This window comes from Phaseolus vulgaris, chromosome 1, assembly GCF_051622355.1.
Source record: "Phaseolus vulgaris cultivar YP4 chromosome 1, ASM5162235v1, whole genome shotgun sequence".
Classification (NCBI taxonomy): domain Eukaryota; kingdom Viridiplantae; phylum Streptophyta; class Magnoliopsida; order Fabales; family Fabaceae; genus Phaseolus; species Phaseolus vulgaris.
The window spans coordinates 1,762,567-1,823,514 of record NC_143498.1 but is presented as its reverse complement, the minus strand read 5'-3'; the positions used below and the strand labels follow the sequence as shown (position 1 = coordinate 1,823,514).

Here is a 60,948-nt window from a genome sequence, read left to right as displayed (position 1 = left end):
AAATAATTTTTTAAGGATTAAATGTATATTTTTTTTATATATTATAACATAAAATTGATTTTTTTTCTAAATTTAATTATGTATTTATAATAAAAATTTCAGAAGGTCAGTAAGTCAATAAGAAGTATTTCAACATTATAATCCACTGAAAATTCGTTTGTCAAAAAAAATATAAAAACCTATCCTTACAAGAAAATCATGAAATAGAAATCAATTTTTAAAAACCAAAATAATGAGTTGCAATAGTAACTAAATTAGAGACATTTTAGAAACTAAAAAACAAATTAATTTCTAAATTAGTTTATATTATTGTTAAATAATTTTTAAATTGATATCTAATTAACAATCAGGTTTTAACAGTTTCTAAATTTAATAGCAAAAATATTAGTTGATAATTAGATACCAATTTAAAAACTATTTAACAATAATAGAAACTAATTTAAAAACTAAAATATTTTTTAATTTTTAAAATGGTCTCTAATTTAATTATTATTTAAACTAATTATTTTAATATATAAAAATTAATATTTATTTTATAATTTTTATTCTAATATATTTTTTTTATAAATATTCAATGTTTAAAGTTTAAATTATGGATAAAAATCAATTTTATGTAAAATAATAAAAAAATATTCTAGTTCACTAAAAATTCATTCATGACGAAAATTAATTTGAATAATTTTTTTATTATAAATATCCACAAAATCTAAAGCTTATATTAGAAAAAAAACATTAATTTCGAAAAAGAAAACAGTGAGACGAATGATATAATATTTTTTTTAATTGGTATGAAATACTAAAGAAGAGTATATATGAATGATATTTGTGAAAAAATAATAATAAAAAAAGAAGGTGTTACGTTGGTGGAATTTTCTAACTCCACGTTGTTGTCATGTCAAGAAGTGGCGACACTAACGCATTTAGAAAGCAGCCAACTCATACGTCTTCGCTGCGTACCAAACGCGTGAGCTGTACAAACTAAAATGCCAGTCAGTGACTCACTGACGGTGGTCCAAACAAACACTCCCTAAACCCATTCTCACCCTTTTTCTCTCTCACCATAATCAATAATCCCACTATTAATTATTAATTAATTAACCAAATAACTCATAATAGTAATAATAACACTCCCATTATCGGATACAGCTCACCTCACCACACTCCTTCTTTTTTCTCACCATACTCCTTCTTTTTCCGCAAGCTCAAGAATAATCTATGAAATTCGGACACGTCTCTTAAATGGTGTACGATGTGTTAGAAATACACATCAAACACGATTACTAAATAATGTGTCTGTATCGTATCAGTATCCGTATAATTATTTATACTTATCTCATAATACCACTTCCATTATCGGATACAGCTCACCCCACCTACGTCTACTTCTGCCGCAAGCTTTCTATTGTCGCTATTTTCACGCTCTCTCGAGGTCAATTTCGTCATTTCACACCAAAAACAACCTTGGAGTTATTTATTAATTTCTTATTATTGTTTAAATAAAAGAGGAGTATATTAATTAATATTTATTATTATTTATTGAATTCGAAGAGAACATAAACGCAAACAGAGAGAAAGAGAGAGAAAGAGGTGTGAAAAGGTGATGGTTTTTGGAGCTTCTGCAACGTCTTGCTTTTTAAGAGCCACCTAATTCCGAATATCTCAGCCCAACCCGCCACCGCCATTGCCTCCGCCACCTCCATCTCCGCCGTCACTCCTTCTCGCATAAAGTCCCAATCCCTATACCTCACCATTCGCTCATTGCAGCAGCATCAGCTACTCGCATTTTCCCGTTTTTTTTCGGTAAGTCGATTTTGCCCTCGCCGGTGCTTCTTCTCCCACTGAATCATCCAATGCTGTTGCTTACTTCCTACTTTTTTTTTTCTTCGTTGTTTTTTTCTTTCTTTATTTTGTGTGCTCTGATAATTTCTACCGAAGTAAACCTCTATTGCTTCATTTCTCCTCGAGTGCGTTTTCTTTTTGTTTTGATTACTCGCCATTGCGGGCGATTTTTCTCGACTTTTCAATTTTTGTCGGTGGCTCGAGTTTGTGCTTGGAGGGCTTCTTTGCTCGGTGTTACATCTTCCTTGTTTCTAAATTTGGAAGAACGAAGTTGCAGAGTGTCGAATTCAGCCATTCATTTCCGAAAATTTTATTCAATTTTTTCCTCAGATGAATTATTTTCATTTTCAGAAAATCTTGACTAATTTGGATCTAATTTCAAGTTTGTAATTTGGATTTGAATTAATTGGTATTAAATTGTTCCAGTTTAATCTGAAATTTGAATTTGAGTTGCCTTAAATATTCCAAAGAATAGTTTTATAGTGTTGTGGGTTGTAGTTGTGTTGGTTTTCGATGAGGATGCTTTTGTTTAACAAAGAAGTAAGGTTCATTTTTTTTTTAAAAAGAAATTCTGAAGAGGAAATGCATATTTGGTTTGAGTGTTCTGTTCTGTGATATCATGGAACGAGAATATGTGAAGTGCTATGGTTAGATCTTGGAGATCGCGGTTAGCATCATTGGCTTATGTTTGCTACTGTGTGAATGAATGCATCAACATCACGAATATAGTAACATGAGTCAATCGGGGACCCAAATGGGTGCCAAATTATGTGCAATCTACAATTTGGCCTTGCCCTGTTGCACTGTTTGCTTTTGGTGTTGTGTCCTGTGTGCTTTCTATGGCCACCGACACTACCGACGAGTGCCATGTAGCCATATATACTTTATGTAGCGTTGAAAAGGGAAGCCACTTGGGTGATGGTATCGTGGTGGCGTTTTCTGAAACGATGAGATGTTTGAGTATTCGGTTTGAGTTACTAGTTGGTGTGTAATAATATAGTGTGTGTGGTAATTTAGCAGTGCCCGCTGGTTAAAAAAAGGAAAAGAAAAGAAAATAAAACTTGCTTTTGATCTTAATTTCAACTGTTTTGGATTATAAGGTGTGCGTGCTTTTCAATGGACCGACGCTGGCCATGGAAGAAAAAATCGTCGGACAAGGCTGTGATAGATAAAGCAGCTGCAGAATTGGACTCTGCTGCGGTTGCGGCCACTCAGGTATGTATTTATTATTTATTGTCGGTTCACTAGAGCAAAGAACTAGTAGTTTCTAATATTTCTTATCGAGGAAATTATCTTGTATGTTTTTTTCTCACCTTCTTGACTCACACGTGATGATTTTGAGTTTTAACGAGTGGAAAATGTCCAAATTGGTCCCCCACCCCAAAATAGGGGACAGTTTGAGCCCTGTAAAAAATAAAATTCCATTCAGTCCTTCAAGATTTCAAACATGGGATGCTTTAGTCCTTTTGCCCATTTGAGTTAACTTTTAGAAGGACAATTTGAGTCATTGATTATTTTGTCAAGGACTAAGTTAGTACAGGATTAACTTCTTTAAAGACTAACCCCATATGCTAACAAGGGAGAGAAAATGACCGAAGAACTAATGTGCCCCACGTTTGTTATCATTCTTGAAGGACTAAATCATTATTTTTTTAAAGGGGCTACATTTCCTTCTGTAATTTTCTTGCAAAGGCTTAATTTGGATATTACTCATTTAGCCATTACATTTGTCTTTAATTTTTTTTGCAAACTTACATAAGATCTTTGTTTTTGGGTAAACAAGAAGCCGAGCCACGTCCAAATCTCAGTAGAGTCATATTCTCATCTGACTGGTTTGGAGGATCAAGTGAAGGCATATGAAGAAAACGTTCAGACGCTGGAGGATGATATCAAGGACTTAAATGAAAAACTGTCTGCGGCTAATTCGGAGATAAATACAAAGGAAAGTCTGGTAAAACAGCATGCTAAAGTAGCAGAAGAGGCTGTCTCAGGTATACTGCTTTAATGGTTCCTATTTAAAAATATTCAAACGCCTTAATATGTAGTGCGTCTTATTGTTTCTTGGAATTAATATCATCGAAACCCTTCAGGCTGGGAAAAGGCTGAAGCAGAAGCTTTAGCTTTGAAGAACCATCTGGAGTCTGTCACTCTTGCAAAACTCACTGCTGAGGATCAGGCGTCACAGTTAGATGGTGCTCTTAAAGAGTGTATGCGACAGATAAGAAACCTAAAGGAAGAACATGAACAGAAATTACAAGAAGTTGCTCTCACTAAAACCAAGCAATTGGACAAGATTAAGGGTGAGCTTGAGGCTAGGATAGCAAGCTTTGAACAAGAACTCCTCAGGTCTGCTTCCGACAATGCGGCTCTGTCAAGGTCCTTGCAAGAGCGCTCTAACATGATAATCAATTTAAGGGAAGAAAAAGCACACGCTGAGGCTGAAATTGAGCTTCTTAAGGGCAACATTGAATCATGTGAAAGAGAAATCAATTCACTCAAATATGAGGTTCATGTTATTGCCAAAGAGCTTGAGATTCGCAATGAAGAAAAGAACATGAGTATGAGGTCTGCAGAAGCTGCTAACAAGCAGCACATGGAGGGTGTTAAAAAAATTGCTAAATTAGAGGCAGAGTGCCAAAGATTACGTGGTCTTGTGCGGAAAAAGTTACCCGGTCCAGCTGCACTTGCGCAAATGAAGCTAGAAGTTGAAAGTCTTGGTCGAGAATATGGAGAAACTCGACTAAGGAAGTCTCCTGTCAAACCCCCTAATTCTCACATGTCTCCAATGCCTGGGTTCTCCCTGGATAATGCTCAGAAATTCCACAAAGATAATGAATTTCTTACCGAGCGATTGCTGGCAATGGAAGAAGAAACAAAGATGCTGAAAGAAGCTTTGGCAAAACGTAATAGTGAACTGCAGGCTTCAAGGAGTATGTTTGCGAAAACTTTGAGTAGACTTCAAATTTTGGAAGCACAAGTTCAGACAAGTAATCAGCAGAAGGGATCTCCTAAATCCATCATAAATGAAAGCATTTTCAGTCAAAATGCCAGCAATGCACCAAGCTTGATCTCCATGTCCGAAGATGGCAATGATGATGTGGGAAGTTGTGCTGAGTCTTGGTCTACAGCAATTCTCTCTGATCTATCCCAATTCCCTAAAGGAAAGAATACCGAGGAATTGAGCATATCTGATACCACTAAGAAGTTGGAACTAATGGATGACTTTCTGGAGGTGGAGAAATTGGCTCGATTATCAAATGACTGCGGTGAAGTTTCAGGTACTTCAAAAAATATAGCAAATGAAACTGTGACCGATGATGTATCAGAAGTCAGCACTGGGAAATATGTTCCCTCTAACTCCCAAGAGAATAGTGATCCAAATCCATTGCCAAGTGATGTGTCTTCTGCTGAGGAGTTATCAGCACCTGATCCCCAATCTGATGTTCCTAGCTCGTCACTAGCAGAGCTTCGATCAAGAATATTATCAGTTTTTGAGTCAATGGCTAAAGATGCTGATATGGAGAAGATATTGAAGGATATTAAACACGTTCTTGAAGATGCATGTGACGTTTCAATCCAGGGCTCTGTATCTGCCGTTCCTCATTATGTCATGCCTTCTGATGTTACGTGTGATAAGCAGGGTAACACTGAAGATGTTGCCTTAAATGCAGAAAAAGAAACTATTTCATCGCAGCAACCTCCAGAGTATGGGCAAATAACTACGGATCTAGAAGCCGCAATGTCTCAAATTCATGACTTTGTAGTGCTCCTAGCCAAAGAAGCAATGGCAGCGCATGATATATCTTCTGATGCAGATGGAATAAGCCAAAAAATGAAGGAGTTCTCTGACACTTTTAATAAAGTTACCTCCAATGAAGAAAATTTGCCACAGTTTGTTCTGGACTTGTCTAGTGTTCTAGCCAAAGCAAGTGAATTCAGATTTAATATTCTTGGTTACAAGGGTACGGAAGCTGAAACTAATAGTCCTGATTGCATAGATAAGATTGCTCTGCCTGAAAATAAGTTAGTTCAAGACAATTCTTCAGGAGAGAGATATCAAAATGGCCATTCCCATATTCTTAATCCCTGTTCTGATCCTGAGATTCCCGATGATGGAAATTTGGCCTCAGGCTATGAATCAAATGCCACGACGAAGAAGTTCTCAATGGAGGAGTTCGAAGAGCTGAAGTTAGAGAAAGAGAAGGCAATTGTGGATCTATCAAAATGTGCTGAAAATCTTGAAATGACGAAGTCTCGGTTACTAGAGACAGAGCAACATCTAGCTGAAGTTAAATCACAGATGGCTTCTGCTCAAAGATCGAATAGCCTGGCTGAGACACAGCTAAAATGTATGACAGAATCGTACAGATCAATTGAAACACGTGCAAAGGAGTTTGAGACTGAGCTTAATCATCTGCGAATGAAGACAGAAACTTTAGAGAATGAACTGGAAGATGAAAAGAGGGCTCATGAAGCAGCTTTGGCCAAATACAAGGAGCTAGAAGAACAACTACAAAGGTTAGATACACATTCAGTATCATACTGTCTATAAGTACTGAAGTTACAAATTGACATGTTTTCAAATATTTTATGCAAATATCTCGTGCTGGTTCTATTTCTAATTGCTAATTTTCCATGTTACTCTCTGTCAGGAGTGAGAGCTCAGCTGCTGATAATGACATTAAGGCTAAGCAGGTAAAGCTGTAATCCCATGCAAATAGACAGCCTTATGCTCGATTTAATTTTGCATTTTCAAATACTTGAAAATACTATTAAGTTGGAAAACCTTTAGATCTAAATCTTACTCTCATAATTTTTTCTACAAGTACTTCTAGAAGAAAAAAAATTAAAATGAATTAATTGGCTTTAGCTTACAAGAGAAACTCAATTTATTTTCTTCTTTCATAAGGGTAAGTTTATTAAAACTCAACCCTACTCATAATAATAACATCATAATAGGCATCTCAATCTAGGATTCTTTGTGATGAGTAGGCAATCTAAGATTGAATTTTTTCCTTTATCATAGGAGAGAGACTTGACAGCTGCTGCTGAAAAGCTAGCTGAGTGTCAGGAAACCATATTTCTTCTTGGCAAGCAGTTTAAAGCTCTGCATCCTCAAACAGAGCCAATGGGATCTCCTTGTTCAAAGGCTGAAGGCTTCACAATGGGATCTCCTTATTCAAAGGCTGAAGGCTTCACAGAGCGTGAACCTAATAGCCCAAGTTTGCAAGATCAAGCAGAAATAGACAGTGCTAATTCTGCATTTGTGCAACGATTGGGTGGAGATTCCCCTTTACATTTTACCAACAGTTTATATAGTCCATCAGATAACGAGTCAATCTTTCCAGCCATATCTTCTGTACAGAATCCAAACCACAGGCCTACTAAGTCATCCTCATCCTCAGCTTCTTCCACTCCAACTCCAGACAAACACAGAGGTTTTAGTAGGTTCTTTTCTTCAAAAGGGAAACACGGTCATTGAGCTTGAAGCATGCATGACCGATGGGAATTCATGATTTAGGGAGCCACGCAGCAACAATGGCATTTGGAAAGCATCAAGGTTCAATCCCCCTTCATGATTTAACAGAATTGAGTTTTTGGGAGGTTTATCTAGTTAAAACAGAATGCCATGGATATTGGGTGGTTCTTGTATTTAATGGTTGTACATGGTAAACATATGTTTTTCTTCTTTTCCTTTCCATTGTTTTATTCCCTCCGTTCTGTAATTTAATTAGCAAATATTGACATAGCCTCTGAACTATTACAGGATATGTTGAATATTGTTGTATTTCAGAAATTTATGCAGCATACCTTGATTCTTTATCAACTACACTAGATTGAGATTCTTATAGAAAAAAGGTTAAAGATAAAATAAAGTTATTATCTATTTTTTTAAAACATATAAAATTTAATCTATATGGAAGTATTTATTTGATTTGGCTTTCACATAAAAAAAGAATCTCAGTTTTTAATTATAAGATTTGATATCTCTTGTATAAATTATTTTTTAAGTAAAATATATCTAATCAGTAAAACTATAATTGTCAAATATTTGTAAGACAATAAATTTTATTTTATTTTTTAAATTAATATGTTTTCGTATTTAAATAAATTAAGTAAAATAAATTATTTCATTAAATATTTATGAATACAAATTTTTAAGATAATATATTTAAAGACATTGACTATATTTTAATTGAAAAATAATATAAAATAATATTTATAATATATAATACGCGCATGTGTATAATTTTTTTACAAGAAATAAATAACTATTTTTATAAAAAACATCATGAAAATTATAAAAAATATGTTTATCAAATAAATAAATATTTTTATTATAGATAGTTAATTGATTTAAAAAATTATAAAATTTGAAAAACAAAATAAAATCAACAATAAATTATTTACACTAAAACAATCATTATAAAATGGGGAGAATCTCTTTATTAATAAAATATAGGTATAATATATATAATATTTAATTTAAATTTACTATAAAAGTAATTTAGATGCTACTAGTACACTGAATGAGTATCCAAACCTAAATGATATATGCATTTCGTAAAAGACGAAAAAACCAGAAATAAATATCACAAAACTATCGCCCTTACACAATTTTGTGAAGGGCATTATCGTCCTTAGGTTCCGTTCTGTACCTCTCCATATTCCAATTCGCGGGAGAGAGGTGAAGAGGAATCAGTGTTTACTTGTTTCGCATATTCGTCTTCCTCTCCGTTTAAGATTTGAGAGAAAGAGAATTGTAAAAGAGTTTTTTCCGTTTCGGCGAATTGAATCTGAGTTCGCGGCGGAGAGATGGGAGTTCCAGCTTTCTACCGGTGGCTGGCGGAGAAGTATCCGATGGTGATTGTGGATGCGATTGAAGAGGAAGCTGTCGTCATCGATGGGATTCAAATCCCCGTCGATACGAGCAAAGAGAACCCTAACAACATCGAATACGATAACCTCTACCTCGACATGAATGGCATCATTCATCCCTGCTTCCACCCCGAGGATAGGGTAATGTTTCTCCTCCTTCTCCAATTTCACCACAAATTCCTCTTCGTAGCTTAATTGTATCTGATGTTTTACTGAATTTCAAGAATGTGAGTTTGACTATGATTACGCTTTGTGTGTTTGGATGCAGCCTTCTCCGACCTCGTTCGATGAGGTGTTTGAGTGCATGTTCGACTACATTGACAGGCTGTTTGTTATGGTGCGGCCGCGGAAGCTGCTCTACATGGCTATTGGTGCGTGCTTATTTTTTCGTTTTTGATTGTTTGTAATTTGTAATTGTGTTGTTTGTTGCTGGTCAGGCTTATTTGTGTTGTTTGCTGCTGGTCAGACTTATTTGTGTTGTTTGGTTTACTTGTAGATGGTGTTGCGCCGAGGGCGAAAATGAACCAGCAACGGTCTAGGCGGTTTAGGGCTGCGAAAGATGCAGCTGACGCGGTATGTGTTGGTCATTTTTAAATCTTTTACCATTAGTAAGGTTTTGTGTGGTTCTGGATCCTTTGAGTTTCATTATAGACTTCATTTTTTTGGGTTTCTTAGAATGTAGCAAGGAAATGTTATTTAACAGATTTTATAACTAATAGGGAGAAAGAAATAATAACATATCTCTAGCTAGCAATTGTTGGACTGTGGATGAACTTACACTCTTGGATGTTATCAACAATTAGGTTGAATCAATGTCATGTCATAGTGGTCGGTAATTGAAAGCTTGAACTTGGCGTTTGTCTGGTAACTCGTGTATATGCAGTTTATACTCTGGTATTCGACTAAGTATTCAACCAGTAATCAGCACACTCTTTTTTATCTCAATTTGGTGGCTTACTACACCTTCTGGTAAAATATTTCTTGAATTGGGAGGTAGGGTTATTATGATAAAATGTGCCGATTTGCTTTCCTGCGCTGACTCAATTTTGCATCTAAACATGTAAAATGCATGCCATAAGATTCAAGTAACTTCTCTAATGCTGATATTCTGAAATTTTAAATTGGTAAGAGTTATCTTGCAAAAAAAAATTAATGTTATATAAATTGTCTAATTCAAGTATAATAACTGTTAATTTTGACACTTATGAACAATATAACATAAACAACAATGCAAAAAATTATCATTCAATAACCTTGTGAGTTTGACATTTTATGTCGCTTAACTTGCATAATTATTGAGAAAGGTATACACACACACACACACACATGATTTTGATACAGTATAATAATACTGCCAACAAAAATGATTATTTATGTTTACTTAGAAAAGATGGCATGTTAACCCTAAAATGCTTTTTGAATGGCCTGAGGTTTGATAACCAAATAGACTTTTATAAAAACCTAGGCCTGACCTACTTTTTAGAAAAGCCTGGTCCAGGCCTGATGTAAGCCAATCCTAGACTCTTGTGGGATAGCCTTACCTATTTTCACCCCTAGTCTTATGATACTGATGTATATATGAGTGACTTTAATCTGTCAAGAAAATGGTGAAATATCTGAGAAGATGTGTAGATATGATTTCTATTTTGTGATAGGCTGCTGAAGAAGCAAGGTTAAGGGAGGAATTTGAGAAGGAGGGCAGAAAGCTTCCTCCTAAAGGAGAGTCTCAGACTTTTGATTCAAATGTCATTACACCTGGAACTGAATTTATGGCTGTTTTGTCAATTGCACTTCAGTACTATGCTCATCTTAGGTTGAACAATGACCCTGGTTGGCAAAATATTAAGGTAGAGAGTTCATTTTATATAAACTGTGTGGCTGTGGCAAGTGCCTCTCATGATGGGAGGATCTTCACTAATGTCATGGTTTATGTTTGTGTCTGAAGGTTATTCTTTCTGATGCAAATGTTCCTGGTGAAGGGGAGCATAAGATTATGTCCTATATCCGCTTGCAGAGAAATCTTAAAGGTTTTGATCCAAATACACGACATTGCCTATATGGTTTGGTATGCATCTTACTTCCAACATCTTCTTACTCTTCAAAATTGAACTTTGATTTTGTTTATCAAGAAAATAATATCTAATTTCTTGTCTACTTTCACTATATCTTCTTTGCTTTATTTAGCATGATTGTAATTAACATATTCATATGATTCCTGTTCTGATGACAGGATGCCGATTTGATTATGTTGGCATTGGCTACCCATGAAGTTCATTTTTCAATTCTTAGAGAGGTTTGTGTCTAATGAGTTGTTCTTTGTATCTGAATTGGAGCTTATTAGAGTAGTAAAATAAAGTATATGGTGCTGACAGAGAAGAGATCTAAATTGTATGCAATGTTTTTGGCTTCTTTCCATTAGTTGTTGTGAGTGAATGAGTCATTGGCAAATCATGTGTTATTGCAGGTTGTATTTACTCCTGGACAAGACAAATGCTTCCTCTGTGGTCAGATGGGCCATATGGCAGCAAACTGTGAAGGAAAGGCAAAAAGGAAGGAAGGAGAGTTTGATGAAAAAGGAGAGGCTATCGTGAAAAAACCATACCAGGTCAAGATTTGTGATATGCAATTCATGCTATATTGAATATGACAACACTTTTGGTATTTAGTCCTTAATTTTCATTTCCTTATTTTCTCTTGTAGTTCCTGAATATTTGGACTCTCAGAGAATATCTAGAGTATGAGATGAGAATACCTAATCCCCCTTTCGAGTTTGATTTTGAATGCATTGTGGATGATTTTATCTTCATATGCTTTTTCGTCGGCAATGATTTTCTTCCACATATGCCTACCCTAGAGATCCGTGAGGTCTGGTATTCTATCTCTTGTTCTTTCTCTACTTCTTTCTTTATACTTGCTATGAATCAAATTTCAGGTCTGCTCTTCTCTTTTGTAAGCATTAATTGTGGATTTTTTCCTTGAATCCTAATTGGCATTGTACGTGGTTTTTCTACCCTGGTTTGGATTTTGGTATCTAATTTAAATAATTTGGGTCAATTTTGAGAATGATTGGTTTCTTCTTTCTAAATAATGAGGAGCTAACTATCTAGAAAGATTAAATTGTTGGGTTGAATGAGTCTTAAGTGCTTTGAGCTGAAACACGGATAAAGTATCCAAATGATTTTACCTGCTCTGAAATTTAATTTAATTTAAAGCATGTGAGTGTTTTGCTGGATTTTGTAGTTTACCATTAGGAACACTATCGCAAAAGCAATAGCTTTTGCATGGAGGCAAACAAATGCTGTATATTTTGGAAAAAAAAAACTTTAGAAGTGAAATGAACTTTTTGACTAGCATACATTTCTGTATGTCACCGAATGAAAACACTTTTAAAATATATGGTATGGATGGGTCAGTCTTCACGGTTTTAAAAAGTAGTGATGGCTTTTAGATAACATATCTGTTTGCCTTTTCTTATGTCTTTTTTGGAAATGTTTGGGAGTTTTTCGTTTAATTTACAGTGACCTAAAAATTTCATGAGGTATGCTGGGTATTTAGTTTTGGTCAAGTTTGGAATTCGGATTTTAGGTTTAATTTTGTTAGTAGAAATAAGTCAGTTAGTCAAGCTGTCCGTTTGTACAACTGTAATTCTGTTGAAGCTGTTAGCTATGCTAACAGCTAACAATAGCTTAATGGTGCTTAGTAATTACATTAGTGTAACGGGCCAAGCAGTAAATAGTCTATAAATACTATTCATCTGTTCAGTTTCTCTAAGAATTTTTTACATGTATTAATGAGACAAGTCGCAAGGTGTTATCACATCACATCAATATGACCTTTCCAATGGGTTTTGTGGTAAAATCGTAGAGAACATAATCTGTTATTCAAACCTCAATTCTGTTTGATTTAATTGATTAAAACAACAAATGATTGTGAATTTTTAATTTATTTTTTTTGCATAGCATAATCCATTTGCATAATTTTTAAGTGCAGATAAATGGATATGAATTTTCTTGCTGTCTATGCTTCAAGAATGGTCTCGATGTTGAGCCATAAAGAAGTCCTAATCTTTAGCATCCTTTTAAATTTTATAATTTTTTATGTATCCAAGTAATTATGGTGTTATTATATTTGCCATGTATTGATTGGCCTGAAGTGGAACGTTTTATATGCCTGCTTTTGATTATGTAACTGATCTATTTCTTGGGAATTTCATTTGTTTCATATAGGGTGCAATCAACTTGCTGATAGCAGTATACAAGAAGGAATTTAGGGAATTGGGTGGTTATTTAACCAATGGTAGCACGGTATGTGGTAGTAACAGTGGGAATCTGTGTGAAATGCAGTGCCACTTTTCATTGCATAATCATTGACATTGTCTTTTCTTTCCTGCCTCTTTTTAGATAAATTTGAGCAGAGTGGAGCACTTCATTCAGGCTGTTGGATCTTATGAAGATAAAATATTCCAGAAAAGAGCTCGATTGCATCAGGTCTGTTCAGTTGCATTGCATCTACTCACTCTTTAAGTTTTACATAGCGAGAGTTCATCTTTTTGTGCCTATTGGCAGAATGTCTATGTCACACAATTGAGGAAGTGACTGTTCAAATTTTGTCATAATTTAGGGCCATGTAGTACTAGAAAGGCAACATTTGTTAAAGAATGAGAGATAATAAAAATTTATATGTTATGTAGTTTTTCTTCTTAAATATTGATGTTTGGAGTGCATGTTTCCTTTGCATTTATTTGTCTGCTTTCAGCGACAAACGGAAAGAATAAAGCGTGAAAAGGCACAGGCAAGAAGGGGAGATGATACTGAGCCTCAGTTTCAACCAGAGTCTTTAGTTGCAGTTTCACGATTCCATGGTTCTCGTCTTGCTTCAGCTCCAACACCATCGCCATTTCAGCAATCTGGGCATTATAATTCTCAAGTGTCCTCATCAGTTACAAAATACGATAAAGAAACCTCTCAGAGGCCTCAGAAAGTTGCTAGGTTGTCTTCAGGAGCAACTCTTGCTGCTGCTATTGTTGAAGCCGAGAGTAGTGTTGAAATAGAAGTATGTTTTCCTGCTTCAGGAGAGGCATTCTTTAGAACTAATATATGGGCTAATCTATTACTGGGTATGAGCCTGGCGAGGAGTTAGATGCACTGTTATCTTGTGAAACGATTGTTATTCTAAGGTTTTACAATGATCTGGTTATGTCCTCTGTGTCTTGTCTGAGTTTGGTATTCTTTTACTTTTCAGGCTCAAGATAATAAAGATGAATTGAAAACAAAATTGAAGGAGATACTTCGTGAGAAATCTGATGTATTCAACTCAAAAAATGCTGAAGAGGACAAGGTAAAAATGTAGAGTTCTTATAGTCTTTTTGTTTAGTATTTTAGTTTTCCTATCCATTTATGTTTATGTTTGTTGTATTTAATGAGTAACAAATATGTGTAAGTTGTCCTCCCTGTGGATATTAGATTAAATACTTTTGTTTGTTAAAATATTTGTTATGGCATTTTTAATTATTTGTCATGAATCTTTTGATTCACTATATGGTTCGATGCATGATTTGAAATATAAATCTTTTGATCCAATGCGGGGAAAATTTCTTTTGTTGGTAATTTTTAGTTTTACCATTCTAAAGACTGTAATTTATGTTGAGGGAGTTAGTTAGGATCTCATAATGTTAATTAGGTTGATGTTGATTAGTTAAATTTCATAACAAAGGAAACAGATTTGAAAGAGTTTCTTTAATAATTAAAATTGAAATGGATTAATTTTTTCTCCATTATTATATAATCTACTTGACCCTGTATTCACATTTTCCCCACTTTTAAGATTTTTCCAATCAAGTCCCGGACGAAACTTCTCAAAACATGAAATAGAACTGAAGAAAATTAACGGAGCCTTTTAACCTTATAATTTGTCAATTCTGGATCTAACCTTGGTATGAGCCTGGCGATGAATAATGCACTTTGTTATCTTGTCAAATAATTGTTATACTAAGGTTTTTACAATGTTCTGGTTGTGTCCTCTGTGTCTTGTCTGAGTTTGGTATTCTTTTACCTTTTAGGCTCAAGATAATAAAGATGAATTGAAAACAAAATTGAAGTGCATGCCTCTGAAAGATTATCCATTTGTAGTTATTTGTCTGATAGTGCTGCTTCATTTAAAAATGATCTTTGCTAGTGTCTGTGGAGGAAATTGTAGTTCTTGCCATGTGGCCTATATAACAAGTTCAAATGGTGACATAGTTGCACTATCCTTCCCTTAAGCCTGTGTTAAACAGGTGCTAGGGGGATTGATTGGATGATAATGCCACATGGAATGAGTTATGTGCAGAACCTTCTAAATTCTGTTTGAATCTAAGTTATAGCTTGCTATTTTGAGAAGTATGACATGCATATATGTGTAAAGCTTGCAAGTTATTTGTAGAAAGTTAGTTAGACATATATTTAGTCCCTTTACATGTACTAAATTCTCAATTTGGACCATGCCACAACTGCCCTTTACACATTATTAATTTTGTCCTTGTTTGTATCTGCAACACATTTTCATATTTTACCCTATACGTATAACTCATTCTTAATCTGGTGCTTCTTCTTGTATCACATTCTTAATTTGGTCCCTATATGTAAGAGACCAAACTAAGAACGTGCTACACGTATATGGACCAAATCAAGTATGTGTAAGAAGGGAGCTGTGGTGACAGGGATCAAATTGGCAATGTTTTCCATGTGTATGTACTTATTTACGTATATGGACTAAATTGAGAATTTGTTACATATGTAGGGACTAAATCATATGTTTAACCTTAAGTTGTTTCACTTCATTTAGCTAATATTTCTGGTTTCAACAGATTAAGTTGGGAGAACCGGGCTGGAAAGAGAGGTATTATGAGGAAAAATTTTCTGCTAAAACTCCTGAGGAACTTGAAGCGATAAGGAAAGATGTTGTAAGTTAATTGAAATTTTATTGATTTTGATTTTGTTAGGAATCATTAATTGAAATGAGAAAAAGAAAAAAGTAAGATTGTTACTTAATACATGAAAAGAACAATAAGAGAGAAAACTCTCCTCCCAGGGTTTCCCCTTCACAAGTCTTAATCTCTTATTTATAATTTACTATTTTTTACTATTTATATCATACTAAGCCAACTTACCAACTAACTCATTAGTATTCTAACTATCTCAATTAATTTCCCCTTCTTAAATCCTAACAATACACCCCTCCTTAATTTCCTCAAGGTTGGAATTTGAAAACTGGAATTCCACTCTTAAATGATGCAATCCCGCAAGTTTTCCCTGATAGCAGGAAGACAACTACAGCCATTTTATCTATAGCAGGGAGCTACCCACTGCCCTGCATGCAAGATTGAGTTCGGTGGCTCTGGTGGATTCCAGGGTGAAAGCAAATTTTGAATAATTTGGACCTATGTGGGTGATGCTTAATTTCTCTTCACCTCTGTACTTAACATGTCATCAGATACACAAGCATCCAAGTTTAGTAGTGTAAATCCAATTAAGCTATTCAATAGAAGAATTGATTGAAAGAGTTTCAAACTAACACGAGAAAGTTTCTCTCAAATCGAGGAAACTCAAATTTCTATTCATTCAAAAGAGATTTAGTGTGATGATGCTTTTATAGCCTATCCTAGAGAGGAAGGGAGGAGACTCTTTTATGTGTAGGAATAATACTAAGCAAAAAAATGCATGGACTTTGGGGTGAAGCTTACTTGGATGCAAATTTCAAAAGGAAGTCGCACCTATAGCATGTATATTGGTGTGCCTTTTTGGCCAAGAGTAGAAGGAACATGTTTTAAGCATGTGTGTGGCACACCTAAGGTAAAAGTGGAGGGCCTTGCTTGTCTACAACCTAACCTAGGCATGGAAAAATACTCCTTAGTGATGCTGGACTCTAATATGGGCTTATGTCCATGTATTAAAACTTACATTTCTTGGGGATATTTCTAAGCTTAGATTAATTTGCATCTCCCTTGACTTAGGTTACAGACAAAATTATAGTTGCTAGTGGAAACAAGTTCTTCCTTCCTATGAAGCTCCAAGCATTCCCTAATATCTCCTTCAACCTATTTAGTTCTTGATCTTGGCCATCTTCCTTTTGTAGCTTCTTTCAGTTGCTCAATCCTACCTTCCTTCTCCATTGACATGGCCTTGGCTCTTGTGATTGTTCATGGGTTGTTGGTTGCCCCTCTTGGGTCTTCATCGTAGTCTATCTTTCAAAGATGTGGCTACCATAATTATTTTTTTATCAAAGCTGTTGCAGCCCAATGTTTTCTTGTATATAACACTTTCTTGGCCCTTGAAGATCTGGCAGGTCAGAACTATTATTATGATCCAATATTTGAAGTGAGAAAGATAAGAAAGACTTTTATTGAATAAGATGAAAATAGCAAAAACTCCAAGGGTTTCCCTTGCTCAAAGAGCCAATGCCCAATTTATAATGATAACAAATCTAAATCTCTCCTGTCCTTCTTCCCTATTTGTATCTAGCTAAGCCCTCTATCATTCTAACTATCTTAACTACCCCCCCCCCCCCTATTGTTCAGGTCTTGAAGTACACTGAAGGCTTATGTTGGGTGATGCGCTATTATTACGAAGGTGTTTGTTCTTGGAATTGGTAAGTTCCTTCTCTTGTTTCTTGTGATTAACTGTACGATCCTGAAATTATGTTGCTTTTCCTTATCCTTTAATATGTCATCATGGTATTTTTCTCTTCCTCACCTATCAAATCTGTGATGACCTAATTTACGTTGAATGCTGTATTTTAACACTTGTTTGGTTGAACTTGAAATTGTGTAATGTGTGATCCTTGCTTATAGTTCCTGGCCTGTTCTGGTGCAGTTTCTTGATGAAACCCCTTCAATATTTTTGTTGAATTTGTGTATTAGTGATTGAGGTCCTTCAGGCTGATTCTTGATATTATGTTAGCAACTGGTTAATATTGATTACAAAAAATAATCTTCATTGGAAATTCTACTGCTCTGACACAGTACCAGTGTGGTGGCAGAGTAGAGGAAAATAGAAAAAAAGTACAGTCTTACTCATTCTAGAGACCAGTGTGCTTCCTAAGGATGCCCTCCTTCTGACAGCTCCCCTCCTTCCCTTTTCAGGCTATTTATATTCTTTTTTACCCTAGTTAACTGTTTTGAGTCTGATACATGGTTATGATCCCTACCAAGGGAATAATCCCTTGTTTCTTCTCTATTTCTTGTCACGGAAACCTTTTTAATAGGGGGTTTGTATTCTATTTGATTAACTTTCGTGGTTTTACCAGAAAAGAAGATGCTAAAATTTTATGGTAATCTAAATATGTATTTACTTTGAAGTGTATGTTTTTGGGATTAATGTTCGGGTAAGTAGCTCTTTGTTTATTTAATAATTGTTATCTACCTGGTTCTAGGGAACATAGTGGGATAAGATTTTGTTGTTTTTATCTACTTGGTTCTCAGTATGGCTTCTAATGATTTGTTGTAATGTTCAGATCCATAAGGTATTGCTTGGTTTACTAAAATGTCAAGCACATACCTCTTTTCTTTCTCAGACAAAGTCCTTCGTTTGAAAATGTAACAAAGGCTGTTTCTTAATACTTTATTTCGCCACCTGTGTTGACAATATTAACCACAACACAACCTAAATTAATTATTCAGAATATCAATGTTTGCTGTGTGACACTGGTAAGGCCACATACATCTATCCTTTGTAGACCCCACTAGGTAGGGAACCTTGTGCTGTGTTAGATATACGAGTAGGGAAACACAGCTAGGGCATGAATAAGAATATTTATTTACTTTTCTTGACTGTGAATTTCAAGTTGTTTAATTCAGATTGCATCTAAAAGAATTCCGTCTTATTTTATCAATTTTATTGTGTTATAAAAATAGGTTTTATCCATATCACTATGCCCCTTTTGCGTCTGATCTCAAGGACCTTGGTGAACTTGATATTAGCTTTAATCTGGGTACGCCATTCAAACCATTTGACCAGCTTCTAGGGGTCTTTCCTGCTGCAAGGTTTGCTTGCTACCCAACTTATTATTGTTGTTAGCATTCTAAATTATGTTGGTGTAATAACGTTGGTACGATGATATATCTGCAGCTCTCATGCTCTTCCTGAGCCGTATAGGAGACTTATGTCAGAACCAAACTCACCTATCATTGATTTTTATCCTGTTGGTATGTCTTTAACAAAGTTTATTAATGTAAGTTGTAGAAGTTCTACTGTGTTATCGGTATTAATCCCTACTTAATATTAATGTTGTCTCAGACTTCGAAGTTGACATGAATGGAAAACGCTTTGCTTGGCAGGTTCAATCCAAATTTACCTTTGCTTTTTTTTTTTCTTTATTATTTTCTAGACATGGCTTCATTGCAGCTGATGATATCATCCTTCTTCTTGACAGGGTATTGCTAAGTTACCTTTTATTGATGAAAAGCGTCTTCTTGCAGAAGTTGAGAAGATTGAAATTTTTTTAACAGTATGTCTTGGTCCTCCTTTGAGTTTAAATGCACATTTGGTTCAATTTGCTGTTCTCAATTCACCCTGCTGCCCAAATGTTTTCTAATTTATAGCTTATGTTTTATCCATATCCTATTTATATTAAAAAAATCAAAGCCAGAGGAGAAGAGACGGAATGCTATAATGTTCGATTTGCTCTTTGTGAATTCTTGTCACCCTCTCTCTGCATGCATAAGTACACTGGACAATAAGTGTAAAAACATGTCAAACAGTGAACGGGCTGTGGTGAAGGAAAAAATCAATCCCAAAGAAAGGTTGGTGCATAATGCTTTGCCATTTTCTAAGCAAATTTGGTTCTGTTATAGTAGTGGATTTGTTGCATCTGATGGAACATTATTTATGGTCACGTGTGACAATTAGGACTATGATGTGGCAATAATATGATCTTTGAAGTTGTCTATGGAGTATACATATTTGATTTGAAATTTCCTTTTAAGAAAAAAGTTGAGGCCTTTGTTTTTCATCTTTTCATCGATAATGTAACATCACAGAATTTATTTTGACAAACGAGTCAATTAATACAGAATTGCTTCTTATTAAATTTTAATTTAAAATCAAGCTTGGACATAATATATGCAAAACTTGTCCCTTTAAAAGACATAGTACAATAAAAGAACATGCAACATAGCTGATTGAAATGTGGGTTTGGGTAGTGGAGCATTTATCACCAATAAGCTAATTGCTGCTGAAAATCCAATTGATTTCGTAGATAATTTTTAATTTCACGTATTGGTTTAGCCACTTGGTGGTTAATTTTGAAGTTGCCACGTTTTACCCAATAGTTGACATTTTAAACAAAACGTGTCATTTGTGTCTGGAAGTAGTACTATCCCTGTTTAGGCAATTAAATGTTAAGATATGAAAGAATACTAATATATTGTGATAAAGTGAGTGGGCCTTGTTGTGAGTTTTTATAGAGGATAATGCTTTTAGGGTAACATAGAAGCACCTCTTTGAAAATATGATTTTTTTTCTGCATGGACAAGCACAATAGCTGCTGCCATAGAACTTCACAACAGTTTTCAATTGTATGAAATGGTCAAGTTTGTTTACTTCATATAAATATAACTTTTAAAAGTCATTTTTAGTATCCTAGTGGACTATTTTCTGATGTTATTTAGGGATACGTGCAGTGGTGGAATGAATGGTTACATATCTTTATGTGGTGGAGAACCTTGCCCTCCTATCTTTAGGTCTCCTGTTGCAAGCATGGAAGATATCATGGACAATCAAGTTATGTAAGTGTGTCGATGCTGGGTATTATTTAACAAGAACATCAGTTATCGTCTTGGAAAGTCGCTGTGATTTATCTATTTGCATTTTCGTGATTTGTTAATCAGATGCGCAATATATAGACTCCCAGATGCTCATGAACATATTACCCGACCACCACAGGGAGTTAAATTTCCTATTAAGGTATTAAATTTAGTAGCTGGTCCTTGTTTGTACCCTCCTATTTCCCTTTCCCAATTTAGTGTTCAATTTCAAACGTTGCCACATTAAGACTCTGTCTGGTCTGTTTCAAGTAGCATATTTATTTGTGTTTTGTCTACTTATACTGTAAGGTTGTTGGAAAAATAAAATTATGTGCTTTATGTACAGACTGTGACCATTGGGGATCTAAAACCTGAACCAGTTTTATGGCATGAAGATTCAGGTAGGAGACACCATGCTGAAAATGGGAGGTAAGGCTTTATTGAGTTAAATTTATGATTTGCTGTTGTATTGCATGCAACATCTAGTCATCTAGTTGGCTAAAACTGAGTGGAGATCTGGTTTTTTATATCAGGAGAAACCCTCCAGGTTCTTCTGGTCGTGAGCTTGGAGATGCTGCACACAGATTCATTGTCAATTCCTTACAGGCGAAGGTTGACTCCAATGGCTACCGTCACCCACATAATGGACCTCCTATATCTTATCCTGCACCAATGGGTCATCGACCACCGGTGTCTTCCTATGGTTATGAATCACACCCAGGATACGTTGCAATGCCACCTGCTTCTTCTCCCTCACTCCAAGGCAGACCCCAGTTTGCACCTTACAATGCTGTCCCTCCTGCTCAGCAGTATGGCTATAATCAACGATACCTGCCATCCCCAGTACCCTACAATCCTCATCAGCCATCAAATGACTATCAACACCCTACATCTCATCATTATGAAAGAAATCACTATCAAGGTAGTGGGGGTAGTTTAAGGCATGGCCATCAATCGTCAGGATATAATCAGAATGCCAGGTTTATGAATAATAATACCCAAGGTGCATATGGTAGTCACCAACATGATGTTATTCACCACAACCCAAACTTTCAACCATCTAGAACTCATCAGAATTGGACTCCACGAAACAACCAGAGTGGAAACAGGGAATATGGTCATCATTCCTCCAATCAATTTGCTTTACTAGATAGAAGAGGAAACAGGAATCCAATGCCACCACCTGGTTACGATCACAACTAAATTCATTTCCTCCTGGGCTGGTAATCTTCTTCCCCACCAATTAAGTAAGTTGTTGTACCATATTTATTTTTTCTCAATTAGTTGAGGTTTCAGAGTTTTACCTGCATTTTCTCCTATTAACCATGTTTTCCGTTATATAACCCCTTCATCACAGATGTAACATTTTCTTACTTCATAGTTATTATTTCTTTAAAATAGCACATTCTTCATTGTTTGAAAAGGTTATTAATCTTAATTTTGTAGTCTTACAACACATACTTTTTATAAGTCCTGGATATTATTACTTGAAATATCTCTTAGTCAGTTTTTCTCTTTTGAATCATATTTGTTTTGAATAGCGTCATTTTTGTGTAACAATGAATCTTCATACAAGTAATATCTCATAATTTAGTTGAATGCTCTAGCATTACTTATATATGTAATTGTTGTGTAGTTATATTAAAAATGGTTAATGATTTAAGTACGAGTTGAAAATAAAAGTTGGATGAGATTTTAAAAAATGTTACAAATATATAATCTTAAGGTTATAGATTAGAAGTGATGTGATATTTTTAATATGGTTTAATCATAGTTCACTGATAATGAATTTCTCTATAGTATTTTTCATAGAAAAATCTTAAAAATAATATTCTAAAATAAATATAAATTGTCAAAAAGATCAAACTTAATTAGTTTGACGAGAATACTATTTTTAAGGTTAATATATAAAATGAAACTCGTAAGTTAGTATTAAAAGCTTGAAAAACGATAAGTCTAAATATTTTATTGTTGTAATTGTTTTAAAAAAATCATTTAATTAAGGTTAATATACAAAATGAAACTCGTAAGTTAGTATTAAAAACTTGAAAAACGATAAGTCTAAATATTTTATTGTTGTAATTGTTTTAAAAAAATCATTTAATTAAAATATGTTTGTGAATTTCCCTTTATCATATCACTATTGATTATTTTAGTTACAAAAAATAGACTCAGGTGTTCAAACAACTATAATTAAAATTTTGGAGAAATTTAAAAGCCGTATTTGGTCGAGAATGAAAGATAAAGTATAATTAATGTAATCATTTATAAGACAACGCTTATAATTACACGTGCAATGCGCAGATTCCATCAAATTCCCAAGCAAACCGAATGACTAATGAACATTTTCTTAATATTTAATATAGCTTTTAAATGCATTTGCTTGCTTGCTCGGAAAAGAAAGAAAAAAAAAAGGTAGTGTGTGTTAAAATGTTTGTGGAATTTTATTGCCTAATAAAACATAGAGTAAACATTTCTTTATCTGGTCATCTAACTATAAATTGTCATGTTTTCATAAGAATTATTTTAAAAAGTTAGTTTAAAAATTATTTCAAATTTTAGAAATGAATATTATAACTCTAATTAAAAAAGAGTAATATACTAGTAGCAAATCATTGAATAAATAAATATTAATTATTATATGACTGTAAGGATTGTAGAGAATCTTTGTAGCTTGTTTACCTCTACACCTATCCCCCCCAATTTTAGTTATAGAGAAATTAGTTTTTCAGGTCAGAGGAGAGTTCAAAGCACCTAATAATATTCTTGATAACCAACATATTTTGGATACTATCTTCACACATAAACATTTGTTTATCATTAGCAGATTGAAACATATTTGTCACAAAACCTTTATATCCTACTTTTACCCCTTGTAGCATTTTTTTCTGTACTCAATGTCTAACCCAATTGTTATACTTTCAACCACTATCAGAAACAAAACAAAAAAGGGGCAATAATATTTATCTGCCTTAGAACTTTAGAGGGTTTTAACTCTCTAGTTGGGCTTTCATTGATTAGCATACATAGTAGTTGGACTTCCACACAACTTCCTCACCTCCTTTGAAAATGGTTATATTAGCTTATCATTTTCTTGTGTTCTAGGATTGGCTTGAATTGCACGTTTCCTAATGTAATATCAAACTATTCTTTTGGAGTGAATCTCTCCTCAAAATACACTCTAACCTCACATCCTCACACCCATCATCTTTAACTCTCACCCACTTAAAGCATTTTTTTCCCTAATTAAATTAAAAAACCTAGTGTTTATGTGTCCTAAAACTAGCCACTTAATCTTAAACTTTTGTTTAGTAGTGATTCATTTTTTTTATATCTATCTTTTTAAATTGAGTCAATAGTTGTGCCATCTCCTCCTTTGTACTTCTACCAATTACTCTACCTCATCAATCTTATCTATCAGATTTATCTTTGATATCAGATCCCAAAGGACTCTATATTCTACTTCTTCAAACCAAATTTCATTCTCTTTAATTTCTGCTTTAACACAACTAGTCATGTCCCTGTAACCTGAAACTTCACCACCTCTTCTTTTACAAAATCTCCAAATTCTCTATAGGATTACCAAATATCTAAGGTCCTAAAAGATTTTAGAACTAACCCACAATCCACAATGCTCATATATAACTCTATTTATCTCATACTACTTATTTATTGAACAAATACTCAACCATTCTCTTAATATCACTACAGGAAATAATATGGGTCTTTGAGAAACACCAAAAAAAAAAAAATTAATGTAAAATCACGTAACTTCAGCTTCAAACATAAAATAGAAGTCAATGTCTTTATATCTTTGATGCTAACACTATAATATGAGATTGATGCTAACTTATTATTCACTGAAAATTTTGGAAAATTTTGGCCTCTGTCATATATACTTTCTCTCTATCATTACATATTTATTTTATAAAAACATTAAATTCGTCAATTTTCCTACTACTACCATGGTAGTAGTTTTCATCATTTCCCTCTACTTTAAGTTTGCTTACGGCTTCAAACTCACCCACAAAAATATGATGTAATGGTATCCTCCGTGTACGAAAAAGCATCAAGATATATTTTATATGTTTCCCAAAAGATGCATATCCCATCATGGATTCCAAATATCTAGATCCAAGATCAAAGTGCTGCTTTATTATTTTCAATCATCAACTCTTCTTTTATTTATTATTTTTAAAGGATCACTATCGGATCACTTCAACCCTAGCTAATTCAACACCATCAAATTTGTGGTTCATAAATTTATATATTTAACCAATGATTTTCTTTAATAAATATTTTCATAAAAGTATGACAGATAGTTTTTTTTTAATCAGCAATAAAAAATCAATGGGAACACTTTCAGGGTGGTTCAACCCTTATACATAATTAACATTACCATTCTTCTAGCTAGAGCCGCTTACTAGAATGCAAAAAAACATTAACGGATCATCCTCATATAGTCCAAAGGATTCAGAACCCAATTTGAGCAAGGAAAGGGATCACAACTAAACTTTGCGTAAATTCAAGATCAAACATTTACTTGCGCCAAAGCAAACACTTCTACCGCATTTGTCACTCCTCTATTAAAGATGACAGAGTTCCTATGTTTCCAAATTGATAGTATCGTTAGGTCAATCATTGCATTCGATATATTATTTGTTTTGAATGTCAGTGTTCCGTAATGATTTTGTTCTTAAAAGATGTCTCGATGAATTGAAAGATATTGAAATATTTAAACTGTCATTAACCTCAATTCATAATTGATATAAGACGACTATATTAACCATACCAAAACGATGTGAAAGAGAAAGAATCCCTAATAATAATACCATTTGTCACATTCAAAATATATTACAAAAATATTTTGTAAATATATATTTATTGATTGAGAATATCGTGCATGTTTTCACTTTATTTAAAAGATGGGATATCAATGTTTTCAAATTTTATCAATCACATAAAAATTAAGGGATTTTTTTTTTTACAGAAACTTTATGTTGATTTTTTATTGTTTGAGTGTTCCAACTGATGATGTCTCAAATACCTTGAATTAATATGTTTCTCTTACCATCATGACATGAAGTTATAAACTAGTGATTTCTTATTGCCTACTCAAATCATTCACTAATCAACACATATATTAAAATGACTATTAATAATGAATAGTTTCGTGAAATTGATTTTTTGCAACATGATTCTTGGCTCTTCCAAAACATGTCCCCATGATTCATAGGGTATTCTCTATTTTATGTATATATTTATTTTCCTACTTACCAATTAAAAGAATGGTGTATTAGTAATATGCCAAGTGGCTCTTTCTTCACCCACAACCGTTGGAGTAGATATATAGTTGATAGCACGTACCCAACTCAAGAAAAGCCATGCTAGAGGATAATTAATTATCAAATTCAAGATTAATTGTATCCCTTAATTATCATCACATATTTTATTTTCTGAATATTTCATCAAATTGTTAAATAGTTAATCACCTATTCACATAAGAAATTGAAAAAATGTCATTTTGATCATATTTTATTTATTTTTGGGTTAAATATATTTTTGGTTTCTTATTGTACATAAAATTGATTTTCATTTCTGATTCAAACTTCAAACCATCCAGATACATGCAGTATGAAAATTATTGAAATAGTTTTTTTTTTATGTGAAATGATTGTTAGTTTTTTTTTTCAAAATTCATTATTGTTTTGATTGCAGAGTGATGTTCAGTATAACTACTTCCAATAAGTTCATGAGGTAAAATCTTAAATTAGATAGTTTCACATATAGAAAAATCTATTCCAATCATTTTTATACTATATATAAGCCCCTGGATGGTCAAAAGTTTAAACCAAGAATAAAAATCAATTCTATATTATAGTACAGAATATCACGAAAAACATATTTAACCTTTTATTTATTTATTTCAATATTAATAATATATTAAAATTAAAATACATTATCACAATTTACACAAATAACTTAAGGTAATAAAAATCTCAAAAAATGATAATAGTTATTGTGATAAAATGTATGGTTAGACTTAAATACAAATGTATAAAACCTATAATATATATATATATATATATATATATAAAATGAGAAAGACTTGATTAACTTTGTTTCTTCTCCTACCTTCTAAAGTATATATAAAATTAAACATGAAAACTTCAACCCTAATTATCTAATTTGTTATGTGAAACCACGTTATCAACCCTAATTTAAATAAACCTTAAACCTTGCTCAGTCAAACACACCTAATCGAAGTACTCTTTGATGGTGAAAAACCTTATTAATTAAAAACTACAAGTTTACTGTTCAAACCGACCCTATTGTACAGTCAATAGTCTTCAATGAATTAAATATATGTAATAAAATAATGAAGGATTATGAAGGAAACATCACCTTTTATGCCCAATTTTCCCTGGTTTTCTATTTTATAATATGTCCTTAATTGCCTTTTGGAAACACCACCCTCACTAATTATGATTAAGAAACAAAACTTTATATAGTTTCTATAAAATTGCGAATGTCAAAAATGCATTTTTTGTTTAATATTATGAGCCTGTTATTTCATATATTATCAGTTATTCTTGAAGACTTTTTCAAATTTTACGTCAAATTTCAAACAGTTTAACATAAAAAAAAAATTAACTTAATTACAGAAATGTCTATCACATTACATATTTTCATAGCTTTTCTCTAAATCCGACATAAAACCTAAGACTAATTTTACACTAGTGTACACTAACATTAAACTCTAAAAGAAGATCATAAGCTTATTTACAAGAAGTAGTTTACTAAGTATATGATTTTGTTATATTGAAGACATTAAAAAACATGAATTCAGGGGTGGGTTGGTAATTTTGAAATCATAGAAATATAGAAAAGAAAAAGAAAAGAGAAGCAGCACCTACCAGAATTAGATAAGATTGTGGGGAAAGCTCTGAATTGGATAAGTCTGAATTAAAGTGTGGAATATCCATTCATTCATCATATTGCCATAATTAGGTAGAGTACTCACAAAGTTCAATATATGTTACTATATTTTACTATATTATTTCTTTCAATTTAGAATACTAAAAAGTGGCAATATATTTCTCTAATATATGTTAGCTAAATTCATTAGGTTGATATAACGAATAATCATGAATATGCATATAAACACAGAAACTATATGTATATAAACACAGAAATATGTATAATATCTAAAATATAAAATACAGAAATATAAATTTATATATTATATAATTAATTCAAAATTTATATGTGTATAAATATGTTTTAAATTATTTTTTAGTATAAAGATGTTGATTTAAAATAATTTATTTTTTATTTTTATAATTATATTAAAAATTTATACAATAATTTGAGTTTTAAAAGAATAATGCATTTTTTCTTTTTAAAATTATCAAAAATTTAATAAATAATTTTTAAATTAAACATCTCACTTCGATACATATCATAGTGTCAATGTTCGATACTTGTGTCCAATATTTAAGAAGTGTATCCAAATAGATTTTTATCATATTTTAAGTCTACATGAAAGTTTGTGTTTTTTTGAGTAAATATTTAATAAAAGAAAACAAATACATTTTTACATGAAAAACAATCCAAGCAACATTAAAGAATTGAGAAGCTGAATATCCACCTTTGTGTGTTTGTTGTGTGTGGGACAGGGATTCCATGATTGTTTTGGTTCCACCCATTATTTCTCACGTGGCATTATGAATTTGGAAAGTGGAATTTATCATGAGTGCATTTTATTAACATATGCTTTCTTCGAAATAATTATGAGATTTCTTCGAAATAATTATGAGATTCATCTTTAAATTAAAGTTGATAGTCAAAGAAAATCTTTTCAAAATTGGTGATGAGTATCATATAGTTAATAAAATAGGTTCATTATAATCATAACAAATTATTGACTCCACTTTATGCATCACATCATATATCATTAGGTATATATCAAAGTATTATAGCTTCGAATTTGAAACTTATCATCATAGAGTCTCTCTCTTGCTTTCTTTATAGTCAAATAAAATTCTTTATAAATGATGAGTATTTTTAAATTAATAAAAACTCTTTATATCACTTTATTATTTTCATCTTGTTGTTAGAAAGTCTTAATTTTTATTAAAAAATATTGTTTTTTAAATAGGGTCATTTCTAAACAAATAGTTGGAAATTGATTGCTTAATTTGATGGTTCAATCTTGTTGATAGCCAGTGCCCTAGAGGAAACTATTCAAGTATAATTTGTGAGAATACCAAACATCTTCATCATGAAATTGCTTCATTATAAGATTTGTGATTGTTTTATGTATTTGATGAAATTTTTTCTTTTCTTTTAAAGTTGGTACAATTATATATATACTTGTTGATAATAATGTGGAATGTTTAGTTTTTTTTTCTGGATTTTTTTATATTTTTTTTTGGATAGTAAAAAATAGAATAAATAGGACCAACCCATTACAAAAAAAAGTCTTAAAACACATAAAAAAAAGAATTTGATTTCCTAATCCTCTTTTAAGTCTTCAACCCACTTTGTACCTTTCCGTGTAGATCTTAAATCACTCCCATCACATTCAAAAGTAAAAACTCAAAATAAAATAAAATTTTAGTATATATATCCGTCTTGAAACATTAATTTAAATTATTTTATATATAAATTGAAACATCCTTAAATATTTAATTTAATTTAATTTATTCATTGTCAATAAAAAAAAATAGTGATAAAAACTACTCCAACCATGAGATCGAGATAAAGTGATATAATTTTGTTGAGAAAAAAAAGTTATATATATAATTTCATATATTTAAGTAATTTTTACTTAGATAATATAAAAAGTTACATTAGTTGCACATAAAACAATGAAGTCTTGAAGAGAAGACAAATGAAATGTTTTACACTTTTTAAAAATAAATTATGGGAATTTGAAATGAAGAATAAAAGAGATGATAAAAGTGAGATAATGATGTAAGATATGATGCATTAGAGACATTGATATGTGATATTATGGTGTGGGAGTGAAGGGGGCATTGAAGAAGATGCATCTCATTCTCTCACATTATTTAAGACAACAACTCACACACCACCAATTCTCAATTCTCACCACTTTTCTATATTATTAGATTGCTTTCTTCTTCACTTCTCCTCTCTTACACAACAAAAAACAAACACGTTTGCATATATATATTCATTAATCACATCGATCATTGAAGGCAAAATCAAATTGTTGAGTTTCCCTGTTATTCATGGAAACTGAAGAACAAGGCAGAACAAAGATGAAGTCAAGGTTCAGACGTATCTGTGTCTTCTGTGGCACCAGCCCTGGCAAGAACCCTAGCTACCAACTTGCTGCTGTCCAACTAGGCAAACAACTTGTAAGTCATATAATGTTCCAACACAAAACTTCTCTTTCTCTTCAAACTCAATTCTTAACTTCTTCAAACAAACCATGTTTTTCTTTCAAACCATAGTATATAAGTTGGTATGTTTTTCTTTCAAATCATATATAAGTTGGTGTAAACCTTATCTTATAAGTCAGAATTAAGCTTAAAATCCATTTCTTAATACAACTAAAGTTTAGTAAGAGAAAAACTTTGTTTTCACTTTTAAATTCTTTAAGGTATATTATTATGAAGTGGACTTTAAGTCTAATTCAACCTCATAAAATCGGCTCATGAAGTTGAGGTTTGCACCTACTTATATATAATAAAAGACTATAATCTCTAATCGATGTTGAATCTCCAAGATATATGTACATAAAATCAAAGTAACCCTTCAAATATATTTGAATTAGGGTTAGTGGGTTAAGAAATGAGATTGAATGCATGCAGGTGGAGAAGAACATCGACTTGGTTTATGGAGGAGGAAGCATTGGGTTGATGGGGCTAATCTCACAAGTGGTCTTTGATGGTGGACGCCACGTGTTAGGGTATTTTTTCTTATTTTTATTATTATTGTTTTTTTTTTATAGATCCGTACTTAGAAGGTATTAAGAAGATTGGTATGTGATTTTTCTATATAAACATTTGAATATTACTTAATTATCTTATTTTATTTGATATTTTTTTAATGATTTTACCATTTTCAACAAGTGCAGGGTGATTCCCACCACTCTTATGCCAAGAGAGGTATTTTATTTTGAATTAAGAATCAATCATTAATTTAATTAGTGAATGAATTAAATAGAAAATGTGAATGAATTGAAATGGGTGAGACATATTTCTGTTTATATTTTATAAAAAATTAAATAATTTTTTAAAATGGTTCTTATTTATTTATTTATTTTTTTAATAAAAAATATGAATAATTTGAATATAGATAACTGGAGAGACAGTAGGAGAAGTTAGAGCAGTGTCAGGAATGCACCAACGCAAAGCAGAAATGGCTCGACAAGCTGATGCATTCATTGCTCTCCCAGGTTTTTTTTCTTCTTCTCAACCTCTAATAATTAATACAATTTTTTACACATAAATTCTTTTTATTATATAATTTTCAAAAAATATTACTTTAAAAACTATATAATTTTTAATTTTTAATCATTTCAATGACCAATGTAGAAAGTTGCTGTTGATGCATATGACAGAGAACTCTCCCCTCAAGTTATGAAAAAGACTTTTGTTATAATAATTGTTATTATTATTAAAGTTGTGATTTGTGAAGTCTATAATTCTAAAAACATTTTAATTTTGAAAAGGGACCAAATATATATTTTGTTGTCCGTGTTGTGCGCAGAGAAAATAATTTGTGAAGATATCTTTATCAGTAACTGATGATAACTGTCAACTGTATATGCTGCAATTAATAAGATTCCTGCACCTGTTATTATGAAGGATCTATTCATCATGCATTATTGCTTCTGCATATTACAGTGTAATAGCAACACTGTTTAATGTTAGAAAAATAAAGATTTTATTATTATTATTTTAGGTGGATATGGCACTCTGGAAGAACTACTTGAAGTTATCACTTGGGCTCAACTAGGAATCCATGATAAACCAGTAAGACATCCAAAACCTAATCACTTCTGCGTTTTCTTTTCAATTAATTATTAGTGTTTAAGGAAGTGCTGGAAATTGCTTAGTGGAATTTTTTATTATGGCGAGAATAAATAAATAAATATAAGTGATCCAATATTTATATAGAACAAAAATAAGTTGTATTTTTTTTTAGATAAAAATAAGAATAAAATTACCATCAACTACCTCACCAGCTAAAATAACAAAAATACCAAAAATTAGTTTGATTGTCTTATAAGTAACTTTTAATCGACAGTATATAGATCAAGGGTTTTAGGCACCAATCAGATAGTGAGAAACCCACTGATGATACCTTTAAAGAAATTCAATACCAAACCTTTAACCGTGTCATGTGTCAGGTTGAAAATTTCAGAATGATCAACCATTTTACCATTAAAAATGCATTTATTCCTATGGAGTGTACTTTTTTTAATCAACAAACAATAAATAAATACATAAGGATTACAAAGAGGTGTTACAACCCTTATATATAAAATATACCGAACAATTTTTCTAAATATTCTACGGTAAAAACAAACTCAAACAGCCATTACTCTCACATGGAAAACAATAAACATTAAACGACTGCACGTTAAAAAAGAATTGTGTCTCTCAAACAAAAATCAAAACATAAACAAAACAACAAACATAATGCACATCAGAGCAAAATACGTAACAAAACACCTCTCAACCCACACAAAGATATGTGAAGTGTAGCTAAAGTGATTGTATGGTAAAAACTTAAATTAGTGTACATGGAAAAGACTCAAAGCCATTACAAATGTGACATTAACGGGAAAATATGAATGAATTAATGAAGAAATAAACCCTTTTTTCATATTTTGATTTTATATGACATTGATGATGATGATGATAAAGAAAATGAATGAAAAATTAAGGGAAAAAATGGTGGCAGGTGGGGTTGTTGAACGTGGATGGCTACTACAACTCGTTGCTGTCATTCATGGACAATGCTGTGGACGAAGGTTTCATCACACCACCTGCCCGTCACATTATTGTCTCTGCCCAAACTGCCCAAGACCTCATCTCCAACCTTGAGGTACATACACATACATACATCAATTACAACATTTTTACTTTTTTTAAGCAAAAAATACTCTTCTTTATTATTTAATTATTTAATCAATTTCAACCTCCAATCTTATTATTCACACTAAATGATAAAAATGTTATTTTTAAATTTTAAATAGATATTAGAATGTATTTTCGATTTGGTATTTTGAATACAATTTTATATTTAAGTTTTCGAGAAAAGATTTAGTACAACTTTCTGATTAGTTTTTTGAAATATGTTTTCGGATTTTTGTTTTTTTAGATTTTTTTTTAAATATATTTTTGAATTTTGTTTTCTTCAATTCTTTTTTATATTGTATTATTATATTTTGAATTTGTCTTCCAAAAATAAGATTTTGGTTTTATTTTTTAGAATGTATTTTTTAATTCAATTTTTAATTTTGAAATGAAAGACAATTTTAGAATTTTAAAAATTCACAAAGTGCAAGTTAGAATTGATTGGGTGCATGAGACAAATTCCAAATTATAACCACACAAAAATTATTACTAGATTCTCCTTCCCTCCATTTTTTTTTTACATTGTTTTAAAAAACATGAAAAACTATGTCAAAATTTAGTTAGTTTTCCATTGCAAGGTGGAGTTTGGAAATTAAAATAGAAATAAGTTTATTTCAGTAAAAAAAATCGTAATTATGTATCCTCAAAATTCTCATTTTTTCCATTTTTCTCAGTAATATTCTTTCCTTTTTTATCAATAATTTTTTTTCATTATTTTCCTTTTATTATGTGAATTGTTGATTTGATATCTGCTTGGTAATTTTACCAGGAATATGTTCCGAAGCACAGTGGTGTGGCACCAAAGCAGAGTTGGGAGATGGAACAACAGTTATAAACAAATAACATTGCAAAATCATACACTTCCCTTAACCAAGATCAATCAATCTATATATTTTCTCTTTAGAAAATAGTTTTCTCAATACAAATCAAGTTATTTCACTCACATCTTGTATTTTCTTAATTACCAGTTAATTATGATCAAAGTTGTAACACGACAAAAATTCCATCATTATTATCACTGTTTATAGATTTTACCAAAAAAAAAAATGCTTATAGATTTTGTGACCTAATAAAATTAGTTTAAGTGGTATAATCTACTAGGTTCGCACACGTTTTTTAAATGGTATGTTCATGTTGAATCGTACAACACTCGTAAGACATATATCAGTAAAGTGTTAAAACACAAGAAATATTTATTGGATTTCTGGTAATTTTAACACAATTTTAAAATTAAAAAATACATTAATTTTCTAAATTTAAATTTATTATATAAATTTTTATTATAATTATAAAAATAAAAAACAAATATTTTTTAACTAATAATAAAACATATTTCTATGTACTTAAAAACAGTTTAATATGATTGAATATATTATAACATGCCATGCCATGACGAGATTGGTTAAAATCACATAAATAAAAAACCATATCATTTAGACTAATTTCTTTTATTAATAATAAATAAAATAAATAAATAAAAGTATCTAAGGAATATCTTATTTTTCATAAAAAAAAATCAACGTCTTTTAAATAAGGTATCAAAGGATAATCTAACTCATAAGTTTATACTAAAATTAAACCAGATCACAAAACATACACAAAAGTTACTAAACATATTTTTATACACAAAAGTTCCTAAATATATTTTCAATCCATTGACTATAGCAAGTACAAATTGAAGGACCAAACATTCAATTTTTGAAAATGCCAATAGTTGTAAGAATTATGAAGAGTCCACATTTGATTTCTTTAAATTAAGGTTTTTTTATGTAAGAGATGTTAATTAAAACATAATGGAAATTAAAGTGAAAAGCACAATTTCTTTCATTTTCCCTTTTAATTTGACAAAGTCCAACAGCATGATTAATAAGTTGGATCAGCATTAATTATTTAATTTGTAATTTGCAACAATTAGCAATGGGTTGTTGTTAGTGCTTTCAATTAAAAGATTGGTATGGAAAAGGCAACGATGGTGACTCATTGAAATGAAAGAAAAAATTTATTTGCAATGCTTACATGATGAACTTCCATATTCGAAACTCTAGATAAAATTAGTAGGAATTATCTTATAATTATTTTTTCATTAAGACGTGTATTTATATATATATATATATATATATATATATATATATATATTATTAAATGTTATAATTTTTAATCGATGTGAAATCTGTAACATAATTCCTCTTTTTATCGAGATTGTTAACTCATGTATAAAACTATACATTTATGGATGGTTTGATAGTTGAGTGATTGGATAAATCTAACAAAATTCATTATGATAAACTCTAAAAAAATCTGATACCATATTAAATAGTGATCTTTAAATTTAACTAAACCTTATAATAAAATTTACATTTATTTTTATATTATGATATTATGAGCTGTTGTTATCTCTAGTTTCGAAATTAAGTCACTTTCACCATCACATTTTTATTTCTTTTTCGTCTTTAATTTAAATTATTCAAATATAAAGTAACATATAGCCACCTTTTTTATATCATTCCAATAAACTCATTTTGGTTTATTGAACCCATTTGATTGATCATATGAACTCAGTTAACAAGAAAAAAAAAGAGAAAGATACTAGAATATACATTGTGGAAGAATTTACTAGAGTATGCTACGAATACTGATTAGGAGTTGTTGAGATTGTGACTGAAAATATAGTATTAATTAGCAAAGTAACTTATTTAGATGCAACAAAGTCAATGAATAAATGGTTATGGTTGGTATTTTATTTTGTTTGAAAATTAATCTTAAGGAGAGTAATAATTGAAGAAAACATGTGATGGTGACTTTATTGAATGAAGAAATGAAGAAGATGGCAAGTGTGAAAAACAAAAAGGAAAAAGGACAAAGTGAGTGACAATTGACAGGTTCTTCTGATTCTGATCTTACTCATACAATACATTTTTCTTAATTACTTTCACAAAACTTTCTAATTTATTTATCATTAGCTATAATAGGGACAATTACATTTCTATGTACCATGTTTTTCAAAGTCGCAGCCATTCATTTGGTGTATTCGATTTTGACATGGCAATTTAATTTAGACGAATAAACAAACTTAACTAATGACATAAACACTCTCTTTTTTTCAAATATTATTTAATAACTATTTGAAGGTTGAGTTGGGATAAACGGTTGTTCATATATATTTATTTTAAAACACTGATATTTGTAGTTAGAGATATCAATGTCGTATCAATGTAAATAAAGAGATTCTTAATAATTAGAGATAATGTTTATTATGAACATACACTAATAAAAAGTTAAGTAAAAGAAATTAGTGTGAGGATTTTTAAGTATACATAAGAAAGTATCGAACGACAAATCACACAATAAAGTAATCTCAAAGCTTGTTTTCAAATTCGTAATTAACTTTCAGATTACATAATTCAAAAGCTTTTTTTTAGATGCGTGATTAGTTTTCGGATTATGTAATTTAGAAGTATTTTTTAGCTTCCAGATTACATAATCCTGAAGCTTTTTTCAAATGTGTGTCTAGATTACATAATCTGAAAGCTACTCTATGGGGTGACACAAGAAGGTTAAAAAAGTATTTTCACATTGTGTATGGGGTGACAGAAGAACCTATGGAGGTGCAAGAAGAAACAGTCCACACACAGCCACCTCATAATGCCACACCTAATTATTTGAGTATCTAAATCTATGGGGTGCAGAATGCAATTGCCCAAAACTTCATTTCCAAACCCAAACCCATGCCACATATTCTAAGTAAACTTAGTAAAACTTAGGTGAGAATAGCAAAGCCCATTGAATGGGTAGTAACACAGTTTGATGATGGCCCATATCCAGATTGCAAATTGGGGTAGGGTTTTAGTTTGAAGCAAATAGAAAGTGACACACTCACAATCTCTGTCTCTGCTTTCTGCTGCCTTCCTTTGCCTTTCTCGCACTGGTAAGAAACCTCTTCTCTTTCGATACATGATTTCTTCCTCTGCAATTTCTGTTCCCAAAACCTATGCTAATTTCACCACTTTCCCTCTTAATTCCCAAATTCTCTTCGTACAATTACAATTCTGGGGGTTTAATCCCTTTTTAGTTCACTTCGCAGTTCAAACATTCTATTAATGGATTTCAATCCAACATCTCATTTTTCTTGCCCTTTTTTTGACATTCGTATTGCTGCTGTTGCAATTCATGTTATGCAAATTTTCCAGAAGAATTATCATACATAGCAAACATGGCAGTCACATTCTACGACCTTAGCTCTGCCTCTGGGTTGAAGAAGCTTGACGAGTACCTTCTCCCACGCAGTTACATCACCGGGTATGGCTTTTATCCATCTTCATTTGTATTTTTGTTATTATCTTTGTTTTTTATGTATTGTCCCATTTTGCGTGCTCTTTAGGTACCAAGCTTCAAAGGATGATCTCACTGTCTATGCAGCTTTGCCAACTGCTCCATCAGCTGAGTATGTGAATGTGTCCAGGTGGTACAAGCACATTGATGCTTTGTTGAGAATCTCGTAAGTTCGCTGAATTACACTCCAATTATATGTATAATACTTTATATGGATCTGATTATATTTGACCTATTTGAACACGGAGATACGTACTCTAAAATATGTATAATACTGAATTACACTCTAATTATATGTATAATACTGGACATGGATATGATTATATTTGAGTGACCTGATTATATTTTTATGCCAATTTTGTGTCCACAGTGGTGTTTCTGGTGAGGGTTCCGGTGTCACTGTTGAGGGATCTCTTGTTGCTGAGCCTGTTGCTACTCCCCCAGCTGCTGATACTAAGGCAAGTGTCTTTCCAGTGATAGATATTTCGACTGTGGTTTTGGTTTCATGTAATTTTTGCATTGTGTGGCTTAACAGGAATGGGTTATTGACCTTTGAGTGTAAATTGTTTTTTCAGGCTGCTGCTGCTGTGGATGACGACGACGATGATGATGTGGATTTGTTTGGTGAAGAGACAGAGGAAGAGAAGAAGGCAGCTGAGGAAAGGGCAGCTGCAGTGAAGGCATCTGGAAAAAAGAAAGAGTGTAAGTTTCACATTTGTCATTTACCTGTTATCTTTGAACTTTATTCTGCTCTCTCCCCTGATTATAGCACTTGGTTTGGTGTTGATTTTTTGCTGATTCCATTTTTCAGCTGGGAAATCATCTGTTCTGTTGGATGTGAAACCATGGGACGATGAAACCGACATGAAGAAGCTCGAGGAAGCAGTGAGATCTGTTACCATGGAAGGGTTGCTTTGGGGTGCATGTATGTCATTTTTTATTTATATATATTTTGGGTTTGGTTATTGATATTCGTACCTGTTTTGAACTTTTTTAATTTTGATCCACTTCCCAAATTAGTTGAATGATAAGATTCACTTTTCTGCATTTGTTAGTGTTATATATGCTGTTCTCTAGTCTTTGATTTAGAGAAAAGTGGTACTTTCTGCCCCTCTTTTGTGGTTCTGATATCAATTTTTTTCGTGTCTTAGCCAAACTTGTTCCCGTTGGGTACGGCATCAAGAAACTGCAAATTATGCTTACTATCGTGGATGACCTAGTTTCTGTCGACGATCTTATTGAGGAACGTCTCACAGTTGAGCCCGTCAATGAATATGTCCAGAGTTGTGACATTGCAGCCTTCAATAAAATTTGTAAGTATTTTTTAGATGAGTTTTTTATCCCTATTCCCAAGTGGTTTTGTATTTCGTGATAAGATGCATATTGTATATGGTTTCACTGCTTGTTCTAATGCTATTTCACAACCTTTGTTACAGAATCTACAATCGTGGGACTTGGAGATCATGGCAACCAGAGGAATTGTGATATTTAGAAACTATGTTCTAGGGCTCATGTTTGTTTCCAGAAGCCTGTTTGTTACTCTGTTTTTGTTATACATTGGTCTATTTGTGTGATGCCATCGGATTATTTGGAGAGTAATCATTTTAGGCTTTTAAGCCTTTGATTTATGTTGTGTTCTTTAAAAGCCTTTGATTCATGTTGTGTTCTTTAAAAAGCCTTTGATTCAATGGTGATCCTGAGCAGCTTCCTTTTAAGTTAAACCCTGTAAAGTATGAACAAACAACAAATGAAGATTCAATATCAGTGATACAGGAAAAATAATCTTCAATGGCACATTAATGAAAAAGGTGTTCATGGTTTAATCCAAATATCAGATAAATTAGAAACTTTATCTCAAAGTGTTTTGCAAGTGCATTAGCCAACATCTCCTGATATATTTCTGACCCTGCAAAAAATGGCAATTGAGAGAAACAGTGAGTTGAAAAGAAAGGAAATCAGATCCTAATTTTTTCATTATGTTTTTGACACAATATTCAAAGTAAATGTTAATCATTATAACTAAGTTATGAGTTTTGCTCTTAGTTTGAAATAACTTTTAATCATTAACAAAATTGTTTTGTTAAAAAAAGAAGAAGACATAAACACACATATATATCATTATATAAAATTACAAAGTAATCTATAAATTTAATTGTGTATAATAATGGTTTTTTAAAAAAAAATTAATGTACGTTTATTAAAACATGTAAGATATTCTCATTAAATAATATACTTTTTTTAAATTTATACTTTATATGTGTATATATATATCATTACTTAAATTCAGTTTAAATTTAAATTGATTAATATCAAATTAAAATAATCTTATTTTAGATAAACTAAAATTTTAGACTGTTAAATTTTAACCAATATTAATTTATCTTTGATTTTAAAAATTTGAGTTTCAACACAAATATATCACCCAAAAAATGTGTTTTGATTCGAATAATTATTATTAAGTTTTCTTCATTTTATTAATATTGTCATATATATTATCAATAATTATTTATCATTAATATTTTCATAATTTAGAAATTAAATAATGAAAATATTGAAAATTTAACATTAGATTGTTGAAACAGAACACACAAAAATTCAACCATAACATTAAACATAATATGAAAAAATGCAAGTTTAAATTATTTAAATATAAAGTATTAGCTTTAGTGTCGTTTTCGTCGATTTGAAATTAAAAAGACTACATTACTCTGTTTCTAAAAATAAGTCAAACTTAATTGAAAACGTTAAAATATAATTAAACTGATATTGAAATAATACGATTTAGATTATTAATAACACATCGAGCAGAAAATCATTCAAAAAAACGCTCATTCTCTTCTAAATCTCAAATTAATTCTCTTTCTGTCTTTTTTTTTCTTTTTCCTTTTTTCTCTTAGCACTGTTTCCTTTTACCGACACCTCTCGCCGACAACGTAACGGTTCGCGGTGGCCGTTCCCGGCGGCGCCGCCGATCTCTTCCATCCTCTGCCGTCAGATTCATATCTACTCCTCTCCTTTCGTATTCACACTATCCTTTCCTTTTTCTCTTTCCCTTTCGCTTTCTCCACCGCAACACACTCAACTCTAGGTATTTCTTTTTCATTTTCATTTCCATTTCAAATGTTAGTTTTGTTTTTTATTTGCGAGGTGTGAAACGAATCTGATCAAATCAGAGGCTTTTAGTGCATTAGACGGTTCTGTTACCTCTGCTGGTGTTGTGGAGTTTGATCTTCGACGCTGATCTTTAATTTACTTCGCATTGCTTCGACCTAGTTCTTTGATTCAGCGGTTTTTGCCTCTACATTTTATGTGTTGTGTATTGAGATGATAATGAACACTATCTACGTACAGCAACTCTAGATTATTGTTGTTGTAAGAACACTGCGCTTGCTATTGTTTAAGTTTGGAAAGAAAACCAAAATCGTTGTTATTATGAGTGTGTTAATGGAAGATTTTCGGCTTTGAATTGTACAATGTTTTGAAATACAGGAATTGTTATGGCAATGCAATCGTTGTTATTCAGTTTCATTTGCTTTAATGTTGTTATGTGATGCTGTTTGGAGTGACCTTTTTTCTTCAATGCCTCTTTTGTCATGATGGATAATGTGGTAGTCTTGTAAAATTGAAATTGTTGATATGTGACTTTGGTTTGAGTGATAAGTTTAAGCTTCAAAGTCAAGAGGCTCTTTTACTTTTTCTTAAATTTTAGTGGGATCAGTGCAGGAGGGGCTTTAATGAGGATGTTATTGAATTATAATCATTTGTGCAGGCGTGGATGGAACTTGAAGCCAGCAATCATCCCAAGCAAGAACGATCAAGGACAAGATGGACAGCATCCCTTGACAAGATATTTGCAGACTTGGTTGTCAAGCAGATTCAACTGGGAAATAGACCAAACAATGTTTTTGACAAGAAAACATGGAATCACATTCGTGATGAGTTTAATACGCAAACAGATCTTAATTTCAATAACAATCAACTGAGGAAGCATCTAGATGTTCTTCGGACCCGCTTCTACAATTTGAAATCCGCTTATGATCAGAATAATGATTTTGTAATGGATGATTCCTGTTGCATTGGCTTTGAGCAGTGGGATGATATAGGGGTAAGTTCCTTTCATTATAGCCATCTTTTCCTTTGTTTATTCTTAACCTGAATAGTGCTATTTTTGGTATGCAGGCACAGCCCAGGCACGAAACAGTTAAAGGGAAAGATTGTCCAATATACGAGCAACTGTGCACAATCTTCATAGATTCAGCAGCTGATGGGAAATACGCCCAGTCTAGTCATTATGAAGAACTGGACAAATCTTTTGGAACTGATGCATCTGGCTTTACACCACGTCTAGAAGCTAAGGTCTCACATTATGAAAACCCATCAACATCTAAATCTATTCCTGGGAATATCTCAACTTCTGAGAAGGTCACCAAGAATTCTCTAGATAGGAAACGGAAACGGTCGTACGAGACACAAACTACTAGTCTGGATCAAGACACCTGCAATGCTATGGCAGAAGCCTTGTTAGATATGGTTGCTGTTTCAAGGTTAAGGGCAGTAGTTTCAAGTGTAAGTGATGACAAGTTTTCCATAACAAACTGCATTAAGGCTCTAGATGAGATAGAAGACATTGATCAGCAGCTCTACTTTTCTGCCCTGGATCTCTTTGAGAACCCTAGCTTAAGGGAGACATTCATTTCTCTAAAAAGTGTCAAGATAAGATTGGCATGGTTACAAGGAAAGTGCAGTAAAAGTCCCTTACATTAGTAGATTTAAGACATCAGCATAGATTTCATAGTCACAACACAAATGCTCAGTTTATACCCTCCATTTTGTTTGACTGTAAGTAATGCCATTCCTAGTTTCAACTTTTTCAACTTGCCGTAGTTGTTTATACACATGCTTTTTCAACTGGATTTGATAGTTACTTCTTCGAATATGACTTTTATGCACCTTCTGATCCTGTTGACTAATGTAAACTAGTGTATGTTGAAAATGCGCATATTAGTAGTGTGATTTGTGGAATATATATGCAGATTTAAATCATCTAATGCTTTGCTAAGCATGCTCAGTTTACTGGGGTGTGAACTAATTTAGTTACATATTTGGTCAACTTTTTAGAATGACTAGAACATCAGAATTCAATCCATTTTGGAACCACTTTAGATTAAATTCGTAACAGTTCCAAACGTAGGGCGAAGGTAGTTACCATACAGATTTTCTTTCGGAAATATTTAATTTGAAATTACAGGGGTAGTGGTCTACTTCAGAAGAGTTCTATAGTATCACTGGCTTCGCTCACCTGATTAAAAGTAAATAAAATAATTGTTTATGTTCAATTGTTCATTCCTATGTAATATAGATACTGATACGACAAGATACAAACACGTAGTTATATATAATCTCTATGAATATCGGTGTATGATACATGTGTCCGATACAGACACGTATTTTAAGAGAAGTGTTCGAGTTTATAGTTAAGATAGACACACCCTCATGAGAAGTGTCCGGGTTTATAGTTAAGACTAAAAACCAAGAAAATGCACATATGATATTAAATTGGGATCAAGACAAAAAAGTTTCTTCTATCGAAAAAGGACATGCTTCTTTTGTTGAACTAAGTATAAATGGTTTGGTTAGATATTTTTTAAAAATTGCTCCGGGTTTATAGTTAAGACTAAAAACCAAGAAAATGCACATATGATATTTCTTTTTGGGCTAAAATTGTCACATGACATGCTTTTTCTTTTTAAAATTCTGTCACCTTACTATCCACTTAATTGTAGGGTTTAAATTTGTTTAGTTTTTGAAATAATTTTGTCTATTTATTTCCTCAAATTGAAAATTATTATTTTTAATTTATTACCTGATATTTCTTAATTAAGATGTTGAACGAAAAGCAAAGTGATCATATCAAAATCTTCAAAAAGAACTTTTAAATTTTGTTAGACACTAAAATTAGTGATTTCAAATTTTAAAAGAATGGAAAACACATTATTTTACCGGAATTGAAACCAAAATGTATATATTTTACGAGTACATTCATTTTACAAGCCTCTGAAAACATATTTAAACCTACTTTCTATTATATGTTAATTATTCCAACTTATGTTTATTGACCTTTTGGATTGTCAATCTTTTAAAGTTATCTTTTGTATTTTTATTATTTTAAAAATAAACTAAATATCAGTGATAAAAAGCATAATAATTTTTTTTATAAAATAAGAAAGTATCGTTTTATTAGTATACACACAAAAACATATATATAGTATTCATTTAATTGCCATTTAATATTTTTGTACTTAATGATAAATTTATACCCACAAGTCTTACTAAAATAAAACTTATTTAGTTAATTTTCTATATTTCTTCAATAATGCGCAAATTTTTTATACGCAAAAGTATTAGTTCAAACTCCTTCAAGCTTTAATGATTTTTTATACGCAAAAATATTAGTAAAGCGCTTCAAATATATTAGTATATACTTAACGTTTTTAATAGAGATCTTGCTTAGTATAATACGGTATAAGTTTTTACACACATTTTCAGCAGAGGACAAATTATTTTATTAAATGAAATAATAATAAAAACTTGTTAAGTTCGAGTTTTAACTTAATAAAACTAATAGTTATACTTTTTTTTCGAGTGAACTAGTAGTACTTGTGATGAAACATACTTGAAATTAGGTAACCAACAAAGTTTACAAATCAGTTAATATAATCTTATTTAGATGAAACTATTGATTTGTTTAAATAAATTATTTTATTTCTAAAATAAAATTATTGATTTGTATGAATATATTTGATAATGATATGTGTACACTTAATTTTAATAGTTTTATTAATAATTACTAGAGCAACTCTGGTACTTTTAGTCCAACCCATATGCACCTTAAAATGCCTCTAAAAATGTAATTTTAAGCATTAAAGCAATAAAAACATAATAATGAAAACTTTGAAAAGAATTTGAAATAACGAATTTTTGATAGAATGTGTAGATGTACAATGTTTGGATTAAATTAGAAGATGATAAAAAGAATAACATTCAAGACAGAGCCTAATAATATGATATCACTGATTAAAATGTAAACAAATCAAAGGATGAACATGGTTTTTGATTTTGACAGTTGCATTAGGTGTGTACTCATATCAGAGAAATTAAATAAGTACATTAACCTCATATCAGATCCAAAATCAGAGCCAATTAGTCTTAGCTTGCCTCAGTCATCATCTTTGAATTCTCTGATTAATTTGAAGCACAAAACAGCAGTCAACAACAGTACAATACAGAAGACTTGAATTGAACACTTTTCTATAAACAATTATCATCAGTTTATTTTGCAGAAGTGACTAGTGGTTTTACTATAAGATGCACTAACCAAATCAATGCTCATGTTTTTGTTGAAGAATAGTTTAAGGTTTCTCAAAACCATTGATCTTTTTAGCCTCTTATATGCTGACTCATTCCTTAAAGTACAGCCTTATTTTTATTGCAGAGAATGTTGATTGAAAATTTTTCCATGGTATGCATATTGACTAAATTTGTTCTTGGTAATTTTGAAGACAGTTTTTATTAAGAAATGAACTTTAAATCTAACTCAAACTTACAAAACTGGCTTAAAATGTGAGGTTTGTACCCACTTATATACTATGAAAAGTCATTATCTCTAGTCGATGTTCTCCAACAGTTTCAGAGACATTCTTTCGTAAACAGAGAGATTTTAAGCGGGAGGAAGATAGGGCATATGTACTGCAATTTTAGCAGAATGTCAGAGGAAAATGATTTTAAAGTAAAGATGAGAGATGTAACATCACAGTTGAAGTATTTGGGATCAATAATTCAAAATGATGAAAGATTGTTAAGGATGCACACAAAAGATGCAAGTGGATGGCTAAAATTGAAGATTATTTATGATCACAAAATGTCTACTAAACTCGAAAGAAGTTTTATGGGACAGCTATGGCATTGAAAGTTGGACTTTAGAAGGGTAGGGAATATGGTAGGAGTGGCATAATTGAGAATGTTAAAATGAATGTATGACCATACAAGATACAAAACGATTTTAGACAAATGACATGGTATGATTCATGTAGCTGATCTGATCTAATGGAACAAGGCTTTTGCTATTGTTGGTAAATTACAAAGAAAGGGAAATTAGGCTGCAGAATCCATACCTGCGATCAAGGTAACGAGGTTGAATTCCAGATCCTTGACAAGTTGTGCATGTGAGTGAACCAACACCATCACAATTTATGCATCTAGAGACCTCATTCTCACCCCCACCAAGTTCAACTGTCACATTGCCAGATCCCAAGCAAAACCTGCATTTCTCTGGCCACAATATAACAATTCGAACAACATTGGTCAAAAACTTACCAACAATTGAATTCTCAACTTCAGAGGAAAGAAAGAAGTTTAACTGCTAAATCTATGAAATAGCATATCCCTGGCTTGCTGCACTCTCAATTTGAGATGAGACAATCAAATTGTCAAAAATAATGGTTCCTCTCCATTCTCTTTAATTCAGCATAGTTTTTTTATAAAAAAATTCATGTTAGGCATCAACTTGACATCTCAGTTAGGTTAACACTTCAACTAACAACAATCATCTGTCATCATATGAAAACATTCAGCATAGTTGAATTGTTTCCGTTTTCCACTATAGTAAGCAGGTTAGAGCCAATCTTCACACCATAGGACAAAAAGACATATACCTTAAGGACATAATTCTTACATAGATAACAACTGTGTAACCAAGTGTACATTTACAGTACTGTCTGGCACAAATTAAAGAGGTTCAATTTGACGACCTTGTAAACGCTTGTTTGGATAAATTTCCTCATAAACACTTCTAAGAGGACCCTTATATTAGTTTCTCTCGAAGATTATTTTTAACTTTACATAAGTTTATTTTCTTATCTTAAAAGTGTTCACAGAAAATTTTATTCAAACATACCTTTTGTTATATCTGGAATTGTGGGGAAAGAATCAGATTTTTGTGTCATTGAAATAAACACTGATTGATTACATGGAAAATAACGTTTCCCTGTGTTAGCTGCTTAATGGGAACATTCAAAGTGAAAACTGAGGCTCAACCACATTAGAGGGGTCTCATAAGAGCTGTAATTAGGAGGTGTTTGAACCTCAGAGAGTGAATGCCTCCACCTCCTAGGACTTCCAAAAAGGCATTTGGAAGAACTTCTAAAAAGCTATTTTCAGCTCATTTGGAAGGTTCATGTTAAGAAGAGGGTTTTAAGCCTAACTCAACCTCATAAAAACAGTTTATGAGGTGAGGTTTGCACCCTCACGCCAAGGGTGACAACTCGTGCGTAAGATAATATATTACGGATGGTCCGATAACGACTCGATAGCGGGTGACCTGATAAGTCTAACAAACAATCGCTAGAATAGACTCGAAATGACTCTGATACCATGTTAAAAAATGAACTTTAAGTCTAACTCAACTCCGTAAAACTTGCTTATAAGATGAGATTTACACCCACTTGTAAAAAATGAAATGTGCCAGTCTTTAGTCGATGTTCTCTTATTTGATAAGAACTTTATGAATAACCTTAATTAAGTTAACTAGTCAAACACATCCTTATTCAACAATTACGATTGTGTAAACAGTGTATGCACTCTGATAAAAGATAATAAAACTTACGAGCACCAGATCCACTACACGGGAAGCAGGGCTGCGTGTTTTCTCTCTTAGCCTGCAACAAAGAGAACCTGTGATCAAAACCCAAAAAATCTGATGAAAAATAAAGATACAAAATGGTAAAGTGCAGAGTAAAAACACTTCACAGCATTATCGATTTGGTTTTCATAGAACACTGGAATGCCAATCCCCACAGCCACACTCACAAGTCCTACACTTATAGCCACTACCTGAAACAAACAAACAAATTAGAACCAACAAAAAGAAATCAAGATCATGTTTGTTAGATTGTAGAAACAAGTAATAACTGAAAAAAAGTGAAGTTGAAGGAAGAACCGTGTTTTGATCAAGTTCCAAAGCTCTAATGCGTGGATAAGAAGAGGGTTTTGGTTGAACAAAATTTGTTGCTAATGGCTTGGATTTTAGAGGGCAACAGAGAAAGGAAGAATGGAACTTAGGGAGAGAAAGAGAAGGAGAAAGTGTCATTTCTCACTCCCTTTTCACTTCAATTCAGTTCAGTTCAATCTCTGTGTTTATGTTTTGATGAGTTTTGTGGTATCTGAACTGAATGAACTCAAAAGGAATCGTTGAGAATGGGAAGTGAGGCAATGAAACTTCCAACAACATCATCCAACCAAAACCAGTGGCAGTAACGACCACATAGTCATTGTCCCATCTTACACGTGGCTCTATTATCATCATCATCATCATGCATTTCATTTCAATTGTTTATTATTATATTTTAGACAAATTCTTCTTAGACAATTTTTTTTTAAACTCCATATTTTCAAAAATATAAAAAATACTCATATATTTTGCTTAAGTAAATTTAAAATACAAAATTTGTATTTTGAAGTCTACCATTCAAAATACAATTTTATATTCTTAATTGTATAGTTGTGAAGATGTTCTATTCCAAAATTGTAGAGTTCTAAAGATATTTTCATCAAATCAAATTCTACAATTCAGAAAAGTAAATTATACTTCTCACAAAAAATATGGAGGTGTAGGAAGAAGGTACGGAGGTGCAGGAAGAAAATGTCTAGATTTTATCATCCAAAGCCCATTCTTTTGGCAAGCCCAACTCTAACATTTTTTTTTTGCATCTTTAATAAGATTAAAAATAAATATGAATAAGTCTAATGTATTTTGTTTGAGTAAATAGGTAACTTGGACTTTTAGTGTTATATTTTAATGTTAATGGTACATTTTATCATTTAATTATTATTAGTATTTTTACAACTTTTACCATCTATATTTTCATAATTTACTATTAAAAATTTTAATTCTCGCAAATTATACTGAAATTTTAAATTTCTAGCAACACCATGATGGGTCGTGTCTTTTTAAATGAAACGAGGTTAAAAAAACGACATTTTGCAAACACTTAATAATATGTTATTTTAATTTTTTACATTTTTAAACAAATTAGTGAAATTTATAAGAAAAATGAATACTTTGATGGTAAGACGTGTGACAAAATTAATTATTGTTTGATTATAGAATATGCAATTCAGACTTTATTCCACTTGTAAATTAGTTTTTTAAAAATTGTTTTGAATTTCGGAAGAACGAAGACAGAACTTTATAAAATATTAAAACATAACATTTTTTAAATAAAAAAGATAGCCAAATTTGAATGAAACATCTTTATATAGCTATATTTAACACATTATAAATAGACAACAAGTTAAAAAAGACATTTATATCCTATTTTTGATGTAAAAAAGCTACCCATTATTAATAAATAAAATCCAATAATAACCCACCTATATATAGCACCAAAAAGATAAATACTTAGTCATGATTAAAAAAACCCACTCTCTATTACAACCAAACCAAGATTAGAACCACTTGTCATGAAGATTTAACTCAGTTCGATAGAATACGTGAATTTGTGTTATAAATTCTTGACACGTTTAAATCCTATGGATAAAAAAATTATTAAAACCTAATTAGGAATCAAAGAGGAGACCAATTGACTCAATATAGAGAGAATAAAAACTGATCAAAACGGAAATAGGAACAGGAATATAAAGGTGCACACACCTCTGTCATAATCAGTAGGCATTAATTGTTACACTGGACAATCCACCGTTCAACATGATGACAAAAGTTTATGTTATTACACTACAATCATGTATTATAAAAACAAAGTTAAGGAAGCAAAAACTTAGTGGCCAGAATCCTCGTGAAATTATAGGATTTGTGTGCCGAGAACTGGTGTGTTACTACTGGTAATCGAGTAAGTACTTTTCATTCTGTCATTCTGTCTCAGGTGAACCACCGGGGACCAACTGCATTACACCAGATAATAGTTAGTTAGTACCAGTGTAACACTTACGAGGAACAACTGAAAACCATGTTAGATTATTGCCGACACTTTCTAAAGTTGCATGGTGAAATGATTTATTAATACTCCAAATATTTCAGATAATGGAAAATAATTGAATATTGACTTACAATGGCAATGTTGTTTCCATTGAGTAAAATCTGATCGAGCTTGGTTATACGTCTCCCTTCAGCAGTGATCTCACTTTTGTATGAATATAAAAGCAACAAAACAATTCATTTATTACATACTCTAGGCATAGCCATGTGCATACATGAACATATATCGAAAGCTAATACAAATCATGCAGACACAAAAGTCATGGTAACCAACCCCTCTGTAAGTACAAATTCAAACAGTCAAGCTGATAATCAGAAATGCTGCAAAGTTCCTCGAATAACAGAGAAAATGGCAAACACAAAATCCAAATCCAAAAGAGAAAAAAATCAGAAATGCTGCAAAGTTCCTTACTATTCAGTAACATCTTCAAGAACCATGTTGACATAAACATCAAAACCTCTGAGAGTGCCGACAAGCTCCTTGTCACCTTTCATTATCACCCATATTTTTGAACCTATACACCGGTCAATCAACTCTGCATTTTTCCATGCAAATCATAAGTTCTCTTAAACACACTTCAAAGCTACATTGGATTGGTTACAGATAAAAAACCAAAAACAAACTAATGAAATCAGAAACCTGATGGTAGAAGCTGTGAAGGATTATTGGCCATGGAAAATTAATCTTCTCAAAATCTGCGGAGGATACACATAAATAATATAACAAATAAAGAGATGGAAATTTTATTTATCACCAAACAAATGTTGTAAAGAATAAAATGTGTCAGCCTTTAATTGATAGGTAATTAGGATTGTCAGTCAATGATCTGCCAGAACAATGTTAAGAGCTACCAGAAATTATCCATCCTCTCCTAATAAGTAATATTTCATGATGAAAATAGAATTTTAGTAAATTTCATAGTTGAGAGCTATGACAACAACACAGTTGAAAATAGCAGGAAACACAAGGACCAATATGTGTTCTGATAGATCCGCAAAACCTCCGTGATCACACCATGTCCTGATGTTTTACAGCATTATTGAATCTGTATTTAAATACTACCAATACAAGAAACTCTATCCTGAGACATTTTCCCATGATTACCCACTGTCAAGATTGTCTAGAAAACCCTTGCTTGGTATATCAATCAAGACCTACTGATAATTTTGGCACTCAAAAGTTGAAATAGGAAGACCACTGCTGACCCTACTTGATTGGTCTCAAAGATGCGAATAGGACCTTAACCATCCGATCTTGGGTCTCCTCAAAAGGTATCTACACCACCAGTCGTTTTCGTAAAAAAATCTCATCATTACAGACAGTCAAAGTTACTTGGTAAATAACTAAACTAAGAAATCTGTATCTTGACAAACCAGGGTTTAAAAATAAAGCACTATAGCGAAATAGTTTAGTGTAGTGAATCAAATACCAGGCTGAATACCAGATGTAGTGGGTGGGATACCAGAGCTATGCGTTGATTCCTAAAAAAATCATTTGGACAAAGCTGTTAGGGCCTTTGTTAGGGAGGTAATTTTGGCTATTCAATTTCCACAACTGAAATTTACAGCACGTGAACATTTTGAAGAAGACATGTATTTAGAAGACTGAATACTGCTGTATAGGAAACTTATACTCGACTTTTGTTGGTATTTAACCATATGTTTTGTTTAAGACACCAGTGATTTTCTTTTGTTAATTTTGAGTAATTTGTAACACTTTTAGAGAATTTGTATATGTATATAGAGTATTAATTATATAAAGAATAAAAAAAAATTCATACTAGCAACATGTGAAAAAGAAAGTAAAACATAATTAAAAATAAAACAAAATTGATAAGCACCCAAACACTTGGGAACAAACCACACTCAAAAACCTAGCGGATTTCACTCTAGAACACTTGTGTACATTTTACTCAACTCCCCGTTAGTGAGAACCTCCATTAGAAGCCCTTTTCGAGAAACCAAGAACCAGCTCGAATTCCAATTGATAAACACTTGGAAAACTCACCCTCAAAAAGCTAGCAAAAATACTTCATGGAGCATCTTATACTACTCTACAAGAGACTTAGCAATCCAATAACACAGAATTTGCAGTCAGAAATTAACAGGCTGAATTGAATTCCACAATAAAAAGAATTTAATCAACATGAAATTACTGGTCGCATTCTCACTAACAATTTATGAAGCTAGTGTTGTATCAGATAGCAGCAACATCCATTGATCGGGTGAACCAAAACCAGTAAATCAACTCATTCGCAAATAAAACCTAACCTCCATTCACGAATATACAAAAAGCTTAAGACACCATAGCAACCAAACCAAACATTCATTTAATAAAAGCAAAAAAACACCAAAATCATAAAACGATACCAAAACTTACTCGGCAAGAGATGAAAGACAATCACAATGGCAAGTGTAGGTTTTCAGAGAGGGAAAAACAATGTTAGGGTTGTGCGAATTTGAATTTGAATTTGAATTTTAGTTAATAGGAACAGAGTTTCATTCAGATTTCATGTTCGAGACTGTGAGAAACTCAGTGAGAAAGAGAAGCGAATTGGTTGTCATACATTTTGGGCTCGGCCCAAATTCTATTTCCTCTTTCATTTTTACATTCGGCCTTTTCTTCCTCCACCCCCACTATTTAAAATGACTATTTTATCCTTTCTAAAAGTGACTTAGATTATTTTGGATTCTTCGAGAACAAACTTTACAAAATTTCGAATTTTTGAACTACGGAACACATGAAACACATTCTGGAACGGACTGTTTCTTCATGCACCTTCATACCTTCTTTTTTCACCTCCATAAATTTTCGAATTTCTAAAAAGACCCCTATATAATATTCTGGATTACATAATCTAGAAGTCATTTTTTAAATTTGTAATTAGCTTCCAGATTACATAATCCAGAAGCCTTTTTTCAGATGCATGATTACTTTTCGGATTACATAATCCGAAAGTCTTATTTAGCTTCCGGATTATGTAATCCGAAAGTCTTTTTTCAAATAATTTTTCGAATTACATGATCCGGAAACTATTCTATGGGAGTGACACAAAAAGGATAAAAATATATTTTCATGTTGTGTATGGAGGTGGCAGAAGAAGATATGGAGGTGCAGGAAGAAACAGTCTATGGAACGAAACGAGCTTTTCAGAATATAATTTTTGAAAAAAAAATTTCAACACATACATGATAGTTTCTGAAAAGAATGTTCTAGAATGAGCTTTTCGTGAAAGAATTTTCAGAATAGCTTCTAAGACGAGTTTTCTCTTATTTTTCCTCTCAAAGAGTGTAGTGAGGAAGTGTATTTTTGTCTTTTTCTGTTACTAAGGAGGTGCAGTTAGTACTAAAGGGTGCAGGAAAAAAAAACCTTACATGTTCTCATGTGGGCCTAGCTCCACCCATCTTCTACTAGGCAAATTCTTCCTACATTCAACTTTTTTTAAACCTACACCCTACACACTTTTGAATTTCCAAAAATACTCTTTCTTCTAAAAATAAAAATCTAAATAAAAAAAATACATTTTCGAAAAACAAATCTATAATAGAATATTGTGCTCCATAAATAAAAATTCTGAATAGAATTAAAAAAAAAATCAAAATTTCATTCTAAAATCAATTCCAAAATATAAAAGTTATGTTTTGGAAAAAAAAATCCAGATATATATTCTGGAATCTCTTTTATTTAAGGAAATATTTATCATTTTACATAAAAATAAAATACAAGTTCAAATTTAATAAGTTGTAGTTTTTCTGCCTATACGTAATTAAACTACCAAATGCAATATTTTTTTCTTAGAAAGGCTAAATTTATGAAAATGATAGATTTTTGTAATTATTTTTCTTGAATAATAATTTATAGCAACCGTATTGATTTTTATGGAATCTGGTTTTGTCTTTCATTGTGACACCCTCCAGACACATTGTGACATCTGATGCATGCACATTTTATTTCTGACACAATAATAGCCTTCTTTGCTGTTTCAATTTTATTCCCAATAATAGCATTACAACACACATTAGGTATATGCCCATCCATGTGTTTGTTGTTTTTTGCTTTATAATTCCACCATTCAAAATCCAAATTTGAATAATCCAGATTTTCCATAATAATAATATCTCGTATAATAATTTAGATATTTAATTATCAGTAAGTAACTGTTTTATCATTTATAATTGTTTTATGAATTATAACTATTTGATAAGTTATAACGGTTCTATCAGTTGTTATTGATATCAGTTGTAATTATTTTAATAATATCAGTTTTTTTTATTCTAAGAATAATTCTTGATTAATAAAATATATCATTTTCTTTCTCTCCTTCTCTTCTTTCAGATGTATAAAACTAATATCCAACCCTTTTATACTCCTCCAAAAACTCACGCTCAAGTTCACAATCTTAACATGAGAAAGATGTGTTAAAAACTAGAAATTATGACATTTTATAGTATATAAATGAGTGTAAACTTATATTTATAAATCAATTTATAAAGTTGAATTGGGTTTAAAGTTTACTTCTTACTAAGTAATTATTTTTTAAAAAAAATAAGTTAAAACGAAAAATACACTAAACTAGTGTGAAGTATCCATGAAAGAAAGAAGATAGATGAAACATGATTGTGTTTGTTAGATTCTTTATAGGGTAAAGAAAGAAAAAAAGTAGAAATGAGTTGTTGTGGTGAAAGAGAGGGAAAAAGTTGGAAATAGGAGATGGGTATTATATATATAAAAATGAGAGTGAAAGGCTACCAAATAGACATAATTAGGTGGCACATGAGGGAATGAGCAACATTGGACATTGATGTTGAAGTTTGGAAAATTGGTATCATGGTACATGATAATATCTATATTCAACATTGGCATGCCCCATAACATGCAATGAAATGGATCACTCATAAACTTTAAGAAGAAACGTAGAATCCAAGGCTTTTGCTTCTTTTTCTTTTTCATTTTCATTTTCATCTTCACCCCCACTTCTTTTCCTCTTGATGAGGAAACATCAACTTCTCCAATCTCCACATGGTTCCCTTTTCTTTGCCCTTTACAATGCATAAATTATTAATGATACCCTTATAGTCATATCATCAAAGGGTCCCTTTGCCTTTCTCAAATAAAACTTGACCCTTTATTACATGAGAGTGCTCTTTTCCTCTAAGCTTTTACTTTTTGAACCCAATAATCTACCATGGACATGCTTCGTTTCTTCTCTTAGCTTTCTTCTGCTTCACAAAAAAAAAACTCCAAGAGACCCGTGCTTCCCACTCCACCACCTCTCAAAGATAATAATTATCCCAATCCAACTTTCTTTTCTTAATTATAGAATCTTTTCTCATTAATTCTTTAAATTATGAAAACTCCATGTAAATTTCCTCAAAATCAATTCAATAATTCAAAAAATTTAGTACTAGATGTTGGAGATCCCACATCGACTATAGATTAGAGTCTTTCATTTATATATAAATGGGTGCAAACATTAACCTCAAGAATTGATACCCAAAATGACGTATCTATCTCCTCAAAGAAAACAACCCAAAACATCAACAAACATGTAAGGTCAATAAATTATCTTTTTCCTCCCTCTCTCTCCCCTATTTACCTTAAATACTAATTTTTAAATCACTCAAAATTTGTCGAAGTTGAAATTAGTTATTTTGACCAGCACATTTTTCTTTCTTGCTTTACCTTTTTCTTATTTCCACTATTTTTCACATTCCTCTGCCAGATTATAACGGTTAAAAGTAAAAGAAAAAAATAATCTTTTACAACTATTTAACTGAATGTTGTAAAGAATATTTTTTTTACAATCATACCTACACAATCTCATTTTTTATACAACTACCTTACAACTCTCAATACTATTATTTTAATATATTTTTATATAATTTAATTATAAATTTATCCTTTACTATATATTTATTTTTAAATCTATCCATCAAAGTTGTATGCAACTCCAAGAGTTCTCAACCAATATTTTATTTTTTTTTTTTGTGTTTTGAATATTTGAGTGAAAGTGAAGGATAATTGATGAGCGAGGATCACGCCAAAACGAAGGCTACAACACAGCGCACACAATCTTTTCTCGTAGCTACACTACAGTGTAGTAGTGAGTCATCGATAGTGTATAGATTAATACACTGCGCACACTCTCTCACACTGATCCATAATAATCAACACAAAAACCATTTAAAATGCCTCTTCCGTTCTAAATCCAAAATCCTAATTCTCTTTCTTTTCTTCTTCTTTTTTTTTCTCTCTCTTTGCACTGTTTCTTTTCCCCAACACCTCTCGCCAACAACGTAACGGTTTGCGGTGGCCGTTATCGGCGCCGTCGCCGATCTCTTCCATCTTCCGCCGCCAGATTTACCTCTACTTCGTTCCTTTCGGATTCACACTGTCATTTCCGCTCTCTTTTTTTCTCTTTCTCTTACTTCAACGCAACGCGCTCAGCTCTAGGTATTTCTTTCTCATTTTCACTTTAAATGCTAGTTTTATCTTTGATTTGCGACGTGTTAAACAAATCAGATTAAATCAAACGGTTTTAGTGCATTAGACGGTTCTGTTGCATGTGCTAGTGTTGTGGAGTTTTTATCTTCGCCGCTGATCTTTAATTTACTTCGCATTGCTTCAACCTAGTTCTTCGATTCGCCGGTTTCCGCCTCTGCATTTTTCTGTGCATTCCACGGTTAGGTATTGCGGTGACTGATGAGCATTATCTACGTACGACAACTCGAGAGTTTGATTGTTCTAAGAACACTGCGCTTGCTATTGTTAAAGTTCGGAAAGAAAACTGAAAGGAATTGTGGTTCTGTCAAGAAAAATGGGCTGTAGGGATTAGGGATAGTGTTTAGGATATTGTCATGTTGCCATTTTATTGTGCTTGGAATTGGATGATTTTTGGCTCTGAATTGTTGAATGTTTTGAAATAGATTAGTTTTTGTGGCAATGCAATTGTTTTTATTCAGTTTCAGTTGCTTGAATGTTATGCTGTTTGGAGTAACAATTTTTTTTTCAATGTCAGGGATACAGAATGATAGGATCCTTTCTTACCTGGGCGCTTGCGTATGTATTTTGCTGTTCTAAATTTCCAGGTTTTTTCTGATATGAATGGTTTGTGTGTGAGATTTGAAGGTTAATCGTTTTATTTGGTTTTTTTAATTTATTGACAGGATGGTCTTTGGCTATGCTTATCCAGCTTATGAATGCTATAAAGCGGTTGAAAAGAATAAGCCGGAAATTGAACAACTCCGCTTTTGGTGCCAGTATTGGTATGCATTTACCATGTTTGGTTCAGCTGTTGGCGAGAGAAATAATCATTTTTGTTTTCAATAGCTTTTTCTTGATTTGCTGGAAAATAATGTCATTTCCCCCTCAAAATAGAGCTAATTTGAAACGCATTATAGATTCGTTGTTTGTGCTTAACGTGATAACTTCTACTAACAAATACTGATACCAACTTTGTTTTTCCCCTTGTTGCAGGATCTTGGTGGCCGTTTTAACAGTATGTGAGAGGGTTGGTGATACTTTTATATCATGGTAGAGGATTCTATCTTGGATGTGCTCAGAGAATATCTGCTTTCCTTATTAAAAAAAGAGTTTTTTTAATGACTTCTTAATTTTAAATTGATTTCTTCATGAAGGGTCCCAATGTACAGTGAAGCTAAGTTGGCATTTTTCATATTTCTTTGGTATCCAAAAACTAAGGTATGAAACTTCTTATTATGGTTGAAAATCTTATATTTCTTAGTTGCTTCTCTTCAATATGACAGTAGAATTTAATATTGATGTGTTAGGGAACAACATATGTGTATGACTCCTTCTTCAGACCATATGTTGCCAAACATGAGACAGAAATTGATCGAAACTTGTTGGAACTGAGGACAAGGGCAGGGGACATTGCAGTTTTGTATTGGCAAAGAGCTTTCAGTTATGGTCAGACTAGAATATATGACATTTTTCAGTTTGTTGCTGCACAATCGACTCCATCACCTCGACCTGCTCAGGTAGTTGATTATGATTATGCACTGGTTGTGTCTGCTATTATGATTGAGTGTGACTTAATTATACTAGAATATCAATTATCAGCTTTCGTATGTGGCATTGAATTGTGCCTCCCAAACTGATTTTTTCTAGTTTTTAACGACAAAATATGTATTTTTTAAAAATTTATGCATAAGTACATTTAAAGGTGCCAGACAGAAAACCTGTTAAAACGACATTGTACAAAGAAAGAGGAAAATATTGTAGTAAGTAATATTTCCTTTTTCCATGATAAATGTTGAAACGAAGATACTGCTTTTTGGTTCCGTGTTTGTACGTTGTTAAAAGTTATATATAGTTATTATCCATTTGTAACTTCAGTTTGTAGATTAATAGTTGCTTGGTGCTTCAGGAGGATGCAATTATTATCCAACTCATTGTTTTTTATGCATATCAATAAGAAAACAATTTGTTCTTGAAACCACAGCAACGCCCAGGTGTGAAGGTCCGTCAAACAGCACCTGCAAATCACCAACCAGCTGCTGCAACAGAACCACAAGTTGAGGAACCTCCATCCCCTACCTCTAGCACATCTTCAAGTCAGCTCCAGAGGGAAATAGCAGAGGAATTGGATTCTCCAAAAGTTCCTAAAGCAACCACATCTGCAACAGCTTTAACTAACAAGAAGACTCCTCTAGCAGGCTTAAGTAGTCAGAAATCGGGTGGAGCAGGTTTGAGCACTCAGAAGTCTGGTGGTGCTGGTTTGAGTACTCAGAAGTCTGGTGGAGCTGGTTTGAGTACTCTAAAATCTGCTGGAGCTGGTTTGAGTACTCAAAAGTCTAATGTTGCGCCTGAAACAAGCATCCAATCTGCACCAGCAGAGGCAGAGGCGAAGCAGATTGAAGCAGCACCACCATCTTCATCCTCTTCAGTAAATGAAAATGGGAATCCTCCAACTCCTACAAAAGAGACCCAAATGGAAGAAAGCATTCGGGTAACACGTGGCAGACTAAGAAAAACCCGATCAGCAGGAACTCGCTAGCACACGGATTATTGTCAAATTTTAGCCTGAAATAGGAAGTAGGTGGACAATGATGACATTGAATTGTTGTAAAACTTCATGTAAATCTGTTTTCCCAAGTTTCCATTCCATTTGTTGCTTCATTTTATATATTTTTTTTTATAAATTTTATCTTGGCACGGAAGCATTTGTAGCCTGATGCCACTTTATATGAACTTAGTTTCCAACCAGATGTTTGCATCGGCTGCTTTTGTATAGCTGGTCTTCATGTTGGTGTAACACTATTACCAAGTTTTTCATTACAGGGAAGGCAGAATAACTTCATTAATTCGCAACTTCTCTCCATAATACCTCTTTGAATACATTACACGAAGCAGGTTGGTTATGCACCACATCAACCAAAAGGGTTGGTTTCACAAATTTAATTTAGAATATGCTAGGAAGTGGCATTTGTTTTTGGTGACATTAATTGTTATCTGGCGAAGGTTAAGTGAGTTAAGTTACAACGAAATCGTGGTGTATGGGTTAAGTAAAAAGAGTTGTGACTTGACTATTAGTTATAGTTTTTTGTCAAGTGGTAAATGTTTGATCTAACAATTAGTATTAGAATCAAGGTTACAAATTTGATTTCTAGAAAAGCAATTGTGAAGGAGAAGATTGTAGTTAGTGATATCAATTATTCCGTGATGGAAGTCAAGTGGGTCAAGTCACAATTGAATCGTGACACTTAAACTTTTATATTTAGAAATAGTTGTATTATGACTATTAGCTATATGTTTTGGTCGAGTGACAAGTGTTAGATTCAATAGTATCGATGTATATATAAAAAGATATCAATGCATAATTTTCTTTTTAAGCGGTTTTCATAATTACAATTTATGTTGAAATTGGAATATGAAATACTCTTTTATACTCTAGATTCTGTCGATTTTCTTTATTCCATTATGTGAATACTTTGAGAAGAGTTTAGGTGCAAAGAAGAAAGTTAAACTTAGAAATTCTACAAGGTTTCGAAATTTCAAACGGAAACTTTCAGAAGTATTCAGAAACTAACGTCTTCAATATGCTATTTACCCTCAGTTTGACTTGGAATTCTATAACGAATTGAACCGTTGCAACAAAGACCTGGTCATTTCTCAATCGACTAAATTTTGTTTAATGTTAACTAAATCGCACTTTCATTGCACGAAATTATCTCTATCATAATATTTAATCTTGGTTATGAATATTTCAGAGGTAGTATAAAACTATTTTCTACTGCAACTTAAACCATGGTCTCATACTAAAATTTCTAACATTGTGGAATAGAAAAGAGAGTGCAGAATAATTGGTAGCATTTCCTCATCCCAAATGAATGGATGAAACTAACAGCTACTACAAGTGATGTGATGCAAAATAGTTAAAAAAAGAGTTTTCAGCACATGATAAGGGTTTGGGTAAGAGAATTTCTTTCCACTAGCCGTTACCATTGACTTTTCACAAACTTATCCTTTCATTGATCACATCATCAAGAATTTAATCAACTTATATCATAGCATATCTTTGATGAGAAAGGAAACAAGAAAATATAAAGTTTTTGTGATGCATGTAAATGAAAAAGAATTACTGTATATAGATTTAACTATTTGAAATAAAGTTAACTATCATTAAACATTTCAATATTTTCACTGCATTAATCCATAATTTTTTCTCCTTACTACAATTACTTTTTTCATAGAACCCAAATCTTTCTAGAGTTTATTATTACTCTACATCCAATTAGTGGTATTTTGGTCTTTGAAATAGGATTAGCTTGAAGTGCTTGCAACAAAAAAAGATGGCATAACCAAAGTGGACCTATATTTGCAATTGCTTTTGGTATGCAAACCCCATGAGCATGACACCCCAACTAACCCTGCAAAAGTAGGGAAAGCTGAACACTCTCACTCTTCCATTCCATATACTTTGGATAAATATTCTCATTACAATTCTAACAAAAATATCAGTTACCAACTCTTTCATATCACTTTCATTGCACTCATTTTAGAATCCACAACAATAATACTCCTACTACATCACAATACTTCATCTGTTTACTAATAAGAGATATGCACTAATACATATTGGAAGTTGAGACTTCTAAAAAAAACATTATCAAATATAAATCAATTTTAGATAAAAAAAAATTAGTTCTTATAGACTAAATTAAATATTATTTTAGAAACTAAAAAAATTATTGGTTTCTAATTTAGTTTTTATTATTGATAAATAGTTTTTAACTTAGTATATATTAATTACCAAGGTTTTTGCTACCAAATTTAGAATGTAGATAATTGGTAGTTAAAACCTTGGTAGTTAATTAGATACCAATTTAGAAACAATTTATCAATAATAGAAATTAATTTAGAAATTAATAATTTTTTTAGTCTCTAAGATAGTATTTAATTTAGTTAATATAATAATTAATTATTTTTAGTCATTAAAATTGATTTCTGTTTAATAATTTTTTATTAGTGTGAAGTGATACCAACTTTAACAAGAAGAAGAGCAAGTCCACCATCATAGGATTTTTTTCTTAATAGTAAGTAGAGATAATTAGAGAGTGATCCTTCACCAGCATTGTACCATCCTTGCTAGTGGAAGCATCTATTGTTCTTAATGCACAATGGACACTAATGCCATAACAATCAACGATTATGATTTAACTGTATATTTCCTCTCTTTTTTTAATCTCAGAGCAACTTTAAAAGTATAAATAAATAATAAAATATAAAATTGTGAGGCCCATTTAAGAAATATTTTAGAGTTATAGGTTAGATTAAAAAGTTTATTTGAATTGTTTAAAGTGGTAAAATTGATGTAATATTATAGAGAAGAGTGAGTTCTATACATAATGAATTTTTAACAACTTGATGGAGTTGTTCAGTTGGATTTTCCCTAATTATAAACTACTTTGAAAGTAACTGTTAATCTCAT

General features: G+C 31.9%; 8 protein-coding genes across 13 annotated transcripts; 6 read left to right on the top strand and 2 right to left on the bottom strand.

Annotated features, from left to right (window-relative positions):
• The first annotated feature begins 1,410 nt into the window (after positions 1 to 1,410).
• Positions 1,411 to 7,666, top strand: LOC137816344 (filament-like plant protein 4). The gene is made up of 6 exons (XM_068619443.1): positions 1,411 to 1,800; positions 2,940 to 3,054; positions 3,623 to 3,830; positions 3,930 to 6,357; positions 6,492 to 6,534; positions 6,866 to 7,666. The coding sequence occupies exons 2-6, from the start codon at positions 2,956 to 2,958 to the stop codon at positions 7,319 to 7,321; spliced, it is 3,234 nt and encodes a 1,077-aa protein (XP_068475544.1). The 5' UTR covers positions 1,411 to 1,800; positions 2,940 to 2,955; the 3' UTR covers positions 7,322 to 7,666.
• Positions 7,667 to 8,367: 701 nt separating this feature from the next.
• XRN3 (5'-3' exoribonuclease 3) lies at positions 8,368 to 21,920 on the top strand. 3 transcript variants are annotated; one of them, XR_016515039.1, is made up of 23 exons: positions 8,368 to 8,859; positions 8,987 to 9,089; positions 9,215 to 9,291; positions 10,374 to 10,565; positions 10,664 to 10,783; positions 10,949 to 11,011; positions 11,183 to 11,323; positions 11,419 to 11,583; positions 12,945 to 13,022; positions 13,119 to 13,205; positions 13,474 to 13,834; positions 13,960 to 14,055; positions 15,563 to 15,658; positions 17,273 to 17,343; positions 18,608 to 18,736; positions 18,822 to 18,898; positions 18,990 to 19,030; positions 19,126 to 19,200; positions 19,338 to 19,495; positions 20,375 to 20,479; positions 20,582 to 20,657; positions 20,844 to 20,926; positions 21,031 to 21,920. XR_016515039.1 is itself a non-coding variant. In XM_068619448.2 (23 exons), the coding sequence occupies exons 1-23, from the start codon at positions 8,656 to 8,658 to the stop codon at positions 21,698 to 21,700; spliced, it is 3,204 nt and encodes a 1,067-aa protein (XP_068475549.2). In that variant the 5' UTR covers positions 8,368 to 8,655; the 3' UTR covers positions 21,701 to 21,920. The 3 variants fall into 3 exon arrangements, 2 of the variants coding, with proteins under 2 accessions (XP_068475549.2, XP_068475548.2); XM_068619448.2 differs by having other exon boundaries at positions 13,474 to 13,770; XM_068619447.2 differs by having other exon boundaries at positions 8,369 to 8,859; positions 13,474 to 13,770; positions 20,363 to 20,479.
• A 7,568-nt stretch (positions 21,921 to 29,488) lies between these two features.
• On the top strand, positions 29,489 to 33,628 carry LOC137816348 (cytokinin riboside 5'-monophosphate phosphoribohydrolase LOG1). The gene is made up of 7 exons (XM_068619449.2): positions 29,489 to 29,883; positions 30,340 to 30,437; positions 30,606 to 30,636; positions 30,827 to 30,926; positions 31,436 to 31,506; positions 32,441 to 32,584; positions 33,386 to 33,628. The coding sequence occupies exons 1-7, from the start codon at positions 29,755 to 29,757 to the stop codon at positions 33,449 to 33,451; spliced, it is 639 nt and encodes a 212-aa protein (XP_068475550.1). The 5' UTR covers positions 29,489 to 29,754; the 3' UTR covers positions 33,452 to 33,628.
• A 2,768-nt stretch (positions 33,629 to 36,396) lies between these two features.
• On the top strand, positions 36,397 to 38,573 carry LOC137816343 (elongation factor 1-delta). The gene is made up of 8 exons (XM_068619441.2): positions 36,397 to 36,541; positions 36,804 to 36,912; positions 36,995 to 37,111; positions 37,316 to 37,403; positions 37,521 to 37,647; positions 37,757 to 37,870; positions 38,097 to 38,258; positions 38,382 to 38,573. Coding segments are annotated over exons 2-8 (696 nt in total). The 5' UTR covers positions 36,397 to 36,541; positions 36,804 to 36,826; the 3' UTR covers positions 38,384 to 38,573.
• A 1,195-nt stretch (positions 38,574 to 39,768) lies between these two features.
• Positions 39,769 to 41,988, top strand: LOC137816346 (L10-interacting MYB domain-containing protein). Its single transcript, XM_068619445.2, has 3 exons — positions 39,769 to 40,033; positions 40,715 to 41,050; positions 41,125 to 41,988. Exons 2-3 carry the CDS (start codon positions 40,721 to 40,723, stop codon positions 41,707 to 41,709), a joined length of 915 nt encoding a protein of 304 aa, XP_068475546.1. The 5' UTR covers positions 39,769 to 40,033; positions 40,715 to 40,720; the 3' UTR covers positions 41,710 to 41,988.
• Positions 41,989 to 43,994: 2,006 nt separating this feature from the next.
• Positions 43,995 to 47,297, bottom strand: LQY1 (DnaJ/Hsp40 cysteine-rich domain superfamily protein). Its single transcript, XM_068619444.1, has 5 exons — positions 46,940 to 47,297; positions 46,750 to 46,833; positions 46,607 to 46,658; positions 45,117 to 45,273; positions 43,995 to 44,183 (listed from the first exon to the last, which is right to left on the bottom strand). Exons 1-5 carry the CDS (start codon positions 47,087 to 47,089, stop codon positions 44,162 to 44,164), a joined length of 465 nt encoding a protein of 154 aa, XP_068475545.1. The 5' UTR covers positions 47,090 to 47,297; the 3' UTR covers positions 43,995 to 44,161.
• Positions 47,298 to 48,594: 1,297 nt separating this feature from the next.
• On the bottom strand, positions 48,595 to 51,531 carry LOC137816342 (sm-like protein LSM5). Of its 4 annotated transcripts, none has more exons than XM_068619439.2 (6): positions 51,375 to 51,524; positions 50,425 to 50,476; positions 49,635 to 49,690; positions 49,407 to 49,530; positions 49,067 to 49,139; positions 48,595 to 48,900 (listed from the first exon to the last, which is right to left on the bottom strand). In XM_068619439.2, the coding sequence occupies exons 3-6, from the start codon at positions 49,666 to 49,668 to the stop codon at positions 48,868 to 48,870; spliced, it is 264 nt and encodes an 87-aa protein (XP_068475540.1). In that variant the 5' UTR covers positions 49,669 to 49,690; positions 50,425 to 50,476; positions 51,375 to 51,524; the 3' UTR covers positions 48,595 to 48,867. The 4 variants fall into 4 exon arrangements, with proteins under 4 accessions (XP_068475540.1, XP_090150281.1, XP_068475539.1 ...); XM_090294155.1 differs by having other exon boundaries at positions 50,437 to 50,476; XM_068619438.2 differs by lacking the exon at positions 50,425 to 50,476 and having other exon boundaries at positions 51,375 to 51,531.
• A 3,451-nt stretch (positions 51,532 to 54,982) lies between these two features.
• Positions 54,983 to 58,321, top strand: LOC137816340 (uncharacterized). The gene is made up of 7 exons (XM_068619437.1): positions 54,983 to 55,448; positions 56,014 to 56,054; positions 56,162 to 56,260; positions 56,472 to 56,528; positions 56,633 to 56,696; positions 56,786 to 56,995; positions 57,460 to 58,321. The coding sequence occupies exons 2-7, from the start codon at positions 56,023 to 56,025 to the stop codon at positions 58,012 to 58,014; spliced, it is 1,017 nt and encodes a 338-aa protein (XP_068475538.1). The 5' UTR covers positions 54,983 to 55,448; positions 56,014 to 56,022; the 3' UTR covers positions 58,015 to 58,321.
• The last annotated feature ends 2,627 nt before the right edge of the window (positions 58,322 to 60,948 follow it).

Coding starts and splice junctions, on each gene's coding strand:
- LOC137816344 (XM_068619443.1), top strand. CDS start 2,956: ATGGACCGACGCTGGCCATGGAAGAAAAAATCGTCGGACAAGGCTGTG. Junction 3,055..3,622: donor CTGCGGTTGCGGCCACTCAG/GTATGTATTTAT, acceptor TGGGTAAACAAG/AAGCCGAGCCACGTCCAAAT. Junction 6,535..6,865: donor ATGACATTAAGGCTAAGCAG/GTAAAGCTGTAA, acceptor CCTTTATCATAG/GAGAGAGACTTGACAGCTGC.
- XRN3 (XM_068619447.2), top strand. CDS start 8,656: ATGGGAGTTCCAGCTTTCTACCGGTGGCTGGCGGAGAAGTATCCGATG. Junction 10,566..10,663: donor CTGGTTGGCAAAATATTAAG/GTAGAGAGTTCA, acceptor TTGTGTCTGAAG/GTTATTCTTTCTGATGCAAA. Junction 18,737..18,821: donor GGGGTCTTTCCTGCTGCAAG/GTTTGCTTGCTA, acceptor ATATATCTGCAG/CTCTCATGCTCTTCCTGAGC.
- LOC137816348 (XM_068619449.2), top strand. CDS start 29,755: ATGGAAACTGAAGAACAAGGCAGAACAAAGATGAAGTCAAGGTTCAGA. Junction 29,884..30,339: donor TCCAACTAGGCAAACAACTT/GTAAGTCATATA, acceptor GAATGCATGCAG/GTGGAGAAGAACATCGACTT. Junction 30,927..31,435: donor TGCATTCATTGCTCTCCCAG/GTTTTTTTTCTT, acceptor TTATTATTTTAG/GTGGATATGGCACTCTGGAA.
- LOC137816343 (XM_068619441.2), top strand. CDS start 36,827: ATGGCAGTCACATTCTACGACCTTAGCTCTGCCTCTGGGTTGAAGAAG. Junction 37,404..37,520: donor CCCCAGCTGCTGATACTAAG/GCAAGTGTCTTT, acceptor TTGTTTTTTCAG/GCTGCTGCTGCTGTGGATGA. Junction 37,871..38,096: donor AGGGTTGCTTTGGGGTGCAT/GTATGTCATTTT, acceptor TTCGTGTCTTAG/CCAAACTTGTTCCCGTTGGG.
- LOC137816346 (XM_068619445.2), top strand. CDS start 40,721: ATGGAACTTGAAGCCAGCAATCATCCCAAGCAAGAACGATCAAGGACA. Junction 41,051..41,124: donor AGCAGTGGGATGATATAGGG/GTAAGTTCCTTT, acceptor TTTGGTATGCAG/GCACAGCCCAGGCACGAAAC.
- LQY1 (XM_068619444.1), bottom strand. CDS start 47,089: ATGACACTTTCTCCTTCTCTTTCTCTCCCTAAGTTCCATTCTTCCTTT. Junction 46,834..46,939: donor TGGAACTTGATCAAAACACG/GTTCTTCCTTCA, acceptor TGTTTGTTTCAG/GTAGTGGCTATAAGTGTAGG. Junction 45,274..46,606: donor GTGTAGTGGATCTGGTGCTC/GTAAGTTTTATT, acceptor TATTGTGGCCAG/AGAAATGCAGGTTTTGCTTG.
- LOC137816342 (XM_068619438.2), bottom strand. CDS start 49,668: ATGGCCAATAATCCTTCACAGCTTCTACCATCAG. Junction 49,140..49,406: donor CTTGAAGATGTTACTGAATA/GTAAGGAACTTT, acceptor TTCATACAAAAG/TGAGATCACTGCTGAAGGGA. Junction 48,901..49,066: donor ATGGAAACAACATTGCCATT/GTAAGTCAATAT, acceptor GGTGTAATGCAG/TTGGTCCCCGGTGGTTCACC.
- LOC137816340 (XM_068619437.1), top strand. CDS start 56,023: ATGATAGGATCCTTTCTTACCTGGGCGCTTGC. Junction 56,055..56,161: donor TTTCTTACCTGGGCGCTTGC/GTATGTATTTTG, acceptor ATTTATTGACAG/GATGGTCTTTGGCTATGCTT. Junction 56,261..56,471: donor CGCTTTTGGTGCCAGTATTG/GTATGCATTTAC, acceptor CCCTTGTTGCAG/GATCTTGGTGGCCGTTTTAA.